At 40.5% G+C, this 72,089-nt stretch overlaps 2 protein-coding genes and 1 pseudogene across 5 annotated transcripts; 2 read left to right on the top strand and 1 right to left on the bottom strand.

The window, feature by feature from the left end:
• The window catches only part of LOC127656792 (zona pellucida sperm-binding protein 3-like), a 3,673-nt pseudogene extending 1,555 nt beyond the window's left edge, over positions 1-2,118 (top strand).
• Positions 2,119-5,006: 2,888 nt separating this feature from the next.
• LOC127657422 (uncharacterized) lies at positions 5,007-6,405 on the bottom strand. Its single transcript, XM_052146196.1, has 6 exons — positions 6,348-6,405; positions 6,068-6,112; positions 5,886-5,899; positions 5,734-5,763; positions 5,517-5,540; positions 5,007-5,265 (listed from the first exon to the last, which is right to left on the bottom strand). The coding sequence occupies exons 1-6, from the start codon at positions 6,388-6,390 to the stop codon at positions 5,077-5,079; spliced, it is 345 nt and encodes a 114-aa protein (XP_052002156.1). The 5' UTR covers positions 6,391-6,405; the 3' UTR covers positions 5,007-5,076.
• Positions 6,406-29,966: 23,561 nt separating this feature from the next.
• LOC127657414 (coiled-coil domain-containing protein 9B-like) lies at positions 29,967-60,511 on the top strand. 4 transcript variants are annotated; one of them, XR_007972275.1, is made up of 10 exons: positions 29,967-30,146; positions 37,851-37,961; positions 38,202-38,306; positions 39,324-39,482; positions 40,677-40,793; positions 51,884-52,066; positions 56,195-56,244; positions 57,129-60,144; positions 60,372-60,405; positions 60,482-60,511. XR_007972275.1 is itself a non-coding variant. In XM_052146187.1 (7 exons), the coding sequence occupies exons 1-7, from the start codon at positions 30,063-30,065 to the stop codon at positions 53,522-53,524; spliced, it is 855 nt and encodes a 284-aa protein (XP_052002147.1). In that variant the 5' UTR covers positions 29,967-30,062; the 3' UTR covers positions 53,525-54,190. The 4 variants fall into 4 exon arrangements, 2 of the variants coding, with proteins under 2 accessions (XP_052002147.1, XP_052002148.1); XR_007972276.1 differs by lacking the exons at positions 60,372-60,405; positions 60,482-60,511 and having other exon boundaries at positions 57,129-57,200; positions 60,063-60,080; XM_052146187.1 differs by lacking the exons at positions 56,195-56,244; positions 57,129-60,144; positions 60,372-60,405; positions 60,482-60,511 and adding an exon at positions 53,429-54,190.
• The last annotated feature ends 11,578 nt before the right edge of the window (positions 60,512-72,089 follow it).

Raw genomic sequence — 72,089 nt, forward strand, 5'->3', positions numbered from 1 at the left:
GACATTCCAAATGTCACTTGTTCATGAGCACCAGCTTCAGGGTTAAGCATGAACTCCGGATCAAACTGCGTTTACTGAACGTTTGTACCAAGCCTCTTGAGATTGCTTAACCTGAGAGCCAAACTCTCTTTTTTACGGTAGACAATATTACGATCTGTCCAGGGACAACGGATGAAAAATAGCCTTTTGGCTAATTCTGGTGCATTTGCAGTAATGCTAATTAATGTACATTGTCCCTGTCAAATAAACTAATAAACAAACAAACAAACAAACTGGTTTTCTCAACCTGAAACTTGCTCTGACGTGCAACAGGCCATTGGTGTTTTTGTAAAGGAAGCCTCACTATTACCTGTGCTTGCACCTTAGCTAAGTTTGTAGACCCATCACTTAAGCATCCAACTTTGCATAACTTGTTCCATGATACCAAGTACCTTCTGATACCCAAGTGTTCATGGCAGTGTTGGCATAACCGCTCTGTTTTTAGCTTAAAGCTATTTGCAAGTGGCTGAACTGGTGAAGTTACGAACATGTAGCTAACTACATGAGTGTTTTAAAAACACAGACAAGGCTGTTGTGCAGTCCACGCACAATTTGTGGTACAAAATCTTAATCTCAGACTGCTAGTGAGACATTGGCTGTTTGCTAAATGGTTGCCTTTGGCATATTGGTAATGCCCTTGGACACTTGTAATTCATGCTCTTACAGAATCAACCTACTTTAAATGAGGAAATGTAAACTCTCTGAGGTTGTTTCCCGTCAACAATGCACATGTTATTTTGATAGAACATTGTGGGTGTGCTCTTATGTGTCCATTACTTCTGGTTACACCAGGGTCAGAACCCAGGTTGCTTGCCCTATCGGTAGCAGTAGAAGTGTTTGTGGTTGGTATGCAAATTCCTTAACTGCATGCCAATTCTCGAACAACCCTTAAAATCTGTTAATTTCTCATTGACCTCTTAAACCGCAGGCTTCAGAATGTGAGCAGTAATGTCTTGATGCCAGTGTGGGTCCCTTTTGCTTCAACGGCAGCTGGGCAAGATCTCTTGGTTTTCTCCTTGAAGCTAATGACTGGTTAGTATTTAATTGAACCCAATTCTGCCTGGGCAATATGGCATATATTAAACTTATTTTTCCTCTTGCAGATGACTGGTCTTTCCAGAGGCCATCCAACATGTACTACCTGGGTGACGTTATTAACTTTGAAGCATCGGTGAAGACGTACAATCATGGGCCTCTACGTGTTATTGTGGACCGTTGTGTGGCTACTCAAGTGCCTGATATGCAAGCTCAGCCAAGCTATTCCTTCATTGAGAATCATGGGTGAGATCTGTTCTTGTGGCACAATGCCTGGCAGCCAAAAGTCCAGTGACTCACTTCCTTTACAAGTTTTGGGGGTAGGCGTAGGTTTTGTGAGGCTCGAGTAAAAAGCCATTTAACATTGCGTGCAACCCTCACGAGACTTCGACAACCGGTGGGCTTTCCTTCTAGACCTGACCTTGCAGTCCTTTTATGGATTGCTCATAACATCTGTCTGTCTTCAGGTGCTTTGTGGATGGGAAGTCTTCAGGTTCCAACTCTTACTTCCTGCCTCAAACTCAGACTGACAAAATACAGTTCCAGCTAGAAGCCTTCATTTTCCAGCAGGGAGGCAGTCCCTCTGTATGTAGGCATCTCATGAGTCCATGCACCTTTTGTTTGAGCAATCAGTTGTTACTCACTAGCTGTATCTCCTGCAGATCTACATCACATGCCTTCTGAAGGCCACCCTTGCCTCCACACCCACTGATGACCAGCGCAAGTCCTGTTCCTTCTATTCAAATGCGTGAGTTTCTTGGCTTATTGAGTTTCCTCAAGTTGAAGGGGCCATATCTGATTGCCTTGTGTTTTACAGGTGGTTTGCTGCTGATGGCAATAACCAAGTCTGTGGCTGTTGTGACTCCGTGTGTGGCTCCAGTTTAAGTGATTCTGCTGGCTATGGAAGTGGGTAACCTTTATTACAATTGGGTTTTAAAAAAAAAAAAGTTGCTTAACTTTTGTTTTTGCTCTTTTGAAGGTCCTCAGTGGGAAGGGAAGACCATCTTTGGTCCCATCATGGTTCAAGGGCAGAAGACCCCTTAACTGGTTTTCAATTAAACCATTTGGCTTCATGTTTCTCATGTGACTGAATTCCTTGTTCGTGGTCGAGCCCTTAAAGGGTGAAGACCCCTATTGTAACTGTTACGGCTTTTTTTTTTTTTTTTTTCTGCTATGGGCATCCCCATGGGGAACCGTTCTCGGAAAGTTATGAGATTTTGCACTGATCGAGGTACAGTCTGAAATGATACGTAATGAGTCCGTAACAAAACCCTTTAGCGCAAAACTTGAGCTAAGTCCTAGAGACCTCTTTCTCTCCCCCCATTCCTGAGCTCACGTCAATTCTAATGTATACCTCAGTTTCTGCCCCCTAATCAGAAGGCAAAAATTGCTATTTTGGCTTAACTCTTGAACGCTTTGGCCAAAGATTATAAACTTTAGATTCAGTGATCTCTTCAGTCAAACAATACCCAATTTGGGCATTGGCCATCCTGAATTGATGTGAAATGCTGTACTTTATGAACCCATTGGCTAATTGTTATGAGATTTTTGTATGCGTTTTCGGGACAATGCCCAGAAGGTGCCTGAGAAGTTTGGCTCTAGTGCCACCTAGTGGTGGAAAAGGAGTTTCAGTTTCTTAACTTTTAGTGCCATTGGTCACAGGACTGTTCTGGAGGGCTACCAGAGTGCAATGATACCATATTTGGTTCAACTTATGGCCTTGTGCCTCTTCGAAAATGCTTCTGAATCTACTTTAGGGAATTGCTTCGAAGCTGTTTTGTCTGATCTGAACGAAATCACCAAAATAAACAATTAGTAAATTTAAGATAAAGGAACATTGCAAAAATGCTCAAATGCCAGAAACTGTCTGAAATAAGTGGTCGCTGATTATGTAAATTGATAACTTTTAGTGAAATAAGATTTTCACTAAACTTGACCCCTGTATGAGGGCTCAACCTGTGAACACTCAGAAAAAGTTGCAGGGTTATTGTGAATCCTCGATGCCCATGGCTAAATGTACTTGAAATATTTTAATTAGACAAATTGTTTTATAGGGTCTTGGTAAATGGTCCACTTATAGTGCCGTTTTAACCTTAAATTATTATAAGTGCTTTATACTGATTCATTCATACACCAATGGTGGCAGAGCAGCCATGCAAGGTGCCAGCCTGCCATTGGGAGCAACTTCGGCATGTGCAGTCGTGTGGGCCGGGAATCAAACTGCCAACCCTGCGATTAGTGGCCGACCTGCTCTACCAACTGAGCCACAGCCACCCCAAGTGGAAATAAACTAAATATTGCATACATGTCTATAAATGTATTGCATATAACTCTACTGATGTAAAAAATGACTTTTCCTAAAATCCTACAAAGTGCTTGAATACTTGAAACCATGTATGAATGTATAGCGTGCGATTGTTGCACTTAACACCCGGGAATTGCTGCTTGCCACTATATTTTCACAATAGTTTACTCCTAATTAGCTTCTCACAGGTTCCGAGTTGGGATGGGCGATTACTATTGCATCCTCATTGCTCATTCCATATACAAACAAGCCCAGTGATCCCGGTGTTAAGTGGATGTTTTGCACTTTCCACTTGCCACTTTATTTTGATGTTTACCTTCATAGGCCTAAACTGCAACTTATTACTTGCAGTATTTCAGTTGAACAGATGAAAGTGTATTGTAAGCAACTATTTGGTTGTTTTGTGCCCCAATGAGGTTTAATTCATGGTCCGTGTTGCTATCTCTCTGCTTAAGTGCTTTGTTGACCAATGGGGGGGACCCCAATTCTGGTCTTCAAAGTTTCTCATCTGGCCACTCTTGCTATGCAGTTCCATTTGGTGCCCCTAGTGGCAAGATGTAGTCCACCTTTAAAGATTTAGTTAGCTTAGTTTAGTTAGTAGGTTTAGTTTAGGGAAATGCAGACTTAAGCTGAAGTGTTACTATTTATTTAAAGCAGTTTGATTTTATGGCTTAAGTTATGCAACGTCCCCTGACCATAATATAGACGAGTCCTACCATCAGAGCAGTTCACGCTTGAGGTACTACCTGCTTTCAGCAGGGGCGGTAAGCCAACTCAAAAGTCAAAACTGCTGTACAGACACCAAACTACACATTCATGAAACCAGCAACTGCACAAGATGAGACCACATGTTCAAACTAAATGCATGGATCTTGAGGGTTTAAGTTGACCCAGATCATAAAGCACTGATTCTATACATCCAACCAATTTACATAAGTTTAATAGATTCTTTGTTTCCCAGCTTAATATGCCGAGTCATCTAGGAGGAAGACATTTCTAGGTTTTTTAATACCCATTAAAAACAGGTCTGTACTGCTACTGTATATAAATTGCTATTTGAGTGTCCCAACTCAAACAATCCAAGTGAAAGTGGTGCAAGAATTGCACAATCAAGCCAGAATCTTTCATGTAAGTGGTTTTATCAATGAAAACATTTTGTGGCTCTAGATGGACCTGTACATGGTTTCTTTAAGTCCAGAAACATGATTGAAATAATTGTCATGTGGGTTATTATGCTCTAGATAAAGACCACATCCCAAAGAGTTTAACGGCATTTAAGGTGTGTCATATTTCTCAGATTATTCTGTTCTTGCACGGCAGTTTCACTAGTCTTTTAGTACCCTTTACTTTTTGTGATTTGATGTCAGTTTTTGCATAAAACAGCAACAGTTTTAATGTATTCCAGTCATGGTAAATGCATCTCTTTTGCAGTCTATTACACACTTTGTGTGTTCATTCTCATGACTTTTATTTATTGTTTTTGTGGCTTTATATCTAGTTATTTTGACTTCTCACATCTGTGATATTTCTATTTAGACACCACAAATCGTAATTGCAGTCAGAGGGACTCGCAGATCTATATACCATCCTTAAACCTTCTTTTAAAAACAATTAAAGACAGACACAATTTGTTTAAGGATGCTTTAATTCAATTTATTAGATTCAACATGCAGTTGAGCATCACCAGGGCCTTGAACTCATTTGTTGCATTTTTGCTGTTCAATTCCGTGACATTGACCATGACCTTTTTCCTGTTGTTTTGGTTTTCCTTGTTGTCCTTGTTGTCCTTGTTGTCCATGTTGTCCTTGTTGTCCATGTTGTCCTTGTTGTCCTTGTTGTTCATGTTGTCCTTTTCCCTTTCCATGACATTTGCCTTTTCCCTTTCCCTGTCAAGACATAGCAGTACAATTAGAAAGGGCAGCTGAGCCTTCGCTAAGCCCCGCCTTAAACATGCTTCTGACCAATCGTATTTTAGCAACTTTTGCGTTTCATAACTTTTGATAGTTTTCAAGCTGAATTAAAAAACTATGCCAAAAAATACAGGGTGAAAAATTGAAGGGTTCATTTAAGATAACGTCTTAATTCTTACAAAAAAAAAAAATGTATAATAATAATTCATCCTTATATTTGTTTTTACCTTTCCACCTTCATCTCCAGAGCTCTACAAGACAGGAAATACATGATGAGCATTAAATGGTAAAGTTCTTGAACTAAATGTGAGGAGCTTTGCTCAAAATGTGTCAGACAGTGAGTGATTAATGGGAGTCATTTAAACAAAAATGCATGTGAGAATACAACGCATAAGAGCATGCACTGACGCATAGTAAAATAAAAACACATGATTGTATTCATACCTCTGAGCTTGAACCATCCTTTACGCAAGGCTGTTCAAACACAAAACAATCAGTCTTTAAAATCAGCTTCATGAATAGAATTAATGAATGTATAGAATTAATATGCAAAAAAATATTTTGCTATTTGAGAGAGAAAAAAATTCATCTCTCACCTTTTGCTTATCTGCTGAAAACGGTAAGAAAACACAAATAATTGTTTTTTTTTTCATAATGGCATTTAATGGTCAAAATAACTGTGATTTTGTAAATGCAATAGTCTAAACATATCTAATAAGAAGTCAAATGGGAAGATGCTACTATAACAGTTTATACGTTTATATGAAATATCACCTACCGTGTCCACTCATTTTGCAATCCGTAAATATAACAGGCTGTGATACTGCACAAAAGGAAGAATAACACGATCAATTAATATAAGCGTGCTTTTAATTGCATTTATAATTGTATTCACATGCATGTCAACTCCTACAGCAAAGCCAAGTTCTTTATATTCTTAGCAAGTAAAGTTGCAATATATTTAATATATTAACAAACAGTCTTTGCACATGAAGTTATATCAGATAATCCTGAGATGTGTCGCAGGTAATAAGTTGTTGAAAGGTGGAACGTCTTACCTCGAGTCTCTTCTTGCTCTCCTTTGGTAAAACCCTTATTCATGCCTGTATTTATACATCAGAAACACCCTCAGGTGACAGACTGATACATACCTGCTCATCCACACCCTACAATTGAAAAACAGGTATGCATGTGGAGTTATGTATGTGCACACTACAATAGCATGATGCATGAATAGATTGAACATTGAACTGGAGGGCAAAAAAAACACAAACATGCAGGTTCAACATGCAAAACACGTAAACCAACTCTATTAGTCTTTTTCAGGTATTTAGCTGGTTGATGCACTAAACTTGTCATTATATGGTATATGTGTTATCCAAAGCAGCTTTCAGTGCATACAGCATACAAGCTATACATTTAATCAGCATGTGCATTCACTTTGCATCAATCCCATGACCTGGTGCATGCTCCACCGCTTGAATCCCAAATGAAATGTCTGTGATTCTTCTGAGACCACTGACATGATTTATTAGTACAGGTTTAATTGCAGAAGTATAGATGTGCATTTATTCTTCATGCTGTGAACTGTACGTGTTTGGCCTTTTGTGGGAGAGTAATGAACGTTGCTGATGCCGTCCGGACAGAGGAACACCCAAAATGTTTTGGCATGTCCATAGAAACAGACAGTTGAAGGAGGCATAATTATAACCTACGTTTCCTCTTCACTTCACAAACCAGAAAGACAACAAAAGTCATACGAGGAAAAATCTTCCCAGATGTTAACCAAGTTCAATAACCAAACAGTGGCTTGTAGATGTGATTGATTGGTCACGAAGCCTAAAACCACAAGCTATGCATTTTCCTACATGAAAAAAAAACGATATTTTCCAATGCATACTTTATATTTCCAGAGTTATTGAGCTAGTGTTCAATGGAGACATATAAAACATTTATTTATATAAAAGATTCAAGACACCACAAAGCATGTGCTCTTTTAGAAGCGCGCACATGATGGGAATTCAGTCGTATTGGCAGCCGGTCAGGAGGGTGTTGATGTGATCTTACTCATCCTATAAACGACGCCCAGAAAACTATGAAAAGATTAATAGCGATGAATCACCTTTGCTATTTAGCATCAAAATAAAAAGACAAGGAATGAAAACGTGAAAAGCACAAGCCCACTTTTCAAGCAGTACATTAAGTGAGTTTTGAAATGCTAAAAGGATCAATCCAGTGTTGAACATGAAGACATGCAGTGTTGTGACATGTTGATAGTCAATGTCCTGAACTCTAGATGCGATACAGCAAGAACTTCATGGTATTTGCACAATAGACAATAGAGCTACATTGTATTGACCATACAATGTTTGAATAAATGGATGAAATAGCATAATGGTTACCATGTTTAGTCTTTGATAACCGTTTAAAAGAAAATATGCATTACACATAATACAATGATACAATTGCACAATATAATTGCAATTATATGATATTATTTGTTGAGTGGGGCGGTGATTCATCCAGTTCCAGTTTCAAAGGCCGGTTTGAAATAATTATGCATTTAAGTAATTGGATTTGTGATATATAACAACAATGTCATTCACGGAAGCTTTCGTCTGAATTGCGACATCACTTATGTTTCCCAGGTGCATGCCAAATAGGTGAGAGTATCCTGGATTAACGGGTAGATTACTTTAGAATTGTAATCTGGTACTGATTACAAATGACATGACTAAAATGATAATCACTTACTGTATGTAATCTCTTACATTACCATTTTGGGTAATCTAATCTGATTACTTATACAGATTAGCAACTTTTGGATAACCTGTGAAAACCTATGTTTTGTCTGATGTCACGTGCATTCATTTATTTATATATTTATTTATTTATATATGTTTTCTCCCAGTTTGGAACACCCAATTCCCAATTCGCTCTGAGTCCTCATGGTGGCGTAGTGACTCGCCTCAATCCGGGAGGCGGAGGATGAATCTCAGTCGCCTCCGCGTCTGACGCGCATCTTATCACGTGACTTGTTGAGCGCGTTACCATGGAGACGTAGCTCATGTGGAGGCTTCACGCTATTCTCCGCGGCATCCACGCACAACTCAACACACGCCCCACCGAGAGCGAGAACAACATTATAGCAACCACGAGGAGGTTACCCCATGTGACCCTACCCTCCCTAGCAACCGGGCCAATTTGGTTGCTAAGGAGACCCGACTGGAGTCACTCAGCACACCCTGGATTCAAACTCTCATGCATTTTAATTGGATAATTATGCATCATTTTGACACAGTGTTGCTTAAATGTATTTAAGAAAACAAATCAGACCGTCATATTTGTGAATCAATATCACAAAAACCAAAAGTCTGAAAAGTTAGCGCAAAATCACATTTATGTACATTTCTGAAGCCAAATACAAAAACTAACTTTGCATGTGTGGATTAGATTGTAAATAGAAAATCATATTTATTTGTCCATTTTGATGCATCTGATGAACTAAACTGTCTGCGATCTTTATGGTTAAAGAAGGTTAAAATGCTGCAGTTAATGAACTGTTTCAAGAAATGTTAATTGGTTAACGGGTAATTATCTCAATGGATATGGAAAAAAAATTGTAATATATTTTACACAAAAATAAACGTAATTTTATTTATTAAATTGAGTTCTTTCGGTGTAAAAAGTATGATTTTACTATAATATTAACGGTAAAAATTTACATTATATTTAACAAAAGATAAACAATAATTAGGCTTTCCCAGAAGCCCCTGCATGACCCATCACATTATACTGTATTTTATGGGAATAGTTTTGTTTCTAATTATTTTTTAATATTAGTCATTTTTTAATAGTTGTATTTTATGTAGATTAGTTCATGTTAATTGCATTTTTTTAATGTCACGTGTGTTACCCTGATGACATTTTATGTTTGTGTCTCTACGTTTATTAATTATTGCTCTTGGAACGTCATTCTTGATGAACTTTACATCTTCATGTGAACTTTTGTAGTTCTTACGGTGATTAACAATACATTTTAAATAGGGCTGTCGATGTAACGCAATTTAATTCAGTGCGATTAATTTGACAAAAAATAACGCGTAAAAAAAATTAATGCAATTAATCGCAATGCCGGACCGTAATAAGGAAGATTCCTGAGAAATGCTTGTAGTACCACCTGTTTACTCCAGAAGGCAGTAAGTGAAACTTCAGCTGTATGAGCAACACACAGTTTATACAGTGAAGAAAACAACCTTCAGCAGAACAACACAAACATGCGTTACATTCTTGCATTCAAAACACTTGATGGAGCGCAAATGTGAACTAAGAGATCTCAAGATGTGTTTAAAGATTGAGTATTAAACTATATTTAACTTGACAAAGTGACCTAAACATGTATGTTTATGACACAACACACCCGAGACGCTACACAAGCATGTCTGACGCAGGAGTCCTTAAACAAGCCCTCATAATAAATCTCTGATTGATAAATTCACTTGTGTAATGGATTACTGTGAACTGTGTGTCAATGATTGACTTATGATCAATAATATGGTAGTAAACAATACATTGTATTCTAAAGACACTTATCAATGATTAACTGTTCTGCTACAGGAATGTAACGCATTTTAATTATCTGAATATTTTTTATTATATATATATATAATTTTTTTATATTTAAAGATAACTATGTATCATTATATATTGATATAAATATGTATAATCTTTATATATTGAATTATTTTTATATGAGGGACTTTCTCAGCAAATATTTGTATATGCGATTAATTGCGATTGATTAATCGGGAGACAAATTATTTTATTTTTTTATCGATTGACAGCCCTAATTTTAAGGTGAAAAGCAGACTTTTATAGCTTCAGAATGTTGGTATATCAAGTTAATATCATTTATTAATAGAAATGATAGTGAACTGTCAAATATACGGCATTAAAATGACATTCCGTAAATGGGGAAGAGAAGTCGGCCTGTGATTTTACATAGCAACTGGCGCAAGAGTTGTTGAGCGGGGGTCGGGGGGCAGCATGGGGGTTGAGCTAAGAGTTGTTGAGCGGGGGTCGGGGGGCAGCATGGGGGTTGAGCTAAGAGTTGTTGAGCGGGGGTCGGGGGGCAGCATGGGGGTTGAGCTAAGAGTTGTTGAGCGGGGGTCGGGGGGCAGCATGGGGGTTGAGCTAAGAGTTGTTGAGCGGGGGTTGGAGGGCAGCATGGGGGTTGAGCTAAGAGTTGTTGGGGGGGGTCCTTTTCTGCATATCGCAACGCCGTTTTGTTGTCCGTTTTGCATAACCCGGCGGCTCATTATAGCTTATCGCGTCACATTCGGCCCGTTTCGCGGACGACCCACTGGCCCGCTCCACCCCTGATCAGCCACAAAGTGCGTCGGCCAACTGGAAAAACACCCGGTATCCCAGATTACCAGTCCAGCCCTGCCGTAAAGCCTGAAACATGATCACTGTATTTTTATGGTAAATTTCATGCAACCGGTATTTTATCGGAGTTTTGGTTTTACCGTGATTCCACAAACTTCCCCTCTCTTCCTGAATCAGCAGTAGGCTCATTTAGAATTAAAAAAATCCATTAAATATTAACAATATAATGGAATTGCCCGGTTAATATACAATCATGAAATCCCTATAAAGTGACTTTATTTTGATCATGAGTATTTTAAAATGTAACGTGATCCAATTGCAAGTACTTGATTTTTGTAATTTGATTGCATGATCCAGATTACATGTAATCCATTACTATCCAGCACGGCATGTGCTGTTTGAGAGTCAAGACCAGACATAATTGAACACATAAATTGAATTTAAATCACCAGTTAGAATTACGTTAGTAAATATAAATGGTAAAGAAATACACTAAATACTACACATGTTGGTGGAGAGTAATAAAACACCTCTTTTCTACATGCCGCATGATCTGAGATACAGTATCATTCATGTCTGTTGCACAAACAAACAGACTTTATTTCCATCCTGTTAGTCATCCTGTTCATTTTCATGCCCTTGTGTAAATAATCAAGATATAATGAATGTAGTTTATATAAGTGTCTGAGCTTGAACAGAGTTGAAAGTCTGCTATACCCTTAATACTTAAATAAATAATGTAAGTCTCAAATTACAACACAAGCATATTAATTTTTTACAGTTGCAGAACAGCAATGACCCAAATACGACTAATGAAACGGTTTGCTCTGGGATGAACACTTACGCAAGGATCTAATTAACCAGTATTAATGACAATGATTATGCGCTGTGGCAGCGGGGGCGTGGTCAAGCGCCCGTCCGGGAGAGGAAAGCGGTAAGGGCGCTTACACCTGAGCTAAATTATGCCTAACACCTGTCTCTAATTCCAGTGAGCACGAGGAGAGCGGCATAAAAGCAGACACAGAGCCTTCAGTCAAGGGAGACGACAAGCCAACTCAGTGCGCTTGTATTACATTGTGGGTTGTAAAGAAAGAGAATAAAAAGCTTACCTTGCGCTGAACACCTGTTTCCTGTCCTCCTTCCTGTGGGAAGCGTTATACTGGTGCCAAAACCCGGGAGTTGTTCATCCAAGTATGGAGATGGGTCGCCCCGTAGAGTCCTCCCAGTTGACGGAGGTCCTCCAGTCCCTCGCGACACTACACCAGAGCCACCAACAATCCCTGCTTGAGCTCCGGCAGGACCAGGATCACCGGTTTTTTGAGATCATGCGGGCTCAGGCAGAGGACCGGCACGCCGTCCGGAGCCTCCTCAGCCAGGAGGCCGCGCCGGCCACAGCCGCGACCCCGGACACCCGCTCCACGCTGCCCCCACCTACGTTACAGAAGATGGGGGTAGCAGACGATTTGTTCTGCGATGGATTTGTTTGAGCGAACGGCAGAAATCTGGGGCTGGCCGCATGAACAATGGGCAGCCCGCCTAGTTCCTCTCCTGTCCGGGGAAGCTCAACTCGCGGCTCAACAACTGCCGGCAACTAACCTCCTGGCCTATACAGACCTAAAAAGAGCCATTTTGCAACGGGTCGGTCGGAGCCCGGAAGAGAATCGTCAGGCATGAAGTTGGAAAAGTCCGGTCGCTCGTTCGCATTTGCCCAACGGCTCCGGGACACCTGTCGGAGGTGGCTGCTCGCGGGGGACCGCGACGTCGAGGGTGTTATCGATCAGGTGGTACTGGAGCAATTTAGTCAACGGCTACCCCGGAAAACGGTGGAGTGGGTCCAGTGCCACCACCGGCGTCGCTGGAGGAAGCCGTTAGTCTCGCAGAGGACCATCTGGCGGCAATCCGAGGGCAGGCGAGCTTCTTCGTCTCTCTCTCTCTCCCTTCCCTTGTGTCTGCCCCTGCCCTCGCCCCTCCCCTTTGGTCTCTTCTTCTGTTCTCTCCCCAGGGCCCGTTCCTGCCCAGCGCAGGCGTGGAGGGTTCCAGAGACCAGCTTCCGGGAGAATGTACCCTCCCACTCCCGTCTTTCAGCCGCTCTCCTCCTCAGGTGGAGCGCCCGCCAGCACTAAGTTCGGCCGCAACACCTGGGCGGCCTGTTGGAGGTCGCGGAGACCCGGACCACTTCGGGATCAGTGTCCGCTGATGGAGGTGGGGGCGGTGGTGCGGGTCTCCGGCGTCCGCAGGCTGCCCCTATCGGGCTGGAGCATACAGATTCGGTAAGGATCAGGGGGTATTTACCAAGCTTTGCTGGATACCGGCTGCAATCAGACCACCATCCACCAGCGCTTGGTTCAACCCGGAGCTTTGGGTTTAGCTAAACTGGTGAGGGTGAGGTGTGTGCATGGGGATGTTCACAAGTATCCCATGGTGACTTTGGTGATTAAATTCAGGGAAAAAACCATAGTGTGGAGGCAGCGGTTAGTCCCGCCTCACCCATCCGCTAATCTTGGGTACCGATTGGCGAATTTTAAAGATATTTTAGAGGTTATTTGTGCGGATGGGTCCTGCATAAAGAGGTGTCGCGGTGTCGCGATGCTTTGGCAGGGGAGGCGGGCGGGGCCGTCCTCGGCTGCTCGGAATGGCGAGGGAAGAGGCGAGGTGGCCGCCCCTCCTCTCAGGGAATTCCCTGAGGGGACATCCCTCTAGAGCAGCCACGGGGCTGAAACCCTTAAACATGCTCTTGACCAAGTGAGAGTAATTGATGGTCAACAGCTCCGGCCGGGCATCGCCATTTCATACCCATATTTTGCCATGATTAGAGATCGGTTATATAGAGTGGCGCGGGGCGCTCAAACAAAGGAGGAAATAGCGCAATTATTGATTCCACAGAGCCGCCGGAAATGGTTTTCCAGGCGGCTCACTATAATCCTATGGCGGTCACCTAGGGAGCGGAAAACACTTCTCCGTCTAATAGCCCGTTTCTATTGGCGGGCATTGGCGGTGGCGTCCGCAGGTGGTGTCGCGGCGTGCCGTGAATGTCAGCTGGTAAACCCACCGGCCACCCCAAAAGCGCCATTACGCCCTCTACCGTTGATCGAGGTCCCCTTCGAAAGAGTTGGGATGGACCTCGTCGGGCCGATTAGAGCGGTCAGCACGCGGACATCAGCCGTGTTAGTCCTAGTGGATTACGCGACGCGATATCCGGAAGCAGTGCCTCTGAGCAACATCTCCGCGCGTAGTGTTGCGGGGCACTCTTCAAGATAATCTCCGGGTGGGGATTCGAAAGAAATCCTCACCCGATCAAGGCTACGACTTTTATGTCACGAACACTCGCGAACTTCACGAGCTCTTGGGCATTAAATCGATTCAGCACTAGCGTTTACCATCCGCAGATGGCCTAGTGGAGCGATTTAATAAAGCAGCTCAAGAACATGATTAAGTAAATTAGCGTACCGATGACGCTAGAAATTGGGATAAGTGGCTAGACCCCTGTTGTTTGCAGTACGAGAGGTCCCATAAGCCTCCACAGGGTTCTCCCGTTTGAGCTGCTGTGCAGGCGGCGCCCGCGGTGTCCTTGGCGTCATCCATGGCGTGGGAGGAGGACCTTCTAATAGCAAAAATGAAATTCAGTTCAGTTCTCGATCTTAGAGCAAAACTCCACACACTGGGGCGATTAACACAGGAGAATTTGCTCCAAGCTCAAGAAGCATAGCGCCGGCTGTATGACAGGGGTGCTCGACTACTGAGGAATTCGCACGGGAGATAAGGTACTCGTATTACTCCCAACATCGAGCTCTAAATTACTCGCCAAGTGGCAAGGACCCTTTGAGGTCACCACGGCCAGTAGGGGATCTCGATTATGAAGTTAAGCGTGCCGATAGAGGCGCGCGTCAAATTTATCACCTCAACCTCCTGAAATTATGGAGGGAGGGCGGCCTCTGTGGCGTTGGCCACGGTAGTTCGGAGAGGCGGGCTCGGACCGGAGGTAAACAAAAACTACAATCTTAACACTCCGGTTACTTGTGGAGACCAACTCTCACAGCGGCAACTCACAGAGGTTTCCGAATTACAAAAGGAATTTCGCGGATGTGTTTTCCCTCTACCGGGCCGTACAAACATCATACAGCACCACATCGAGACCGAGCGAGGTGCGGTGGTGCGTTGCGCCTATAAGCTACCCGAACATAAAAAGAAAATAGTTCGGGAGGAATTAGATGCGATGCTTGATATGAGCGTAATAGAGGAATCCCACAGTGATTGGTCCAGCCGGTTGTTCTTGTTCCCAAGAGTGATGGGTCTGTTCGATTCTGTGTGGATTACAGAAAAGTCAACGCGGTGTCTAAATTTGACGCGTACCCAATGCCCCGTGTTGATGAACTGCTTTCGATCGGTTAGGTATTGCTTCGATTTTATTCGACCTTGGATTTAACAAAGGGTTATTGGCAGATCCCTTGACACCAATGTCCCGTGAGAAAACAGCCTTCACTACGCCGTTTGGATTACACCAATTTGTGGCGCTTCCTTTCGGTTTGTTTGGGGCTACGACCGCGTTTCAGCGACTCATGGATCGGATCCTCAGACCTCACACAGCGTGCGCCGCTGCCTATTTAGATGATATTATCATTTATAGCAATGATTGGCAGCGGCACATGCAACATCTGAGGGCCGTCCTGAGATGCGCTGCGGCGGCGGGGCTCACAGCAAACCCTAAGAAGTGCTTGCGATTGGGAGTGTGGAGATGCGGTATCTGGGGTTCCACTTGGGTCATGGCCAGGTGCGTCCCCAAATTGATAAGACACGGCGATTGCGACTTGCCCTAGACCTAAGACCAAAAAGGGGTGAGGCAGTTCCTGGGGCTGGCTGGCTATTATAGAAGGTTTGTGCCTAATTATTCGGACGTCACCAGCCCGCTGACTGACCTCACTAAAAGGGGCTCCAGATCCGGTCCAATGGTCAGAGCAGTGCCAACAGGCATTTATGCAGATTAAAGCCGCACTTTGTGGGGGCCGCTTCTTCATGCACCTGATTTCTCTCTCCCTTTTATTTTGCAGGCGGGCGCTTCAGACAGAGGGCTGGGGGCGTAATCTCGCAGGTGGTGGATGGGAGGAGTGCCCAGTGCTGTACATTAGCGGAAGCTCTCTTTGAGGGAGACTAAGTACAGCACCGTGGAGAAGGAGTGTTTGGCCATCAAGTGGGCGGTCCTCACCCTCGGTATTACCTGCTGGGGCGGGCCTTCACCCTCTGCTCGGATCACGCCCCACTCCAGTGGCTCCACCGCATGAAAGATACTAGCGCCCGGATCACCCGTTGGTATCTGGCTCTCCAGCCCTTTAAATTCAAGGTGGTCCACAGACCGGGGTGCAGATGGCTGTCGCCGACTTTCTCTCCAGAAATGGGGAGTGGTAGGCAGGCGGATGGTGCCCGGCCTGAGTCGGGCGGTGGGGGTATGTGGCAGCGAGCGTGGTCAAGCGCCCGTCGGGAGAGGAAGCGGTAAGGGCACTTACACCTGAGCTAAATTATGCCTAACACCTGTCTCTAATTCCAGTGAGCACGAGGAGAGCGGCATAAAAGCAGACACAGAGCCTCCAGTCAAAGGAGACGACAAGCCAACTCAGTGCGCTTGTATTACATTGTGGGTTGTAAAGAAAGAGAATAAAAAGCTTACCTTGCGCTGAACACATGTTTCCTGTCCTCCTTCCTGTGGGAAGCGTTAAATGCGCATAATCACATCTGAATGGTACATTCATAGTAGACTCATAGTATCGCATACTGACTGTCATTTTAATATTTTGCTCCATGCCTAAAACTACCAATGAATATATATGTTGTTTACAAGCGTTCTTATTTCTATATTTGTGCTCATTTTAAAAGCAGGCTTTGCGTTGTGCTTTAAAGACAAAATGCAACGTTACAAAATATAGAAAGTAATGCATTCGAGTCAATTTCCTGGTAATTGCACGTTATGCTAGTGTGACGCTCTTGTTCTACCCGCTCCGTATGGGACTCGAACCTAGGTCTCCGGCGTGGGAGGCGGGTGCTCTAACAAGGATGCTAAAGGCTACAGCCTCTAGTGCACCTCTTGAGGTCAGGAAAGTGAGGTTTACACACTGCACAGCTATCTACCAGCTGGCTCCCGTTACACTCACTCCCATCCGGGTCACGGCACCAATGTGACGCTTTTGTTCTACCCACTCCGTACGGGACTCGAATCTAGGTCTCTGGCGTGGGCGGCGGGTGCTCTAACAAGGAGGCTAAAGGCTACAGCCTCTAGCATCAGTCGCTAGTGCACCTCTTGAGGTCAGGAGATTGAGGTTTACACACTGCACAGCTATCTACCAGCTGGCTCCCGTTACACTCACCCCCCCTAAACCTCACTCCCATCCGGGTCACGGCACCAATGTGACGCTTTTGTTCTACCCGCTCCGTACGGGACTCGAACCAACGTCTCCGGCGTGGGAGGCGGGTGCTCTAACAAGGAGGCTAAAGGCTACCAGCTGGCTCCCATTACACAAGATTAAAGCCTATTTCACATTGCTCATTGTGTTATAAAGGAGTGACATGTTCATTTTAAAGCTATTACTGTAACTATTAATACATTTATCTTGTTTGTTTGTTTGCATGTTGACTTAACTGGAAGTCACACATTGCTACCGTGCCAAAATATGATCTGGTATGTAAAGATGAATATAGCACTGTAATATGAAACAATAGTGAAATCAGAAACCCTTTGACTATAAAAGCATGGTCTAGTGAATATGACCAGTCATGCAACTGAACACTGGTTAGTTTTGCCCCCGAGCAGCAGGTGTGGTTTACAGTGAATGTTTCAGGTGTGGCCACTTCACCAAGAAATAATTGGCTGCATATTAATGGATACTAACATTCTGTAGTGATATTATGTTGATGTGAACCACCTACACTGACAAACGTAACCAGCAATTGTTTAGCAGCTTCTGTCCTCGGGTGATGACTCTAATCATTGCATTTCGATGCAAACTTTAAACATTTTCCTGTAGTTTAACAATGGATTGCAACCTACTGGCAGGGAGGACAAAATAATAAAAAAAAAAGTTAAAGAATAAATTATTGATATCAACAGCCCAGTAGGTGGCGATATGCACGAAGAATGTGAACTGCCAAAAAAGATAAAGAAGAAGTCCTCTCGTAAGTGTGCATATGAGGGCTCAACCCTTGTTTGACCTTCGGGACAGTTATGTCACATTCAATCGTTTTGGCTGCGTTAATGCCAACTGCATAAGTTTTGCCGAAGGTGTGTATTTTTGGGGGAATTTTTACATTTCAGCCTCGGTTCCTATAATACATCTATAATGCACCATGTACACAAAATAGTCACACACGGGAACTTCAGGACAAAAATGTCCCCATTGAAACCCATTAAGACTGCAATATTTGATCCCAGTGCCATTAAAGCATAAATTGTGAATTATATGATATTATGCTTTCATTCAGGAGCCCTGGCTTCAAAATGTAGCTGTTTAATATTTTCCACCAGATGGCGCCATTTTGCACATGTTTCGACTATGGAGCAAATACAAACTTTTCCCCTATTCTCTGTTTGCTGTTTTATAGAGACCTGCAGGACAATTCAATAAATGATGCAGCTGTGTGTGTGTGTGTGTGTGTGTGTGTGTGTGTGTGTGTGTGTGTGTGTGTGTGTGTGTGTGTGTGTGTGTGTGTGTTGGTATGTATGTCAGAGTGTGTTTTGTATGTGTGAATTGAGAAATTTGTGTGTGTGGGTGTAAAAAAACATTATACAATTCATATAGCATTATATAAACAAACTGGCATTTAAAGGGTTAAAAGCCTGAAAATGAATGAATGAATATTTGGTAGTTATAATCAGGACTGACGTTGGTTAAAAAGTCAGTGAAAGTGGAAAATAATATTAATATATAATATTTTTATGGCAGTCTCAGACATTTTTGGTCCTGAGTTTTTATTTTAAACCTGACAACGCACAAAACATAATAATAATAATAATCAAAATCAATGTTGCTAATCATTGACACATCTCAGACTGTGGTAATACAATTAAAAAATTCCCCTTAGCGTTTCGTATATGGAAAATAATAAATTTTTTGTGTTTATTTAATAAAAGTAGAAGTAACAGTACTAACATAAATAATGACTTGAGTAAGAGTAAGAAAGTATCCAATTAATAGAGTACTCAAGTAGTGAGTAACTAGTTACTTTCACAAATTACATAATAGACGTTTACTCCCCTATTTTCCATTACATAATACACACTGAACATGTATTACAGAATACCCTCCGGCCCGCTCGGTTCCCCCAATGGCAGAGCAAAATGAATTTATTTACACAACTTTTTTATACAGTATATACAGGATGTATACAATTAATCCGCCTGAAGTAGCTGCGATAGTTTCCAGGACCCCCATTTTACCCGAGTACCGAGTTTGATGCTGCAGCAGTGATTGAGTGACAGTCTGTGACACAGGGTTGCCAGCTTTGGTGATTTGCCTGGAGTGAGATTTCTCCCCAAACATGCGCATGCAGCGGCCTACTGGAAATTTTGGCCGGCGGCCACTGCTGCCGCCACCACAAACCTCTTACCATCTAAACCTACACCGATTACATTAATTTCCCAATGTTTGATGTTTTTGTAAAAAAAAGTGGGAAAGTTTCTTGAAAACCTTCATTTATTTATATAGGTGCTCACAAGAAGTCTTTACAAGTGCCTTGTAAACTAGAACAAATAAACTGAATATGAGAATGTGTCAGAATTTCGAATGGTTTCTCCTAAACACTGACATTTGGACACCTTTGAAACCAATTAGCTTACCTGCTGGTGAGATTCGGTTTCCCCAATCTCCTCTCTACGTTTGTCCGTCCTCTTTCGAAAATATGTCAGCAAACTCAGATCTAACAAGGAGATATAATCCATCGTTTGTTTTAATAATACCGTTGTGCTCATCCGTTTGCCACAGCAAAGTTCTAATTCTAATTTAAAAGACAACGTTAGCTACATACTAGCTGACCTAAACTAGCTTTCATTAACGTTACACCTAAAACTTTAACGGTACCGTTTCTTTGCTTCGCTAAGAGTATAATAATGCGACTTTCTGTCAGACAAAGTTTAATAATGACATATAGTTGAGCAAGTATATCGTTTTAATAAATTATATGTTTCTTACCTAGATAACCATTGCTGATTCTACACCAAACAGGCCACTAAACGTTTTCCTGGCGTTGAAGGTGAAGATGCTGTGGAAGATGCCAATAAATAGACAGCAGACGTCACTAACGTACGACGACAAATGTTTCCAGCGAATCAACAATCAGAGAAAGGCATTAGACACAGTGGTCCAATCAGTAGTTAAGAGCCTGAACTTGTTTATAGTAATTCGGAAATATTAGTGCACATGAGTGAAAAAAAATACAGCACAGAAGAATGTCTAATTTAGCGTGAGATTTCTTTGTTGAGCGTGAGACCGTGAGATTGAGGCTGAATGTGTGAGTGTCACGCCAGGTGCGTGAGAGTTGGCAACCCTGGTGACAGCAGCGCGCAGCTGTGTGAACTTAAAATTAAACCCAGTAATGTAACGACAGGAACGCCACCAATTGTAAAGTAAAAGTAAAAAATGCCATTAGAAATGTACTTGAGTGAGAGTAAAATGGACCCACTTTTAAACCTACTCTAAAAGTATTTTTTTTTCAAAATGTTACTCATGTATATGTAATGGAGTAAATGTAGTGTGTTACTACCCACCTCTGCATATCACTTCTGAAGACATGGATTAAACCACTGGAGTCGTATGGATTACTTCAATGCTGCATTTATGTGCTTTTTGGCGCTTCAATAATTTAATCACCATTGACTTGCGTTGCATGGACCAACAGAGCTGAAATATTCTTCTAAAAATCTAGAAACACGTCTGGGATGGCATGAGGGGGTGAGTAAATGATGAGAGAATTTTCATTTTTAGGTGCACTGTCCCTTTAAGATTTCAAACACTTTTTTAATGGCGCCAAATGTGAGTAAAATTTCCTTCAGTCTCTTCAGTGAGTGGAAGCTGCTAGTAAAGTTTGTGTTTTATCTCATTGGCAGGTTGGTAGATAAACCCACATCCACCCTTTAGATTAAAAGTTTCAGATGTTCAAGTTTTATAATAATAATAATAATAAAACACCTGTGTTATCTTGTTCAACGGTAGATGCATGAACCGTACACGACACGTGAAGTAACTAGTAGCTGTTTAATTTATGCCGATTTAGTTATTTTTATGTTGCTTTTATGCTGGTTTATACTGATTTGGTGTTGTTTTGAGGCTTGTTACCGCTGGTTTATGCTGTCTGGTACTGATTTGACGTTTAAGTTGCATAGTAATACCGTATATTATATAAGTATTGTTTATGTGTGTTTTCAACATTTCTTACAGCTGAAAAACACGTACTGTGAATGAGAAATCACCATGCAGCATGAGGAACATCTCAAAACACTCATGAACTTCCATGAAGAGAGAGATTATCTGCAAGAAGTGAGTCTGTTCTGTTCTTCTTGACTCAAGTGTGTCTAAATAGAGTTATATCATTGGCGTCGGTTTGTTTTAAAAAGTGGTGGGGACTATTTTGGGGGGTGGCACAGTCATATTGTGATGAAAACGTGAGGTATAGTCACTTACGGTGTGTTCACACTTGTAGTTTAGTTTTCTTGGGCCTCTTGGTCCGGACCAAAAAAGAAAATTATATATTTAGTCTTGGTTCGCGTTGCGTTTACGCTAGCATTTTGTAATGCCGAACCTAAAGATATGAAACATAAGGCATCAGGACACAACCGAGTCACAACCTGATTGGACAGCTTTTATGACATACATTTTGCAGATGACAGAATTTGCCAAACATCCAAAATAATGGTGGCTGCCGGGGCTAATTGCGCTCGTTGTATTTATATATGTATATATGGCGGTATTTTTACCAGCTGAGAACAAACGAAGAGCTAATAACAGTCAAAACAGCGCCAGGAATTCATACATACCATCTTCTCTCATATTGGCTGTCACTTCTGAATGTCCCTCTTCGTTTGCGACAAAGTTGAACATTTCTCAACTTTGCCGCATCGCTGGACACGTTCACAACGGTCGCCTTCGCTCGTGTTGCCGGAATCGGCTGCTCTCATTGAAAATGAATGAGATGAGGTTGTTTTGTCGCTCCGTGTCGCTGGCAGTGTGAACGCAGCTTTAGGGTGTAGAAGATCACTGATATATTGGGGCGCGAGACCATATAGTGTCTTTTTAGACAAAAATCTGAATTTTTAAATCGACCCTGAATGTCACAGGAAGCCAGTGTAGAGATGCTAAATCCGGGGAAATGTGATCCGTCATTGACCCTGTTAAAAGCCTAGCTGCCACGTTTTGTACTAGATGTAGGTGCAGGATAATGCAGTTTGGGGTGAGCAATGTACATTGAGTTGCAATAGTCTAACCTTGATGAAACAATTGAGTGGATCACAATGTCCAAATCTTTATGGGAATAAAAATGATTTTTTTTTGCGATGGATCTGACAACAACACTGATCTGCTAGTTGAAAAGTAATGATTAGTCTAAAATCACTCCAAGACTCCTCACATAATCTTGTACATTCGACGACTGAGGACCTAACTGGGCAACCAGGCCAGGTAAGGAGGACATGGAGGAACCTAAAATCAGGACTTCGGTTTTGCTTTCATTTAATAGTAGGAAATTGTTTGCCAGCCAACAGAAGCAGTTTAGGGCATTCTCAGATGTACAATTCTTGTCTACACTACCTGGGAAATAAAATTGGGAATCATTAGCAGAACCGTGATAAGATATGCTGTAGGGTTGGGCGATGTCCCCTAAATTGGCAGTTGACGATGTTGACAGTAAAACATCGCGATGGACGATGATATCGTCGGTGGGGCGGGGGTATTATATAATTTCATTTAATTTTCAAAAATTATATGAAAAATTATAATTTCGTTATTTTACTAACCCAACTAATGACTCGTCGGCACTTTATCAGTAGGTTGCACGACACGTGAAGCATTTTTTTTTTTAGCTTTCACTTAAGAAGAGTTGTGCACTTTTTATTTTAATATATCTCTTTACATAAATACTATTTTCCACTTAAAAACTATAATTTCGTTATTTTACTCACTGATGAGCAAAAGGTCGAGGCAGAAATGACCATGTACCTGCAGGAAATGGCCATTGATGGGGAAGAGGACCCGCTGACTTGGTGGAAAACGAACGACAAAAGGTTTCCGTTCATGGCAAGAATAGCACGGAAATATCTGCGCATATGTGCTACCAGTACTCCATCAGAGCGGGTCTTCAGCACAGCGGGTAGTGTAGTTACTCCAATCCGCAGCTTATTAAAACCAGATAAAGTGAATATGTTGGTATTTCTGGCCAGAAACATCGAAATTTAAACATGGTCTATGGTGAAAGATATTAGACATCTTTACGCATTTTTCGCCATCTGTTGCGGAGCTATTCGATTTTGCATATTATTTTTTAAACGTTCATTTGTGTAGTTCATATGACCACTTTACAATATTTCAATAACATAATTTATTTTGTAGCCTGTGCTGAAGTTAATTGTGCTGCTAATTATAAGTGAAATGTTAATGCCGAGTTTCAGTCTGAGTGTTGTTCCCGTTTTCTTGTTCTTTATTTGTTGTTCTTCTATGTTTTAATAAATGTGTGTTATTCATATTCACCTTGTTTCTTTCATTTGATTTGACATTATGGATTTATGGCCAAGGAAATTTTTCTTTAAAAGTATTAACCAGACAAAAGTTATTTGACGTTCGCTGGTCTGGGTTGATCTTAAACTGCCGCTTCAGTATGTGACAATGAGCAAGATTTTCTGAGACACTACTACTAATAATTAATTAATAAAGGCTATTTTCTTGTAGCCTACAACATAAAATATTTTAATCTAAATGTACAGTGTAAGACATGTAAAAAAAAGACAAGAAGCTAACAATGTCAAGATCAATATTTGTGTAGCCTGCCTGACACGGTATTTTCACAGACTAACACGTCACGTCTCTGGCATATACTACAGTATTTAAAATAGCATATATGCATTAGTTATATTCTCAATTTAATTTACAGAGCAATCCCTGCAAAGTTTTTAGGTTAACTATAGAAGAGACTAGGATTAGTGAGTCACACTAGCAAGACTCGCAAAAGGGGGCGTGGCATCACGATGGTGGCTCTACATCGTGATGTTGGTCAGCCATCACGATGGACGATATATCGTCCATCGGCACAACCCTAATATGCTGCACTTATGAAACATTGAGCTCAGAGGAAGCATATATGGTGAAAATAACAAGGGTCCTAAGACTGACCCTTGAGGGACACCGCACTGTAATTGAGCCGAAGTAGAAGAAAAATGACCTAAATTTACAGAGAACGTCCTTACTTTGAGATCCCCTGGATGCCAACCATACATTCTAGACGATTGAGGAGAATGTTATGGTCGATAGTGTCGATTGCGGCACTGAAATTGAATAAAACTAAGATGACAGGTGAAGCTGAATCCATGGAACAACTCCTTGCTAATAAGCTGATAATTATAGCTGTCACACTGAAACTGATAGTCACGAAAACTTCTTTGAGAAGGCGTGGTAAAAGTATGTCTAGCTTGTATCTGGAACACTTCACCTTTGACACTACATCTGCTTACTGTGCTGATGTAACTGGTTGAAAGTGAGCCAGGGAGCTGGATGGGGAAGGAATTAGTGGTTTATCAAATTTTCAAGGTACAACCGCACCTTTAATCTGCTCAATTTTGTGACAAAAGAAGTTTAAAAATGTTTCACAGTTCTCTTGGGTGGTGTCCAGAAAAGCATTTTTAGTAGGGTTTAAAAGACACTATATTATAATATATACTTTATATTTTGGAGTGGTGGTGGCATAGTGGGCTAAAGCACATAACTAGTAATCAGAAGGTTGCTGGTTCGATCCCCACAGCCACCACCATTGTGTCCTTGAGCAAGGCACTTAACTCCAGGTTGCTCCGGGGGGATTGTCCCTGTAATAAGTGCACTGTAAGTCGTTTTGGATAAAAGCATCTGCCAAATGCATAAATGTAAATAAATATCGACAACAAAATTTTTCATTGTCGAATAGTCGTTAGATCCCATTGAGATCACGTTGAACACTAATATGATGTGTGAGAGCAGCACTGTAGCTTGCGCCTGACTGAGATGTCCAGATGCATTCAACTTTCCAAATTACTTCAGGTGATGTAGATCGCAAAGTATGAGGGAAATATAATGCAAAAATTAGTAAATACAGAAACACTCACGTTGTGGAGTAAGCAGAGCTGGAGCTCTTTAGAGGAAACACCCAGACGTTACATCTTTAATGCAGTTATATTTAATGCATTATAGCTTTATCAAAGTTCAGATAATACGGAAGCAGATCATGTAAATAACTACAAACCCCGAAACTGGCTTTTCTCTGTGCGGTCAGCGGCTCTTCTATGAGTTGTGCGAATGTCCCGATCTGAGGGGTAGAGATTGAAACTGCACCGGCTGATGCACACTCTGTCACGGGGTGCTCGTTCCTCGAGCACACGCGCTTGATGCAGCTAGAATATAACGTGATTGCTCGTGACTTATTGAATCAAAATATATGTGTCACTGTGGGTTTCTTATCATATTTAGTTGTGCATGGATGGCGCTGAGAATAGCGTTCCACAAACGCTACATCTCCGTGGTAACGCGCTCAACAAGTCACATGATAAGATGCGCGGATTGATGGTCACCGACGTGGAGGCAACTGAGATTCGTCCTCCGCCACCCTGATTGAGGCGAGTCACTACATCGCCACGAGGACTTAGAGTGCATTGGGAATTGGGCATTACAAATTTTTTTTTTTTCTTTTCAATTATAATTATTACAAATGCTCTCCGGCATTTGACAGATTGAGATTTCGAAGGGAGGTCGTGTGCTTAATAAAAAATATTTTTTTCCCTTTAATTCGGTGAATGTCATTTACAGGTATTTTTTAAATATATAAAAAAAATGTTTTTTGTCTTAGAAGTTTCATTTTGGTGCATCACTAATGATTTTACTATAGCTTAACCATGATTAATCTAAAATCAAAACAACCAAAAAAATTATTATTTTTATTACCATATTTTAGGGCTGGGTGATAAAAGGATATTGATATATATCACCATCCATCCATCCATCCATCTTCAACCGCTTATCCAAAGTCGGGTCGCGGGGGCAGCTGCTCCAGCAGGGGGCCCCAAACTTCCCTATCCCGAGCCACATTAACCAACTCTGACTGGGGGACCCCGAGGCGTTCCCAGGCCAGCGTGGAGATGTAATCTCTCCACCTAGTCCTGGGTCTTCCTCGAGGCCTCCTCCCAGCTGGACATGCCTGAAACACCTCCCTAGGGAGGCGGCCAGGGGGCATCCTTACCAGATGCCCAAACCACCTCAACTGACTCCTTTCAACGCAAAGGAGCAGCGGCTCTACTCCGAGCTCCTCACGGATGACTGAGCTCCTCACCCTATCTCTAAGGGAGAAGCCCGCCACCCTTCTGAGGAAGCCCTTTTTGGCCGCTTGTACTCGCGACCTAGTTCTTTCGGTCATGACCCAACCTTCATGACCATAGGTGAGGGTAGGAACAAAAATTGACCGGTAGATCGAGAGCTTTGCCTTTCGGCTCAGCTCTCTTTTCGTGACAACGGTGCGATATGTATCACGATGATATATATCACGATAAAGAAAATCCACGATAAGCTTTTGAGGAATTTTCGATATTTAATGTGCGTCGCTAAAACGCAAACAGTTTGGCTTTCTCAGGCTGCGTTTCCACTGGGGCGGACGAAAGCCGCTCAAAGGCGCTCACAGCGCTAGGAGAGAGCGCGCTCCACCGCTGCCAATCCTACGATCCACCTTGCGAGCATAATGCTCGGCTTTCATAGGAATGAATTGAAAACGCTCTCAGCTTCGCTCGCAACGCGCCAGTTGTAACGTAGGGTCAGACTGGATTAAACTTTTGGCCACCAGTGTATACCGTATAAATATGTTTGCCAGACAACAGAAGCAGTTTAGGGCATTCTCAGATGTACAATTCTTGTCTACACTACCTGGGAAATAAAATTGGTAATCATTAGCAGAACCGTGATAAGATATGCTGCACTTAAGAAACATTGAGCTCAGAGGAAGCATATATGGTGAAAATAACAAGGGTCCTAAGACTGACCCTTGAGGGACACCGCACTGTAATTGAGCCGAAGTAGAAGAAAAATGACCTAAATTTACAGAGAACATCCTTACTTTGAGATCCCCTGGATGCCAACCATACATTCTAGAGGATTGAGGAGAATGTTATGGTCGATAGTGTCGATTGCGGCACTGAAATTGAATAAAACTAAGATGACAGGTGAAGCTGAATCCATGGAACACCTCCTTGCTAATAAGCTGATAATTATAGCTGTCACACTGAAACTGATAGTCACGAAAACTTCTTTGAGAAGGCGTGGTAAAAGTATGTCCAGCTTGTATCTGGAACACTTCCCCATCCAGCTCCCTGACTCACTTTCAACCAGTTACATCAGCAGAGTTAGCAGATGTAGTCTCCAAGGTGAAGGAATTAGTTGTTTATCAAATTGTCAAGGTACAACCGCACCTTTAATCTGCTCAATTTTGTGACAAAAGAAGTTTAAAAATGTTTCACAGTTGTCTTGGGTGGTGTCCAGAAAAGCATTTTTAGTAGGTTTAAAAGAGATTGTTCAATAGATTTGAACAATACTTTATTATGGAAGTGTATATTCTCTATATTATAATATATACTCTTTATTATAGAGTGGTGGTGGCATAGTGGGCTAAAGCACATAACTAGTAATCAGAAGGTCGCTGGTTCGATCCCCACAGCCACCACCATTGTGTCCTTGAGCAAGGCACTTAACTCCAGGTTGCTCCGGGGGGATTGTCCCTGTAATAAGTGCACTGTAAGTTGCTTTGGATAAAAGCATCTGCCAAATGCATAAATGTAAATGTAAATATCGACAACAAAAGTTTTCATTGTCGAATAGTCGTTTGATCCCATTGAGATCACGTTGAACTCTAATATGACGTGTGAGAGCAGCACTGTAACTTGCACCTGACTGAGGAGATGTCCAAATGCACTCAACTTTCCAAATGACTTCAGGTGATGTAGATTGCAAAGTATGAGGGAAATATAATGCAAAAATTAGTAAATACAGAAACACTCACGTTGTGGAGTAAGCAGAGCTGGAGCTCTTTAGAGGAAACACCCAGACGTTACATCTTTAATGCAGTTATATTTAATGCATTATAGCTTTATCAAAGTTCAGATAATACGGAAGCAGATCAGACGCAGCTAGATTATAACGTGATTGCTCGTGACTTATTGAATCAAAATATATGTGTCACTGTGGGTTTCTTATCATATTTAGTTGTGCGTGGATGGCGCTGAGAATAGCGTTCCACAAACGCTACATCTCCGTGGTAACGCGCTCAACAAGCCACATGATAAGATGCGCGGATTGACGGTCACCAATGTGGAGGAAGCTGAGATTTGTCCTCCGCCACCCTGATTGAGGCGAGTCACTACACCACCACGAGGACTTAGAGCACATTGGGAATTGGACATTACACATTGGGGAGAAAAGGGGAGAATTTTTTTTTTTCAGTTATAATTATTACAAATGCTATCCGGCATTTGACAGATTGAGATTTCGAAGGGAGGTCGTGTGCTTAATTAAAAAATATTTTTTTCCCTTTAATTCAGTGAATGTCATTTATAGGTATTTTTTAAATATTAAAAAAAAATTGTTTTTTGTCCTCTATTGTTAGAAGTTTCATTTTGGTGCATCACTAATGATTTTACTATAGCTTAACCATGATTAATCTAAAATCAATACAACCAAAAAAATTAGTATTTTTATTACCATATTTTAGGGCTGGGCGATAAAATGATATCGATATATATCACGATAAAGAAAATCCACGATAAGCTTTTGATATTTAATGCGTGTCGCTGAAACACAAGCAGTTTGGCTTTCTCAGGCTGCGTTTCCACTGAGGCGGACGAAATCCGCTCAAAGACGTTCACAGCGCTAGCAGAGATCTCGCTCCGCACCGCTGTCAATCCTACGATCCACCTTGCGAGCGTGGCGCTCTGCTTTCATAGGAATGAATTGAAAACACTCTCAGCTTCACTCGCAACGCACCAGTGGTAACACAGGGTCAGACTGGATGAACTTGCTAATGCTAGCTGCCTTGCTAACGATTAGGTTACGTCGGACACCGGATTGATTCCATCCGCACCGCAAGACTTCATGACAATGGTTGCACCCTCTCATCGTCTCAAGTGAAGAGTGCGGCAGAACAACAGTGATGTGGACAACATCTCTGATCTTTGCGCTGTAATCTTGAATATTGTTCTCTAGCACCAAACATGCATCATTTCCTCAAGGCCTTAATTACCTTGCCAAGCTCCTCCAATGTTTTCTCAGAATCAAGTGAATTTTTTGCTCAGTCATCAGTTTAGGGAGTTCAAATGGTTCCACAAAGTTTCTAATATCTACATCAGTAGACGAAGACGTGGAACTATATCAAGATTGAACTCTTTAAAAGCATTATTAATATCATATGTGGTTCTTTAAATGAAGCTTAACATTATCTTTGTGTTTTGAGTTGCCACAGTATGCAATAGACTGGCATGTCTTAAGGTCAATATTAGGTAAAAAATGGCAAAACAAAGAAACTCGTCAGTCAATCATTGTTTTGAGGAATGAAGGATGTACAATAAAGACTGAAGATTTACATTACATTTACATTTACGCATTTGGCAGATGCTTTTATCCAAAGTGACTTTCAGTGCACTTCTTACAGGGACAATCCCCCTGGAGCAATCTGGAGTTAAGTGCCTTGCTCAAGGACACAATGGTGGTGACTGTGGGGCTCAAACCAGCAACCTACAACTAAACAAGAGGATAAGTACATCAGAGTCTCTAGTTTGAGAAATAGACGCCTCACATGTCCTCCGCTGACTGCTTCATTAATTGTACCTATATTCCAAATTCCAAACTTCTGGCCACCAGTGTATACCATAATATATTATAGCATTTGTAGTAGCCCCATTCACTTCTATTGTGCCTTACTAGACTTAGATGTGTTTAATTAGTTTTTTAAGGGGTATGACAGCAGATGGCCGGGTGGGGGTGAGGGGTAATTTTAACATAAGCAAGTGCTTTTCACAGAGAGAGAGAGAGAGAGAGAGAGAGAGAGAGTGTGGGTGAGTGCTGGAAGATCCATTAGCAGGGCATTTCTTTGGGTTTGTTGGATATTTTGGTTAGCAGCCCAACAGCCATTTTTGTAATCAAGGCATGTTCGCATGTGCTTCCCCGAGCCGCGTCGGCTGTCTGCCGCTTGGAACAATCCCAGAATTCCCTGCTGACATGCACAGAACCGTAAGTCCCACTTCTTCTTTCTCCTTCTGTTCTCACTCCCACAGTCCCTGTGTATCACTCAATTCTCTGTCCTTGTCTCGTTTCCATGTCTGGGTCTTGTTTGATCCTTATTTTGCAGTCTGGATAAAGATGGTAGATGCAACTGCAACTTACATGAGCTCGCGGACACAGACGCTGCGTTTACAAGGCCTCGGTTTGAGGATCGGAGCATCAGACAGTTGATAGTCAGAGCTGCTGTTTTGGGAGTCAGAGCTGCTGTTTTGGGATTTTTGTTGTGTGATATGTAAATATGAGAATGAAGGGAACAATCGCTGGAATGTTCTGTGAATGTTTGAAGCATTGATAATTAATTTCAGAGGTTGTTTTCTAAACATTACAAGAGTTTAAATAGTTAGTTCATCCAAAATGACATTTTTGTAACAATTTACTCATCCCCCTCAAACCCGTATGACTTCCTTTTTTCTGTGAAAAACAATAGGAGACATTCAAGCCGTTGTTTTCCAAATGAATGATGTTTTGTCTCAAGCTCTATAATGGATAAAAAAAAAACACAATTAAAATATCATAAAAGTAGAGCGACTCCTGCACTAAATATTTGAAATAATCTTAAAGTTGCTTACAAGCGATTTTAGCCATTTTAACTTCCACGAGACTAAGCTGTTGATATAGCCACGCCCCTTATTTCCAACGCAATGCACCGATACCGTTGAAACCGACACCAAGCATGTTCCCACTGCTGGAAAACAAAACATTAGCAAAATGGTGCCTTTAAATGACAAATTATAAATCAGAAGATGCTATTAAGCCTCAATAATTCTCTGCAACGACATCTCTGAGAACACGCAAAAAGATTGACTGGCAGAAAGCGTCAGAGACCGCGGCACAGACACAATTTTTGTTTGCCGTTTATGGAGTTTATAGCTGTTACAGAGACTGGTGAAATATCTCATGACACTTATTTCATTAATATCTTTCAGGGGGTAACAATAAAATAAATCGCTTAAAGTCACCTTTAACCTCTTCAACTCTGGGGCATTTTTGGGGTGCCGCCTGCAATTGTTCACACTCAAATATAAACGCTCACTCTCTCCATAAAGTATTTTATTTCACCATATGGCAGCAAGAACTAGAAAAACTTATGTATCGTTTATCATCCATCACAAAATGTTGATCTGAAATGTAGGTGGCGCTCTAATGCATTTTAGTCCTCACAGATGTGCCCGTCCATAGACATTCAGTCTAATGTTTTGTTCATGCACCACCCCCATTGGTTTATCCAATATATCGGCCTCTGAGTGGACTACAAGCTCAATCTAGGTGTCATTAGAAAGCCAAGATCCTCCCCTTTTTATCATCAGTAGTCGAAACATAGATTTCTGATGATTTGTTTTGCATGGTTTTCCTTTCCGGATGGCATATTTTGTTCTGGATATCTGAGATATAACATTGGATTATTCAGCCAGACAAATAAAAATGTCTCATATTTTTGAAGGCAAAAGTAGATATTAAATATTTAGCTATTTGGGGCTTACAGCAGCAGTTATTGGCGCATTAAACAGACGTTTGCATTTGATGTCTTACAAATATCATATTTCACTTTGTAATTCTTTTGAAAGTCTTTTGAACTGTGGTATTAGTGCAACAAAATAAACAAATGTGCAGTCGTATTCCTGAGAACGAGAGCTTTCATTTGATTTATGACATGTCTATTTCAGTGCTATTTAAATTATTACTTTTATATTCGTATTAATATTTGTACCACATAACCACTAGGTGGCGCTGATTTTTGACACAAATGATTTCAGGCTTTATTTTGTTATTTTAAGTAACTTAAAATGCAGAAGTGATGGTTACTTATGAAAAGCTTTCAAACGAATCCTCAAATGCCACATTTAACATACTTGCACTTTTATTTCCTTTTCGGGGCTTGGCAGTAAAAATCACTATTCACTTTCAAAATATGGAAAATTGGGACTTTTTTTGTATTTCTCATTTTGTGTTGCATGGAAAAAAATGATAATACAAGCTTAGAATGACATGAGGGTGAGTAAATGAAAGGATTTGTATTATTGCGTGATCTATCTCTTACACTTTTTGCAAACTTTAGTTCGTTTTGAATCATTATTCTGCATATTTTTCCACACAGCGAGAAGTCTGGACTCATAATATGCTTGCATATGTCAGTCTGTCTCGATGTGCTTAAAGAAACAGGAATGCTGGGAATCTTAATTAAGTTAAGATGTTAAGTGTAGTCTATAACAGGGCTTATTCTGTCCACCTGAACCAATCAGAATCGCCAACACAGAAATTTCAGAAATGTCACATTGCGGTCAATGTGAAGTCCACTGACAATGTTAGTTAAGTCAAAAACGTAGTTTAGATTTTCTTGGTTAAAGAGGGAGGATAAAAGCATCTTCAGAACTGAAGCTTGAACATTGAAATCCCTAAAAGCCTCTTCAAATCCAGAAATATTCTGTGTAGGAGTTCCGCTTGCCTGGAGTCAGTCGGGTTACATCCCTATAAATAGTAGTGCAGGCACTCTGGCTGTTTAAAGTGAGCCCTCTCTCAGAATCCACCGTGATATAAACATGTGTTGGGTGTGTACACGGCAGGGTATTCATGTTTGATGCCTGCTTTTGATGTTTTTTAACACTGCAGTACCAAACGTAAAACTCCTGTCAATCGGAGTGTTTCTTCTTCAGTTGTGCGGTGAAATCTTCCTTCCCTGGAGGATCCAGTATGTGCCCTGCAGCCAACCCTGCAGCCGTTTAAAGTAAATTCAGCGTGCTTGCGTGCTGTGAATGCTCAAACACGTATCGCAACTCTTACAGACAGACATCAGAAATGCAGCAATTCTTTCAGAGGCGATATGCTTATAGGCCTAAATGTGGGGCTAAAATACATTGCATTTTCTGACATTGGAGATATTGGACACTTATGTGTTTATGTATTAAAATGCAGCGCATTTATTATTTTTCACTGTGCATTTGTTTACTTCGCTAGGATTTACACATTGGTTTTGCGAACAAATTGTTTTTGTCCAAAGTGCTAGAATGTCCAGCATAACTGTGGATTCGATACAGTTAGTGATTTCAACAAACCCCTTAATTTACATTTAAATTTGTTTTTGTGATTTACTGCATTTAGTGCAATTAATTAGGCTATATGAAAAATATAATATGCATACAATATATGTAACTGATGTATTGAATTATCTGAATTGTAATATTTATTATATATAATATTTTTTGTTATTTCAATTATTATATACTTTGGGATGCACCGATATGGAAAATCTTTGGCCGATACCGATTTTAACAAAAGCCTATTGGCTGATACCGATATTTTGCCACTTACCTTATTTTGTCATCAGATCCCTGTTTTGCTTGGCAATTATGTTTTAAAAATGCACAAAAAATACTTTTTATTGTTCTAACAATTGTTATTGTTGTTTGCATTGATCTTGGATTGGATCAGTTGAACACATGACAGGCAAATATTTTTAAAGAGAGCCACAATGAAAGGTAACTAAACATTAAAGCATGATGGTTGATATGGAAAAAAAAAGGTTATTATGTACATCTAAAACATTTTTACACTTCTGTTTTTGCAGTTCAAATCAACAAATCTCACATTTTAAATTTTTGTACTGTATATAATAGAACATCACAAATTCACATTATGCAAACATATTATGTTGGGCAATTCCACGTAAATGTCAATCACATCATGGGGGTGGAAAGTTACCAATGGAACAAAACACCCTTTTAAATTCTATAGTGGTGTAAAGCATAATGGAAAATGTCATCCAGACCGCTAGAGGGCGCCGCTTGCTCACACAATGCTGACTGAAGCACTGATTGCAGTCTATTTTTTTTAATCGCAGCCTTTCAAGCTTTGTAATGTACATGACCATATTGTGATTTCAGTCTAAATCAATCATGCAGCCTTAATGGATACCATACCAATGTCTCAGAAGTCAAAGTCTGCTGGTTTCAAAGTGTTTTAGATGGTTGCCGCTTTCACAACAATTTTCCTAACTAATGTGAGAATGCGAAATAATACAAATGTAATATTACATGTTAGGAGTGCCGCCTTTATTCTCTGGCTGTCATTATTTCTGGATTGTGCATTTGAATTCAGAGTTTTTGCAAAGTGTGTTAATAATTATAAATGAACCATTGTTTTTCATATCTGCGTTTTCAAGCTTAAAACCGATATGGTTTTAATTTGGTCAAGAATCATCTGATAAATATCGTCGGCCAATACATCATTGCATCCCCATATATACTAAATTATCTTTGTTTGGGGGTCTTTCTCAGTAAATAATGTAATGTGTTAAATTGTGATTAATTTTCAGTCACATTATTTAATTTGTCTAATTGAAATAAAAATACAAAATGTCAAATTTCAGAGTGTAACTCGTCCTGCATTGTTTGTCTTGAATGATACCTCGAATTGTGGAATTTTTATTTGTATTAATTTATTTTATTTTTTTTAGGTGTGCTATTACTTTTGTATCAGACTTACGATTTTTTCCTGCCAGACACTAGTTAGATTAATATGTACACGTCAGGTCAATATGTCCAACAGTATGTGCACGTCAACCATCAGACCTTAATGTCCACCCTGACTACTCTGGGCATCACAGGAACTCTACTTGACTGGTTTAAGTCCTATTTCTTAGCTAGGTCCTTCAAGGTAGCCTATAGAAGTCATATCAGGTACTTACTGGGGTACCACAGGGCTCAGTGCTTGGGCCACTTCTCTTCTCTATATACACAACATCACTGGGACCCATCATTCAGGCACATGGGTTCTCTTATGGTGCGTTCACATACTACGTGAATACAAATTTCACCTCGCTTTGCTAGCGCGAGTTTGACCGCTGTAGGTGTTCACATACAATGCGAAGCTTGTGCAAGACAGGAGGAGGCGCTTATAGGACAACTTCTCTTTCCGCCATCAACCATGGCTGATATCACAATGACTGCTTCTCTGTATTTGTTGTGGAAGTCCCAGATATGTCGGAAAACCAAACGCCGTTGTGTTTGGGTGCATGATATTATCCCGATTTCTTCTGCTACTATGTCAGTACGTCAGTGACATCCGAACAATTTCAATGCTGATAGGCTTTCGTGACAACGCGTCATGCGGATATTTCGCTCGAGTTGAAAAATTTCAACTTGCGCGAACACGCAAAGCGTATGTATGTGATCGCGCCACACGAAACGCTCTATTCGCGTTGTATGTGAACGTACCATTACCACTGCTACGCCGATGACGCGCAACTTGTCTTTCCAGCCCAACGACACCACAGTGGCTGCTCGAATCTCTGCCAGTTTGGCAGACATCTTGTCCTGGATGATGGAACACCACCTGCAACTTAACCCAGCCAAGACCGAGGTCATCGTCTTTCCCATAGACTGTAAAAAAAGATGGCCGACGCCCCTTCGCTCTTTTCCATTGGTGAGAACTGAAGCCGCCAGTGTCCTGATATGGCGCTGACATCTTGGGACTTGAGTCTGCGCAGTTGCGATTTCGGGACCAGACCTGCGCAGTAGTGAGCAGGAAGTAAAGCTGCGAAATCAAGGCCCCACCCTCACTCTCGCTGAATCAATCGCAAGCACACGCCCCTGCACTAATTAATTATAGAAATTTAGATATTAAATTTAAAGCTCCAATCTCCTCAGTCCTCCGAAGATCCCGAAAAAAAAGTCTGTTGGTGCTTCAGTGACTACTTCGCTCAGAGAACCTGTCAATCACAGCTGTCAATCATGATGTCACAGCAGCGTTTTTATAGCATCAAATAACTAAAAACAAACTTATTTTGAAAACAAACACTTGAAATGACATCAACGTGATAGTTTCTGTCATTTACTGTCCTTTCTATCTTTGGAAAAAAGATATGTGAAGTGTCATTTAATTGTTTAGTTGGTCTCACGTCCCGTTGAATAACATGGGGAGGCGGGGTTTATGACCTATACTAGGACCAGTCACCGGGGGGCGATCGAGACATTATGGCTTCACTTTTGAGGGCTTGTGCAGCACGCTTGGTCTTTCCAGCCAACCCTAATGTTGAACATATCATCACTGTTCAGCTGGGTGCAACTACAGTAACGCCTTACAAAACGGTCAGATTTCTCTAGGGGTAACCATCGATAACCAACTCAATTTCACAGACCACATCTCAAAGACGGCACGATCATGTAGATTTACACTCTACTATATCAGGAAGATAAGACCCTTCGTCTCTGAACATGCCACACAACTTCATTCAGTAACTTGTCATATCTAGACTGGACTACTGTAACGCTCTCAATGCAGAACTCCCTGCATGTGCAGTTAAACCCCTGCAAATGATCCAGTATGCAGCAACACGTCTAGTCTTTAATGAACCAAAGAGAGCACATGTTACACCACTCCTTGTTTTTCTTCACTGGCTGCCTGTTGATGCACGTTGCAAATTCAAGGCTCTGATGCTGGCATGCAGAACAGTCATTGGGTCTGCTCCAGCATACCTAAAATCCTTTCTCCAGAGCTACGCTCCAACCAGAATCCTGCAGTCGGCTAATGAGGTGCGCCTTGTTGTACCAACACAAAGGTGCCAAAACACTTTCCCAGACTTTTGGTTTCATCGTACCACGCTGGTGGAATGACTCACTCTCTGGCTTCAAAAAACGGCTAAAACTCCTCTTTACAATGAGCACTTAACCATTCACTCATCATCTGTTTTGAATACTTTTCATATCACTGTCTCTTTAAGAGGAATCACTTATGTTTCCTCTTTTGTAAGTGGCTAAAAGTGTCTGCCAAATGAGTACATATAAATGTCTGCAAATTACCTGCATGTGTTTATTTTGTAATTGATTGACACTTTATTATCAGATTTCTCAAAAATGTTAATTAGCGAGTTTTTTTGTAATGAGCTGCTTTTTTTTTTGGTTTATATAAATTTCACTTAATTACTAAGAGCTACTGGTATAAGAATACAATTTGGTAGAGCAGCAATTTAAAATATGACTTTGTTGTGAAACATTAGGATATGTTTACGTATCTAAATGCATCTCATAATCGATAAAAATGTCCTTGCAAAATCTCGATATTCTCTTTGTCTAAGTCAGAGATGGGATTCCTGATCATGCCCTCAGGGTTGTGCGTTTGGAGTCATGTAATATTTGAATGTGAGACATCTTGAATCAGCTGATGTCATGGGGAGTTTTGGTGCCCGTGGCTCATGTTGGGTGTCGTAACACCTGATGCTTATAATGGCGCGTCCATCTGCACAGACACGCAACTGCACATCTATAGAAACGTTACAATAAACAGTTAATGAACTGATCACAACAACACAAATGTTTATTTTCTTTTGTTGTGCATTTGCTTGCCTGTTTATTGGCAGTCATTTTGGCAGTTATGCCTTATAAAATCAGCCTAATTTACTTTATTTAATCCATTATTTCTGCTCCGAACTGTTTAGACCTCCCTAAACATGTGATGGGTTCTGAAAATAACATGGGCATGTTATAACATATAGGTTCAAAACAGTTCTGTTTGTGTAAAACCATTTATTTCTGTGTGAATTGAGATGCCGTAAAAGCAGGAAATCTATTTTAAGACATGATCCATGTGTAATTTACAGGTTGTCCAAGTGTGTTTGTGATATTGAGGTGTGTTTATGTTAATAAAGTGTTCTGTGCTCAGAGTCCCACAGAGATGATGACGGTGATGAAGAAGAAACAGAAGGACGCAGAGCTCAATAAAAAGATTGAGGCCTTACGAAAAAAAAATGAAGCACTTATGAAACGCTACCAGGTGAGAAGTTTCCACCGTCCTGATGTGCTTTAAATACATCATAAATGTTTCTGCACATTAAAGCTTAAGTGTGTAATTTCTGCTACACTAGTGTCACCATACAAAATTGCAACAACAACAACAAAAAAAAATGCTTTTTAAATGAGATCCTCAACATATGCATTGTTTTGGCCACATGAGTAATTTGGGTGTCTGTGATCTTATATTTGTCCTGTTGGTTTCTCGTTTTATTTTTTACAGGAGGTAGAGGAAGATAAAAAGCGGGCAGAACAGGAAGGGATGTCACTGCACAGCAGGAAGGGAAAATCTGATGATCTGACCATCACCATCAATAAATCATCCAACGTGAGCTGCATAGCATTTGCACTGCATAACTCTTTATTAAACGTAAAATATTTGTTTTGCTTCGCAAATTGATCGTTATTTTACCGATTAATCGGTGCCGATAGTTGCTTTTTGGAACTATCGGTTATCTGCAATAACTGTTAAATAGTTGAATATAGAGTATTTTAACAGTGCCAAGTCTCCATTTTATTTAAAATAAGAGTCCTGAAATAAGTGTTTTTAGGGCTGGTTCTTAGTCCCACATGATGCTTCAAATCGTAAATTTTTTCTGGTTGTTATTGGGATTTTGGTTTCACAATAAACAGCATCTGGGATTGTATTAAATTTGGACTCTTGTAGCTTCTATGTCTATTCCTGTCATAGTAAGGAAAGGCTAAGAACGTTTTTTAACATTCTATAAATCGATTTAGAAACTAAATCAGTTTTAGACACTATCGGACGATTAATCGGTTAACGGCCTTTTCCACCACCTTTGTTATCGGTATCGGCAAAGTCTACTATCGGTCGACCTCTATTCACAAAAAGGCTAACAAAGTTTTTTAACATTCTATAAATCGATTTAGAAACTAAATCAGTTTTAGACACTGTCGTACGATTAATCGGTTAACGACCGTTTCCACCACCTTTGTTATCGGCAAAATCCACTATCTGTCGACCTCTATTCACAAAAAGGCTAACAACGTTTTTTAACATTCTATAAATCAGTTTTAGACACTATCGGACGATTAATCGGTTAACGGCCTTTTCTACCACCTTTGTTATCGTATCGGCAAAGTCTACTATCGGTCGACCTCTATTCACAAAGTATTGCACTTTCAATAAGGACAGTACAATAGCTTGTTGTGTCTGTAAGTCATAATACACAACTCTGAACAGTTTTTTAGTAGTTGAATATGTCTTGATAGAGCAAGGGGTTTTACTTGCTTTTTGCACTTATGAAGCACTTATGAAGCACTACTATAGTCTATTAGACTCAAAGATGTCCATTAAAATGGTCCGTCGTGTTTGTTGTTGTAGGAGCAGCAGCAGCGTGTGGTTACTCCGAGATCGTGCCCCGCAGGGCCAAACCCCGCATCACAGCAGGAGGAGGAGTCTGGAGATCTTGATTACAGCATCTTCAGCATCGGAAGAGGAAAGAGGAGACAACTGCTCATCACAACATCTGGAAACATCAAGGCAAGATTACATTTAAATCTCTTTTACTATTTTATTCGTTCTTCTAAACTGTTTTGGTCAATCATTTCAACCCGAACCGCTTAATGACTCATTTTAAACTTTCGTGTGTAGGTAACCAGCCTTATTAAACTTCACAGTTTAAACGTTTTTAAAACTTGCAGCAGAAATAATCTTTAATATTTGCACACTGCATCTACTACATCTGTTTGCATACTGAATTGTGATTGGTCTTTAAGACACTTTATTGTCATTGTATACAATAGTGTGGCAACCCTCAGAAAACAATAGTAGACATATTACACTTAAAGAATAAAGATAAATAGATTAAGTAATACAAATATAATAATTACAAATATATAGACAGAGATATATATATATATGCGCTATCTGGACGTGGTGTTCAAGTAAATGAAAAGACAAATATTTATACACACACACACACATATATATACACACGCACATATATACACACACTACATATATATATACACTACACACACACACGTGTATATGTACGTCATGCATGACGCTACACACGTGTGTGTGTATATATATATCACATGACGTACATGTGTGTGTGTGTGTGTGTGTGTATATATATATATATATATATATATATATACACACACACACACATATCACGTACAGCAGTATGCACATGCATATACACGTGTATATACACACACACATATATATATATATATATATATAATATATATATATATATACACACACACACACACACACACACACACACACACACATATATATATATATATATATGCACACACACACACACACACACATATAATATATATATATATATATATATATATATATATATATATATTATACGTACACACACACATTATATACATTGTGGGATATATACAATATGTTTCATGTTGTGTAGCATCACTTTTTCTCTTTCTATATTTCTAGTTGGTAAGTTTTGGCTCGTTATTAGTCATTATATGTTATCTATAATTTATCATGCATGCTTTATATGAAATAATTTTTCAGTGTCATTTTGTACTGTAATCTAATCAATTTATTGTAATCACTCATTAAAAAAACTTAAGACCCACTGAGTTATTGGGATACCTGCCCATTCTTACTTTAAAAGCTACCTGCCACATCTCAGAAAGCCGACAGTACGGCATCTCACTCCTTCATCTGTGATTTTTGTTTCAGGGTAAGAGAGTGTTTGGTGAAAGGAAGGACAGAAATCGGCCTGTGAGTCCAGTGAGGTTGAAGCCCTCTGTTGAGTCCAGCACACGAGTGAAATGCCCTTCGTCCACAAAGACACATGTGAGATTCATGTTTTTACTTGAAAGAAAATGTGTGCTTTGATTGATGACCTGTTCACCAATATCAACAGGGTGACCGATGGTTGGCGAACATGTATACATGATATGATACCATTTAAATGTGCACTCAGTGATATTTGTGCTTAAGTTTACTGATGCAGCATCACACAAAAACAAAACCCTCAGTTACAGTTCAGTTACCGATGCATGGTAAAAATGCCCTATTCACAGGCAGCAGTTTATTTGAATTGGTTTAATTTATGTTACCTTGGATTCATTTATTCCTCAAGTTAAAATGTTAGATTACAGGGATTATTAATAGGGATGCACCAGTCTGATACCTGGATTAATATCGGCTCCGATACTGACGTTTTAACCAGATAGGGTATCAGTCCGACAAGCCCGTTCCTAATCCGATACTGTGAGTTAGTTATGCTCGTTACCGTCAAGCACCAAATATGGCATGAAAGAACCATTAAAGTAGTTTGTGTGACATATGTCCATATTTAAAGTCTCTTGAAGACATACGATAGCTTTGGGAATCTCAAAAGTCTGCGTTTAATTAATACAAAAATGGTTAAGTGTTGCTCCGTTTTGTTAATGGCTAAAGACGCACTGCTGTTTTCCGCTCTCCGAGTAGCACAAAATATGTGAGCACTCCACACGAACAACATATAAGATATACATTACTATAGTTTAATAAAATTTGAATATTTATTGTTATTATTCATAATATAACCCCTTTTCTCCCAATTTTGGAACGCCCAATTTCCACTACTTAGTAGGTCCTCGTGGTGGCGCGGTTACTCAATCCGGGTAGTGGAGAACAAGTCTCGGTTGCCTCCACTTCTGAGATAATCAATCCGCGCATCTTATCACGTGACTCGTTGTGTGTGGATCGTGGAGAGTAGCATGAGCCTCCACATGCTGCGAGTCTCCGCGGTGTCATTTCTCACCACACGCTCCATTGAGAGCGAGAACCACTAATCACCACCACGAGGAGGTTACCCACTCAACCCTCCCTAGCAACCGGGCCAATTTGGTTGCTTAGGAGACCTGGCTGGAGTCACTCAGCACGCCCTGGATTTAAACTCACGACTCCAGGGGTGATAGTCAGCGTCAATACTCACTGAGATACCCAGACCCCCATCCCTAATTATTAAGATAATGCAAGTGATATTCTGCTCGTGTGATCTCAACATGGCAGAGCTCATGAATGTGTGTCCAGTGGATTTTACAGACATATTGAGACAAATAAACAATACTTTTAAGCATGTTTAAAAGTGAACTGCATTTGTAAAGAATGGTATTTATTATTTATGTAATGTTTAATTGCCAGACAGTCCATTTAGAACCATTTTCAGATTATTCACTTATTACAACAAAACTAAGTGTATATTTTAAACTCTCATGAGCCTGAAGTACACTCAACACAGTAGCAATTCTTGGTTTACTTGGAGTGAGTCAATTCATTCATTCAGCTCCAAAAAAAACCATTTTTATTCACTAAAAAGAGCTGGCTCATAAGAGTAATTTCTCTGGGACGCACCCTGTAGATTCAGTAGCAGTGTTGCTGTGGCGCTTAATAGTAATAGGAAAGACCGTCTGAGTATTATAGTCCGGTTTTCTGTCCGCATCACTGGAATAATGCATGTTCAAGAACCATTGGGTGGGGTAATTAAAACGTACTCGCACATCCACTGTAAATCCAAGAGTCGTCTTGACTTCATCCCGAATCCTGATGGCATGAACGCTCCTGTATATACTTTTGTCTTGCATCAAGATGTACTGCTAACTGTACCTGCCCACTGGCGTGGAAGAAATCCTCTCGGCCCGACTCGCCGCACCGGAGAACTGTCGCTTCAGGGTGAGTTTGTAATAGTTTGCCCGTGTGCATTTTCTATTTTCTAACTGTTCGGTTGAAGGGGGTACCAAACTGCAAATCCGGAACAAAACAGTTTGGTGAATACATGTTTGCACTTTAGCTTCCACTCGGCTGACAAGCAATGAAAGTAGCTACGTGGTTAGCTAGTTAGCTATAAGCTCGTTGGCACGGAGAGTATGGACATTGTTTATTTACTTTCTAGCATTGCATCTCACCAACTAGGTAACAACAATGCGTGAAATCAACACTCAACAGACACAATTCACCACCGCACCGTTGTCTGCTGAGTTGCAAAAAGATGCTCTGATGTTTACCTTTCAATCTGCTACGTTACTGACTGCACCGACAAGCTAACAGCAAACTTAAGTGATAAACATGAGTGACATGGTTGTCAGGGACAGGGTTAACATTATATTAGTTATATTGAAAAGGAAAATGATGGGTTCATTGTTTATTAACTGTCCAGTATGTATTTCACAAACTAGTTAGCAACTTACCATGAAGACACCGCTTAACACCGCACTGTCAGCAGAGCCACCGTCAGCTCAGCTCTGTAAACAATAGTCAGAGCACGCTCTGCTGGATAAACAACGTTATGACACCAATTCTAAATCACCCCAAGCATTGTTTTCTGCATTATATGTTCTGAAAACAAAATATTGGAAAACATATGCGCCGATACATCTGTGAAAGGCTAATATACCGATAAATCAGTCGAGCACTAATAAATACATTAATAGGCTACATACAAACTGTATATATAGTTACTGTAGCAAACAATGTATTATTGTCTAATAAAGTCATATATAAGCAGTTTGATGTTTTTTCAATCTTAGTAAACAACTTAATAAGTTGGCCATGACTCAACCATCTCAACTTGTCAGAGAAATGGATCATTAATAAATTATGAATTAGACATTTATAGTTGCCACTTTAAACCAGTTAGTTGGTGCTTTATTAAGCATTACTTGCTTTAATATTAAGAGTTTATAAAACAGTTGTAAACGTATATTAATTAAGCATTAATATATGTCAAATTTATTGCATATGTAAATGTGTAAATTATGGATTCATGCCTTCTTAATGTTTTCATAAACACTTATTTACCACTGATTTGCATAAACTGAAATATGTTAGTTAGGCATGGTTAACAAGTTGTTTACTTATCAAACTGCTTATATATTAGCTTATTAAATAACAATACATTGTTTGATACAGAAAATATAATTAAATTACATACTATGTGTACATAAGTTTAGAGTTATATTCGTGAGTTTTGTCTCTTACTAGATTAATTCTCGTTGATGTGTGGGAATTTCAGGGCGTAGACAGACGTGATGAAGTTATTTCACGCCCAGAAGGGTTGAACCGTCTCCATGGCAGCTGCTCTTGTCCACTAATATCTGAAAGCCATGAGAAGCCGAAGTGCACATAATACACCCCATTGTCTGGCAGACATGATGAGCTGAGTCTCTTTATTGAGAGTGCTTTAGTGTGATTTTAATATGCACTAATTCTTACATGATGACAGAGAATGCAAAGACTCTTTGTTAACAGTGGCGTCCTACAACTATGTTTACATTCCTGAAGGAAAAAGAGTGTAAGTATTTTAGGTTGTAGTCTTTGGTTCTGTGTATATGAAATGCTACGTCGGTGCACAAGAATTATCACCAAATGCAAATGCCATTTTTGTAGTGTAAAGATTATTATAGATGAGATGATTAAAGTCATAGTCCAGCCAAGATTGATCATTCCATTATTATTTATTCACCCTCATGTTGTTTTAAACCTGTATTAATTTAATTCTTCTGTGTAACACAAAGGGAGATGTATGCATCCCATACATTGAAAGTGAATGGTGACTGAGGCTAACATTCCGCCTAACATATCCTTTTCTGTTCATGGAAGAAAGTCATATGTGTTTGGAAGACCATGGGGGAGGGCCAAGTCAAAACTTTTTATCGTAATCTCGATATCAATTCTTAAAATCCCAAGATCCATATTTTACATTTACTTTAAAGTAAGGATGTTGATTTATCACGTTAATTTAGCGTGATTAATTATACAGTTGTGGCATTTATTGGCACACTTGGTAATTATGAGCAAAGAAGGCTCTGAAAAGAAATCTACATTGTTTAGCCTTTTGATCTTTCATTAAAAAAAATCACAAAAATCGAACCTTTAATTGAAGTTAAAGTATTGAAACAGGGGCAATATCTCATTATTAAATCAATACTTTTCTCCAAAGCACATTGGTCATAATTATTGCCACCCTTTCAATACTTTGTGCCACCTCCCTTTGCCAAGATTTCAGCTCTGAGTCTTCTCTTATAAAGCCTAATGAGGATGGAGAACACCTGGCAAGGGTTCTGAGACATTCCTCCATACAGAATCTCTCCAGATCCTTCAAATTCAGAGGTCCATGTTGGTGGGCTCTCCTCTTCAGTTCACCGCACAAGTCTTCTATAGGGTTCAAGTCAGGGAACTGGGATGGCCATGGCAGATTTGGGTGGTTTTATGTTTTTTGGATCATTGTCCTGCTGGAAGATCCAACCAGGACCCATTGTAAGCTCTCTGGCAGAGGCAGCTTTGGATTTTTTATCTGTTGGTATACGATAGAGTCCATGATGCCATGTATCTGAACAAGATGTCCAGGACCTCTGGCTGAAAAACAGCCCCACAATAATTAAAGATCCAGCACCACATTTAACCATGGGCATTAGGGACTTCTTCATCTCTGTGTGCGCCAAACCCATCTCTGGTGTTTGCTGACAAAAAGCTATTTTTTTGTTTCATCTGACCACAGAACACGGTCGCATTTGAAGTTCCAGTAATCTCTGGCAAACTGAAGATGCTTGCGTTTGTTGTTGGATGATGAGAGCTTTTTTTCTTGAAACCATCCCTTTTTTTTTTTTTTTTTAGATCTTCTGACCCCAAGACCCAATTAATTCCTACAATTCTCCAGCTGTGATCCTTGGAGATTCTTTGGCCACTTGGATCATTCTCCTCACCATGCGTGGAGACAATTTAGACACACGTCCTTTTCCAGGCCGATTCTTAAGATCTCCAGTTGATTGAAACATATTAATTATTGCCCTGATGGTGGAAATGGGCATTTTGAATGCTTCGGCTATTTTCTTAGAGCCACTTCCCATTTTATGAAGCTCAACAACCTTTTGCCACACTTCAGAACTTTATTCTTTAGTCTAACACACTGTGATTTGATGATTAAAGGAATTCGGCCTGTGTTTTACCTCATATTTATACCCCTGTGAATCAGGAAGTCATGGCGGAACACTTTCTTGTTCCTTGTCAACCAGGTGCACTAAAAAATTGAAAATATGAACGGGAACATACTTCAGATATATTTTACTTATAAGAATTTCTTGGGGTTCTAAATATTGTGGCCAACGTGTTTTGGAGAGAAACATTTATTGTTTCAGGCACGTCCAGCTGGGAGGAGGCCTCGGGGAAGACCTAGGATTAGGTGGAGAGATTACATCTCCACACTGGCCTGGGAAAGCCTCGGGGTCCCCCAGTCAGAGCTGGTTAATGTGGCTCGGGATAGGGAAGTTTGGGGCCTCCTGCTGGAGCAGCTGCCCACCCCAGACCCGACTTCGGATAAGCAGTTGAAGATGGATGCATGGATGAAAATTGGTTTGAAGAGGGAATTATTTGGATAAAGCAGTTGATCAATAATGAGGTTGTTTAATACTATTAATATAAAACATAAAATATTTCCAAAAAAGAGCCAGATTGTGTATTTCAATGGATAATGATAACGACATTTATATGCATTATTATGACTCTTTATTATATACAAAGTTAATTGAACTGATAAAAATACTGTCAGGACTTGGGCTCGTACCCAGAGAGCATAGAACAAACTTCCCAAACAAGCAGGTCAAAAAATATGGGAGAAAGTCTCTCAATGTAATCAAAAGTAGGTCAAAAAGGAACCGGCATTTACCAAAGATCTGCCTAAACAAAGGAACCTCAAGACTGAGCAAAGATACAAACAAAAGCAGGTCTTATATAAACACATACAGGCACAGGTGATGTCATTGAGCTAATAATGAACAGGAAATCAGGAGGAAGTTGTGGAAGGACTTGTGCTCTAGGTTCCCCTCTGCTGGACAGACCGTGGTGTGACATATACCTGTATTTAAAACTATTTAAATTGAAATTAAAACCTATTTAAACGATATCTAAAGGTAAAAATCTGAAAGCAATATGACCCATCCAACTGTTTACTATGTACAATATTTTCTATAATGTAATTTGAGCTGCTTCACTTTCATATACATTTTTGCTGTTTTATAACTAATATATATATATATTTACTCCACTTTTTTCTCCCCAATTTGGAATGGCTTATTCCCAATGCGCTCTAAGACCATGTGGTGGCGTAGTGACTCTGGGTGGCGGAAGACGAATCTCAGTTGCCTCCACGTCTGAAACCGTCAGTTCACGCATCTTATCACGTGACTTGTTGAGAGCGTTACCGTGGAGACGTAGCGTGTGTGGACGCTTCACGCTATTCTCCGCGGCATCCATGCACAATTGCCACGTGCCCCACCGAGAGCGAGAACCACATTATAGTGACCACGAGGAGGTTACCCCATGTGACTCTACCCTCCCTAGCAACCGGGCCAGTTTGGTTGCTAAGGAGACCTGGCTGGAGTCTGGAGACCTTGGTTTCATATAGAGTTTAAAACCTTTGTTTTGCCATGTACTGAACGGAAAGGGAGTTTTAAAGAGTGCTTCCTTTCATATTTTCTGGTGTGTCATTGCTCCAAAAAGGCTGTTTGTTAGATAACAGATGTGTTTCTCGTGGATAACAGACAGATGTTTAATATGTGTGTGGGGGGGACTCTGACATATTCTCCCGTGTATATACTGTACATGGAATGACTTTTCCATGACGCTTTAGTATTTTGAGTCCTCCGCTCTGGCTGATCACTGCAGGTTGAGGTCAAATATGATTCCAGGAGAATGACGCAGGCATAAACAGTGCGAGCTATTGTATGATGTCATCGTTTACTTTCAGCTAGAGCTCAGATTCTGTTGAAAGTGTTTGTCGAGTTACTCTGACCACAGTCTTGCAGGACGGCACTCAAGACACAACAAGAGACAGAAATGGAAAAGATCAAAGGGGATAGGCTGTTGCTGTTGGCACTTTTACTGCTGTATGTGTGTGTGTGTGTGTGTGTGTGTGGTGTGTGTGTGTGAGAGAGAGAGAGAGAGAGAGAGAGAGAGAGAGAGAGAGAGAGAGAGAGAGAGTGTGTGTGTAAGAGAGTGTGAATGTGTGTGTGTGTGTGTGTGTGAGAGAGTGTGTGTGTAAGAGAGTGTGAATGAGTGTGTGTGTGTGTGAGAGAGAGTGTGTGTGTGTGAGAGTGTGTGTGTAAGAGAGTGTGAATGAGTGTGAGTGTGTGTGTGTAAGAGAGTGTGAGTGTGTGTGTGTAAGAGAGTGTGAATGTGTGAGAGTGTGTGTGTGTAAGAGAGAGTGTGTGAGTGTGTGAGTGTGTGTGTGTGTGTGTGTGTAAGAGAGTGTGTGTGTGTGTGTGTGTGTGTAAGAGAGTTTGTAAGAGTGTGTGTGTGTGTAAGAGAGTTTGTAAGAGTGTGAGTGTGTGTAAGAGAGTGTGAGTGTGTGTAAGAGGTGTGTGTGTGTGTATGTAAGAGAGAGTGTGTGTGAATGTGTGTGTGTGTGTAAGAGAGTGTGAATGTGTGTGTGTGTGTAAGAGAGTGTGAGTGTGTGTAAGAGAGTGTGAGTGTGTAAGAGAGAGTGTGAATGTGTGTGTGTGTAAGAGAGTGTGAATGTGTGTGTGTGTGTGTGTAAGAGAGTGTGAGTGTGTGTAAGAGAGTGTGAGTGTGTAAGAGAGAGTGTGAATGTGTGTGTGTGTAAGAGTGTGTGAATGAGAGAGTGAAAAGTAATCCCAATATCTTTCCTGTTGAATTCAAAGGTTTCTACTAAAAATATTTTATATTGAAATATTTATAATCTGAAATATTAGCCACAGAGTGTTAAAGATTTGCTTTTGATCTTGATAATATACAATGACTGATGACGTCATTAAGCAGATGTACTTCTAATATATACCCACATGAGGGCAGTAGAACTCTGCAAACTTGACTGTTTGCTTTCAATATGATACCTCCTTTATTGATCTTGAAGACTTCAACATATATTTAATAAATGTATTAGTTGATCTTTAGGGGTTCAAGCACAAAGTGCTGAAACTCTTGTTTTTTCAGGATGTTTATTATTATTCTGCCCTGGAACTGATTGTGCAGACCGTACCGTAAGGCCTAGAGATATGACATTTGGTGGAATGGTAGTACTCCAGCCGACTACACATGCGCTTGGACTCGTCCCTATCGGCCAATGAGGGGCGCTATAGTGATCAAAAGAAGAAAATCACACATTTTGGGTCACAACTCCTCTTTTGCCTTTCACTCAATCGTAACCAAACCACTGCAGAAAGATTCTTGAGATTCCCCATATCAATAATTATCAAAAAAAGTTTTAACGTTTGATTGAACGTTGTGATGGCACACAAAAACGTAAGAAGTGGGCGTGGCCACTTACTTAAACTGCCATAACTCTTGAACAGAATGAGATATTTTCACCAAATTTGTAACACTTATGTACAGCCGTGGCCAAAAGTATTGACAGTGACATCAGTTTTGTGTTTCTGCTTTAGTTGTTGTGGTGTTGATTCACATTGTTTCTAGATTATAGTGCAGAGTGATCAGATGCATTTTAAGTAATTACAAAAAGCTTTATTGGCCCAAAAAATGAACTTCATCACAAACACCCAAATGTCACTTTTTTTTTTTGTGGCCCTGGCACAAAATGACCAGCTAACATAATTTCACTAATCATATCAGCAGCACCTGGGAAAGTGTGAACGAGCACTAGTCAGGTGAATTCACTCTATCATTCTGATTGGATTATAAGAGCAGACTGATTGCTATAAAAGGACAGAAGTGCTTCCAATCATTGTGTTCTTGTTAGCAATGGTTATCTCTAAAGAAAGACATGCAGCCATCATCGCTTTGCGTCAAAATGGCCTCACATGCAAGGAAATTGCTGCAAAGAATATTGTACCTGAAAGAACCATTTACCGGATCATCAAGAACTTCAAGGAGAGAGGTTCAACTGCAGTGAAGAAGGCTTCAGGATGTCCCAGAGTGTCCAGCAGGTGCCAGGACCGTCTCCTCCTGAGGACTCCGCTATTGGATTGTGTCAGCACCAGTGCAGAGCTCAATATTGGCAGGAGGTTGGTGTGAGTGCATCTGCACCCACAGTGAGGCAAAGACTTTTGGACAATGGCCTGGTGTCAAGAAGGGCAGTAAAGAAGTCACTTCTCTCCAAGACAAACATCAAGGACAGACTGAAATTCTGTAGGAAGTACAAGGATTGGACAGCAGAAGACTGGTGCAAAGTTATTTCCCCTTCCGACTGTTTGGGACATCTGGAAAATCGATAGTCCGGAGAAGAAAAGTTGAACGCTGCCGTGAGTCCTGTGTCGTGCCAACAGTGAAGCATCCTGAGACATCCATATGTGGGGTTGCTTTTCATCACAGGGAGTGGGCTCGCTCACAATCCTGCACAAAAATACTGCCATGAATAAAGAATGGCATCAAAACGTCCTGCAAGAGCAACTTATCCCAACAATCCAGGAGCAATTTGTTGATGATCAGAGCATTTTCCAGCATGATGGAGCATCATGTCACAAGGCAAGAGTGATAATGAAGTGGCTCGGAGATCATTACATTGAAATTTTGGATCCGTGGCCAGGCAACTCCTCGGATCTTAATCCCATAGAGAACCTGTGGTCAATCCTCAAAAGGCGAGTGGACAAGCAGAAGCCCACAATTGTTATCAACTCCGAGTACTAATAAGGCAAGAATGGATCGCAATCAAGTCAGTATTTGTCCCAGAAGGTAAATGCCTTTTAAAACATATAAAACGCTTATTTATGTTTTCCAGTATCCCAAAGAAACATGTGAAAAAAAAAAATATACAAATAATGAATCAGCAAACTTTGCAAAACGCAAAATTGATGTCACTGCCAATACTTTTGGCCACGGCTGTAGGGGGTCATTCTGAGGACACATTAAAAAAAATTCATGCCTCGGCCACTTGATGGCGCTTTAACAATGACACATTTAAAAATAGCTCTAACAATGGAACCGTTGGTCCAATCAACTTTCAATTTTTCAAGCGCTGCCTTTGTCCAAGGCGCCATCCAGGTCTATGAGGACAGATGCATATCTTGAAATCATGATCAACTTTCAGCAGCTATTAGTCATGATTAATAGATCTGAACAAAATATGGTGGGCCTATTTGACTCTTGGCCCAAAAGGTCTGTGCAAAATGTACAGAAACATTATTACTATACTATGATAGACCATAGTCGAAAGGAGTCAGTTGAGGTGGTTTGGGCATCTGGTAAGAATGCCCCCTGGGCGCCTCCCTAGGGAGGTGTTTCAGGCACGTCCAGCTGGGAGGAGGCCTCGGGGAAGACCCAGGACTAGGTGGAGAGATTACCTCTTCACACTGGCCTGGGAACGCATCGGGGTCCCCCAGTCAGAGCTGGTTAATGTGGCTTGGGATAGGGAAGTTTGGGGCGCCCTGCTGGAGCTGCTGCCCACCCCAGACCCGACTTCGGATAAGCGATTGGTCTTAATCAAACGGTTTATTAAATATTTCAGATTCGGCGAACTAGTCCTAGGTTTTTCACTCAACCACAACCAAAACCTGAACAGGAAGAATCAGTGGACCGCCTAGATCAATAATGATCCAAACAATTTTGAACTTTTTATGGGCGTGGCCTAGTTTACCCAAAAGAGTCCATGTGAGGAGTCGCATGTGTGTTCCAGTGAGTGCATCTCGTCTGCTCAATCAAATATGGTTATCATGTCAGACTGGACGTCAGTGACATCATCAAACAACATTGGCACATGTTTTGTGACCAAACATCACTGAAATCAAACCTGACGCCGGCTGGCAAGTTTGTTGTGAGAGCTACAATGGAGGGGATTTTCAGTGAATAATGACTTAAATTTTTGCCTGTTCCTGACACAAAGCTATCATATGACTTTGACTTCTAGCTTTGAGGCATATCTCTATCTCTAGGTAAATACTGCTTGATTTTGTTGACTGATATGAGACTCAAATTATCTTCCTGTCTTGTAGGCACCCGAGGGGCCTGATCCACTCAACTTCGGTGACTCTAACATCCTTTCGTCCAGAGAAGAGCAGCTGGAGTACCTACGATGGAAGAAAGAGCGAGGAGATCGACAGAGAGCGTGTCGCCCGACACAAAAACGCCAAAGGCCAGTGGAGAAGAGCCTGGGACCTGGACAAGACCGATCTGATGTAAGACAGAAGCGTGCGCTTGTAATGCATGCCTGATTTCTGTTCTGACACAAGTGTGCCCTGATTTACTTTGGCTTTGTAGGTGTTGTTGTGAATGTTCTCGTTGCATGTTTAATAATCCCTTATATAAATCGCAGCTGTTTAAATCTTAACGGAGTCGTTCTTGTCTGTCTTTTGCTGCCTAGACTAACTGACACCATCAGAGTTTGTTTTCATAACTGAAGTCTTTAGTTCTTTTTTCCCCTTTTATTACATTATTGACCTTCTGTGCTCAAGTTTAACATCAACATGAAATCTAAATTTACCAGGAATGTGCATTACTTTCAGAGGTAGACAAAATATATTGGTTTTACCGATTAATCGATGCATATAGTCACTTTTTGGAACTATCGGTTATTTGCAAAAATGTATGCGATAGTTGCCGATAGTTTATGTTCCTCTGTGTTTCCCTCTGGCCTCTAGAAGTGAAATAAAAACGATCAGTGACAGACAATATTCATCCAAATTTTATTCTCACTTCAATGCTAATTTGGATGAAAACTCAATGTGGAGCGGAGCGGAGGGGCGGGTCGGAATATCGCACGCCCGGTCCCCAATCGGCCTGATGGGGCGCGCAAGGGATAAAGGCGGCCAGTGACGACGGTTCGAGAGAGGGAGAGAGAATTACCGGCATGTCCGTCATGTGTGTGTTTGTTTGTGCTTTTGGTTTGAGTTTAATTAAAATCTTATTTATATTGACAAGCCGGTTCTCGCCTCCTCCTTGCCCATCATTAACCCCCTTACATTGGTGCCGAAAGCCCGGGAAGGAGGAGGGATGCCCGTTGCAGAGTCCTCGACACTGCCGTCCACCCAGGGGAGCGTCGCTGCCATCTGCCGGGTGACTGAGTAGCCCGACCGCCCGGATGTGTGGAATGGCCGCCGTCTGCTGGGCAAGTGGGGACTGGATACCCCGACCGCCTGGAGCGAGGGAGCCGCTGCCGGGGGCGGAGGAGTGCCCTGCCATCCCCAGAGACACGGAGGGGTCGAGGGAGACCGCCGTCCGCGAGGGGAGGAGGGAAGAAACTAGGGGCGGAGGAGTGTCCCCATTTGCTGCCAGAAAAGCGGAGGGGCGTTCTGCCCGCTGGGGGTCAAAGGTTTGACTCCGGTTCGCCCGGGGTTGGAGCGGCTGTCGTCCGCCTCAGTGTGGAGGAGTGTTCGAGGACCACGCGACGGTACATCAGAGAACCGGTGAGTGAGCTTTTCTCTCTCTCTCTCTCTCTCTCTCTCTCTCTCTCTCTCTCTCTCTCTTTTGCACCGTGTTGGCCTTTTCCCTCGCCTATTTTAATTTTTTTGTTGTTGTCTTCCCCTCCTGTCTCCTCCCAGGGCGAGGAAGGTGGGGATGACCACACAGGACGCAAGATACACCCCGCCCCAGGGATAGGGGGGGATGTACGTCATGCCGGTGGCACCCCGGCCTGAGATAACGGCGGGAGGAGTGGGGGGCGGGGCTGGGGCGGAATATCGCGAAGGGATAAAGGCGGCCGGTGACGACTGTTCGAGAGAGAGAGAATTACGGGCATGTCAGTCATGTGTGTGTTTATGTTTGTGCTTTTGGTTTGAGTTTAATTATATATTGATAAGCCGGTTCTCGCCTCCTCCTTGCCCATCATTAACCCCCTTATCTTGTTATAATTGGGATTTTGGTTTAAAATAAAAAGCATCTGGGATTTTATTAATCTTGGACTCTTGTAGCTTCTATGTATGTGCCCGACATAGTAAGGAATGGATTTCGGACGATTTATCATTTTTCGGAATTTCCACCACCTTATTTTTCGGTTTTGGCAAAATCCACTATTGCTCGACCTCACAAGAAGTTTTTTTTAACATTCTGTTAATCGATTTTAAAAACTATTTGCCGATGAATCAGTTATCGGCTTTTCCCACCACCTTTATTATCAGTATCGGTAAACCTATCGGTCCACCTCTACTTTCGTAATTCAAGTTCCTGGTTCGGTATTTTCCAAAGATAAATACGCTAGTCTTAATCACTCATCAAAATGGAGTAACTATTTTTCCATTTTACGTTAATAAAATGGGTTGTCAGTGTTGACCTTTTGACCTTTTAGCTGAAGAACACATCAGTGGTCAGGATGAATCTATTAAAGGTCCTTGTTTACATTTAGAGGACTATAAAACCACTGTAGATGTCAAACGGCTAAAAGCGTCTTTGCCAAATTGTGCATCATCTCATATTATCTGACGTGTTTGTTTTCTCAGTGACATTTAGCTATTGCATGAAGTTGCCACTGGCTCAAACTCTTATTTATTTTATTTAGCAGAACGAAGACCTTGAATTTGAGCGGGACATAGTTTATAAATAACAACAAGATTATTTAGAAGTTCCTACATTGCCTTTAATAACGGCCCTTATCATCATGGTTGAAAGTTTTACTTTAGCTTGTGGAGTAGTCGGTGCTTCTGCATGGTTTGAGAGGAGGCATTTATGGTTATATCTTCATTACTTCATTAACTGTGCTCATGATGCATGAATTACTCCAGAATTAGGATTAAAGGTCATTTAAAAATCAGTTTGTGCTCGTATCATGCGTTCAAATGAATGGAAAAGATCAAGTGTGTTTTCTGAGAATGAAAATCATGATATTTTTTTTCTAATTAATATTTATTTTTTTTCCTCTGTAAAAAAAAAAAATTTTCCTCAATTTTTTTTCTCCATTTTTTTTTTCTCTAATAAAATTTTTTTCTCTCTTTTTTGTTTTGCTCTAAAAAAAATTTTTTTTAATCTTTTTTTCTTTAATATTTTTTCTCTAATACCTCAAATTTTTGTCTAAATTTTTTTACTCTAATTAATATTTTTTTTTACTCTGTAAATTGTTTTTTTTCTCAAATTTTTTTTCTTCTCAAGAGGCAACATGACTACTAGCTAACAATTAGCATGCAGTACCAACTTCGACCACTAAACTTTTTGAGAATTTGAGAAGACATCTTTTTATTTTTCTCCAAAAATGCTTGGAGAATTAAAATAAATATATCTAGTGGGTTCAATATAACTGCAGTATTTGTGGCATGAGTTACCACAAAAAAAAAAAAAAAAGATAAAAAATGGCAGTTCCAGTGATGCATGGAAATTCAATGGAAACAAATGGGGGTCAGTTCATAAATGTCAAAATACACATATAGCCAGAAGTCCGATATTGTTGTGGGATTTTCCAGTTTTACGGCATTTACCATATTACAGTGTAAACTGGCGTTACAGCGTTGTGACAACGAAGGTGTAAAATTGGCTATAACTTTACAAACATGTGGTTAGTAAGTGATTTTATCACACTTAAAATCATATTGTTTACGTCCTGTGTGTCTGTACTTTTGAAACAGTATGTTTACGGATTGGCCCCATTGACTTCCATTGTAAGTGTCTCATTGGAACACATTTTTATTATTATTATTATATATTTTTTGATAATCAAGGACAAGACTATTTTTTGTGGTAATGCCGCAAATGCTGTTGGATAAATGAAAGAGACTGTCCACTCTGCAAACATGCACATTCACTGAGTCTTCAACGTTCGAGATGCTTAAAAGAGTTTCTTCTGGGATAAATAAGCCTCCCCTGTGAGCAGTATTTACTGGAGGGGACAGGAGGTTATTTTTAGGCTCGTTTGAATGCCTTGCCTTATTTGGGAGGATTTGTGAACACTCGAGATTGTCCCAGACAGCAGGACGATTCAGAACGATTAGTGGGAGCAGATCAGGAGGAGAAAACACTCCATATAAGAATGATTTGTTCATTATTGATGCGCTGTTTGACTTCTACTGTAAAATATTCCTTCTGTAGTTTATCTGCACTGATAAATGCATGATCTGAGTGTTACAACATAATCCTGAATTTCAAAATGTATTTAGTCACCAAGCAAATATTGGGAACTGGAGCTTTCAAGCTTATAAAGGGACACCAAAGCAACCAGTAGACCAGCATCAACCAGCCTGTTTTAGTTTTTAATGACTAATTATCTGCTAACACAGAGCTGGTTTTGCGTGTCTTGATCACGGGATTCATGTGATGTGCATCTGTGATTATGATTCTGTGTTCATGTGTGGCTGGTGTGTGTTTTCAACACACTGTATCTGTAGGTTTTCTGAAAAAGCACATGGAGGAACAGACAGAGAAACACACAACAGAGGTGAGCAAATGGTTAAAAAATATATATTTAGACTTAAACTCCATTACTGGTAACAGAGATGTAACTCATGGAGACAATAGAGTATGGAAGTTAAGTTATTATTATTATTTTAATGTGCTGCTTTCTAAGGAAGCCCTGAACCACACTGTGAAAAATAATTCACACTGAAATTTGTTTTAGGCGTCGAAGTGCCTTCCTGTCAACTAATTTTTTCAATCTAAAAATGTTTTTTTTTTTTTTGTTGCTCTAAATATTTTTTTTTTCTCTTGGTCTTGTGGTGGCTCAGTGGTTGAGGCTCAGGGTTACTGACCAGAAGGTCGGGGGTTCAAGCCCCAGCACCACCAAGATGCCACTGTTGGGCCCTTGAGCAAGGCCCTTAACTCCAGGTTGCTCCGGGGGGATTGTCCCTGTAATAAGTGCACTGTAAGTCGCTTTGGATAAAAGCGTCTGCCAAATGCATAAATGTAAATGTAAATGTAAATGTCTTTTTTTTTTTTTTCTCATTTTTTTGTCTTTTCTTTTTTCTATTTGTAAAAAAAATATTTTTTCTCACATTTTTTTTCTCAAGAGGCAACATGACTACTAGCTAACAATTAGCATGCAGTACCAACTTCGGCCACTAAACTTTTTGAGAATTTGAGAAGACATCTTTTTTTTGGAGAAAAATAAAAAGACAATTCTCACATGCTTGGAGAATTAAAAAAGAACATTTTAAAGAGAAAAAAAGGTTTAGATAAAAAAAATATTTGCAGGACATTGGCTCTGGAAGGCACTGACACCTAAAAATGTTATTTTTATTTTCTTTTTTATATTGAACACAGATTTTCAGATGCATATATATATTTCACAGTGGCTTATGAGAGTTAATTATGTTTTATTATCAGGAGTTGAAATTGCCAGAAGAGGAAATATGAGGTCCGAAGGATCCAGACCAATGGCAGACAGGGGGCGGGGCGGTAGGAGTGTTCGGCAAACCTGTTTAAAAACAGTCATTGTTTTTGCAATTGAATTTAGCGCTAAAAATGACATACTTCAGCTTTAAGTGCCACTTAGTACACGAGTAGCGTATTCACACTTCCGACAAAAGAATGTGGGCTACACATTAAAGTATAGTAGTTAGATGCACAAAGCTGTATTAAAAAAATGTAATAATAATTTTATATATGTGTGTATATATATTTAACATGAGATGAGGTTTGAGATCCACTGACTATATCAAATATGTATATATATTTTCCCCATTTTTCTCCCAATTTGGAATACCGAATTCCCAATGTGCTCCAAGTCCTCATGGAGGCGTAGTGATTCGCCTCAATACGGGTGGTGGAGGACGAATCTCAGTTGCCTCCACGTCTATCCGCATCCTATCACATGGCTTGTTGAGTGCGTTGCCGTGGAGACATAGCACATGTGGAGGCTTCACGCCATCCACAGCGGTATCCAAGCACAACTCACCGCACGCCCAACCGAGAACTAACCACATTATACCGACCACGAGGAGGTTACCCCATGTGACTCTACCCTCCCTAGCAACTGGGCCAATTTGGTTGCTAAGGAGACCTGACTGGAGTCACTCAGCACGCTCTGGGATTCAAACTGGTAGTCAGCGTCTTTACCACTGAGATAAAAATATCTAATTTCCGATGCATCACGATCTTCACTTGAACGAACTCGATAGTGATTCTTAAATCCTAATATCGATTCAAGTTAAAGCACGTTTACGTGCAATTGAATTGTGCGCTGTCGGGACGCCAAAACTGCCGTCCGGTGCTCGATACCGTCACGGTCCTGCGATTTTTGGTCTGGTTTTAATTCGTGATGAGGCAGGATTGTGACCGTTTCCTCTCTTAGGTTGCCCATGTGCTTTTACTCTTCCCCTTGTGTTTCTCACAGGTGTGTTCAGTCATCCCATTCTCTTTATATTCTCTCCTTTGTCTTCCCCATCAGATCGTTGTGTTGCGTTCAGTCTCCAGTTCCGCTCGTGGTGTTTGCATCCTGTCCTGTTATCCCGTCGGTTCGTTCTCCATTCTGTGTTTGTCTTGTCTTTTTATTTTTCGCTCATGAGAGTTTTGCTTGTATTTTGTTGGTTTTTCATTTCAATAAAACTCCTTTCATTGCCATCCTGCATCTTGGGTTCTTCTTCAAATACTGTATATCGTGACAGATACGCTTTAAACGCACTTGCGCGATTCAGTTGAAGCCTGATGAAGACGTCAGAGAAGCTTGCGCGTGTAATGCGCTCTATTCTGGTGTAATTCTGGAGTGCGCGCTTCAACCAGGCTTTCCTCGCAATCGGCGCTCCAGAGATGGGATAGTGCAGAGCTGAACACGTGATATCTTGGCGGCTTCTCTTGGTGATCACAAGGCTTACCTTGATATCGTGGTGCAGACTTCTAAGCTAACACCCATTTGGATTCTGAAAATGACATTATATTCAGCACTGATGAGGAACACCGTGCATGCGCCAAAATATCATCGCCTTTGCTTGCATTTATCACGATTTTACAGTAACAATAACTATTGTAATTTTACAGAAATGTTATAGTATTAAATAATTTATTATTCATTTTTAAAACAAATGTGGAAGGTGATAAAAATATATATATATATATATAATATAATATCTGCCAATTTATCGTATATTAAGGCAGCATATTTATTGGTGGAATACGTGGAATTTCTCCCCAATTTGGAACGCCCAATTCCCGATGCGCTCCAAGTCCTCGTGGTGGCGTAGTGACTCAATCTGGGGTGCTGGAGGACGAATCTCAGTTGCCTCCGCGTCTGAGACCGTCAATCCGCGCATCTTATCACGTGACTTGTTGAGCGCGTTACCGTGGAGACGTAGCGCATGTGGAGGCTTCACGCTATTCTCCGCATCATCCACGCACAACTCGCCACACGCCCCACCGATAACAAACCACATTATATTGACCACTAGGCAGTTACCCCATGTGACTCTACCTGCCCTAGCAACCGGGCCAATTTGGTTGCTAAGGAGACCTGGCTGGAGTCACTCAGGACGCCCTGGATTCAAACTCGCAACTCCAGGTGTGATAGTCAGCGTCTTTTACCACTGAGCTACCCAGACCCTAAAAAGCTAATGATGAAGTACAATTTGTAAAATTAATAATTTCATAATGCATCAAGTTAGAAGTTCCCCTGTATAGTTTACAGCATTAACGGAGAAATAATTTATTTTATATGTCAGCAAAATGGACATTGTATCTGAAAAATACAATTACAAATCAGGAAATCTGTGTTGATACCCAGACCAAGTGATGTTTGGACCGTCAAATAAATTATTTGTATTTACTATTGGGTCTTGAGTGCAACATACCTTACATTTTACTTATTTATTTAATTTTTTATTAATTAATTCTACATTTATTATTCCTAATTTGAAGCTGGAAGCGTTAAAAATTCTGTAAAATATTCAAACAAAACACGAAATACTTTGTATTCTGTATGTGCAAGACGGAGCACGTGTATATCTATAGTGTTAAATTGTTAAAATAGAAATTCATATTGCATTTTATATAGAAGTCCTCACTGCTGTGGTTCAAGCTCAGTTTCATGAGAAATACCCGACTTCATGCAATTAAGTTTATAAATGTTATTTCTAGGATTAGCTCAAAAATGCATCAAAAACTGATACTGTAAAACGAATTTCTTTCATTTTGAGTCTCGAGGTGTAACTCGGTAAATGTGTGATTTCGGGTTTGTTCTCCGATCTGATGGATATTATTAAGGATTACATCATAAATATAATAACATGATCACATTCTGTATTATGCTTTATGGTTTGTGTCATCAAGCGCGGGACAGGAAGTGTAAGAGTATTCCAGGGATGGGCAGTAAAGCGAAGGGTAAAGACCGCCTGACGGGTCGAGCCACAAGGTGAGGTGATCCATCAGATTCGTTAATGGCTAATTGACATGCATTGTTTCCTGAATCATTTCAATTCCACCTCAGATCTATTGTCTTTATTACTGATGGGAAATGCATTCGGTTATGTGCTTTTCCACCCAAGGTTCGAAAATAATGTCTGCATTAATATGGATTTGTATATATGCATGTTAGCATTTAGTATATACAGTAAATATTTGATCCTTTTGTCTTCGTAGATGTGATGCTGAAGAACAGGAAGAGCAATTACAGGTTGGACTTGTACAAGATCTCTCAGTTTTGAGGTGCTCTTTTATGATCTTAATTATTTGTTTGTCATTTCTGCTAGGTTTATCTAGAGAGCTGCCTGCAGGAGTTCCTGGAGGAGCTAGATACTCTTTGTGGTCCTGAGGTGGAAAACATGAACTCGGACACCGAAAACCAAGAGGATGTTCAGAACGCAAAGCTCCATGCATCTGAAGAGTCCTTCAAAACACAGGAAACCATTAGTGTTGTGACCTCTGACCGGTCAGAAGACAAGCATGGACATATTTCCACCGAAATGTCTCATTCAGAGATGTCCTGTCTTAGGGCTTCGGGGAAAAGGGTACGAGTTTCGGAAGAACTCATTGACGGAGCTGAAGAGAACATCTCCAACAGTGTTACTACGGAAACCAAGACCAGCGCTGCGAAAAACACACGCTTGGGGTACGAGCGGCTCCATGGGGGGAAATGAGGATGATCGTGAATGTGTCCAGGAAGTGAAGACAGCGGAGATGACTGTTGAAGGTACCGAAGTGAAGCGAACCTCTCCGGAACAGGAAGTCTGTGAGAAGAAACTTCCAGAACTACATCCTGTAACTAAAGCGACTGCAAATGAAGACAGTGAAGTGTCTTGTCCCAGATGCAGTTCAGCAGATGGTTGTATTTCAGTAGAACCGGGTCAGAACCAGCCTGTTGAACGCACCAAGAACTGCTCTTCAAGAGGAAACGGTAAGAACTGTATTAAATTATTCTCTGATTTGTTTTGTGCTCCATCTGAAATGACCTCTTAATTTAAGTTGTGGTGCCGTCGTGGTGGTGGCGTAGTGGACTAAAGCACATAACTGGTAATCAGAAGGTCGCTAGTTCGATCCCCACAGTCACCACCATTGTGTCCTTGAGTAAGACATTTAACTCCAGGTTGCTCCGGGGGGGATTGTCCCTGTAATAAGCGCTCTAAGTCGCTTTGGATAAAAGCGTCTGCCAAATGCATAAATGCCAAATGCATAAATGTCGTGGGCTAAAGGACAGAACTGGTAAGCAGAAGGTTGCTGGTTCAATCCCCACAGCTACCACCATTTGGTCCTTGAGCAAAGCATTTAAACTCTAGATTGTCCCTTTTATAAGTGCTGACTGTAAGTCGCCAAATATGTCAAATAATTGGGCGGCTGTGGCTCAGGTGGTAGAGGGGGTCGGCTGCCAATCACAGGGTTGGCGGTTTGATTCCATGCCCACACGACTCCACATGCCGAAGTGTCCTTGGGCAAGACACTGAACCCCAAGTTGCTCCCAATGGCAGGCTAGCACCTTGTATAGCAGCTCTGCCACCATTGGTGTGTGAATGGGTCACAGTGTAAAGCGCTTTGAATACCGCTAAGGTTAAAAAGGCGCTATATAACACTTAAGACCATTTACCAATCTGAACCGTATAAATACTGAACTCTGTAAGTAATGTCATAATTAACATGGCGCATCCAATCATAATTTAAACCCAGAACTAGGGGTGGGTGATATGACCAAAATGAATCATTTTGTAATATGTACATTAATGCTAATATCATGTAATAAAGGTAAAATAAAAATACAATTTCTGAAAAATCAATAAAACATTTTTTTATTAATTAACCGTATTGTAATGCCTATTTTGAATAATCCAGTCAGTGGATTCAATAGGTTTAAATAATTTTCTGTTTGTTTGGAACTGGACAACATAAAAACTCAACTTGGATTTACAGAATGCTAAATTTCACATTATGCCACATTCAGTGGTGGCTGGTGGTTTTCAAAAGAGGGGAACCGATGTCGGTAAAAAAAAAAGCATACTGGCGTATTGTTGGTCTAGTTGGGCAACTTAAGTTTGTTCTATTTGTTATTTATTTTTTTGCAAGAAATGGCCTATTTTGATTTGAGCGATTTCTCCAAAATTAAGTTAACAACATTAGCATTGTCTGCCATTTTAGTGAACTTACTGAACTTCTGATTTCCTCCTGATTGCCCAATTCCCGATGCGCTCTAAGTCCTCGTAGGGCTGTCAAATTAAAATTAGAATTTCTAATATTCTTCGAATAAAAAAAAAAATGCACATTCGAATGCAAAAACCGTGCATTAAAATGTAAGTGTGTCAGGATGCGCGTGAGATATGATGATGACGTAGCTGATGCGGTTTGTTTTTGTTAGCCTATACAGTTCAGCCCATTAGATAGAGAGTGAGGACTCTCAGTCCACATTTAGGAAATTATATTTCATCTATGAACGATTGTTTAAAGCGTTATGCACTTTAAACAAAGTCGTGTCATTTAATTTCAATAAAAAATGCGATGCTTGATTTGGATAATATTTGCTCATTGCGCCCTCTTGTGGGCTTAGGAGACAATACAGTACTTTTTTTTCCCCTCTAACATAAAGTTGTCTTTAGGATTCAAATATAAATGCCATTTTGACAGCCCTAAGTCCTCGTGGTGGCGTAGTGACTCAATACGGATGGTGGAGGACGAATCTCACTTGCCCCCGTGTCTGAGACACGTCAATTCGCGCATCTTATCACGTGGCTTGTTGAGCGCATTACCACGCACAACTCGCCCCACTGAGAGCGAGAACCACATTTTAGTGACAACGAGGTGGTTACCCCATGTGACTCTACCTGCCATAGCAACCAGGCCAATTTGGTTGCTAAGGAGACCTGGCTGGAGTCACTCAGCACGCCGTGTATTCAAATTCGTGACTCCAGGGGTGGTAGTCCGCGTCAGTACTCGCTGAGCTCCCCAGACCCCGCCAAAACACTTTTAAGAGCAGGCGTTCTCGGGTATGTGGAGGCTGGTGGCATGGGCATCAATGCCATTTCTCAGCCCTCATTATATCAGATATTACACTTAATCTGTGGCAGCATTTTATTTAAACGTGGTACAGCTGCTCCCTCATGATAATGCGCATGACGTGGTTGGTGGTAGATGTAACGTTTTAGCATTTAAAGCAAGTCTCTTGCGGTCTGAGCTAGGATACACAGCGGGTATCTGTGACTTCTTGATCTGTGTTGTTTCACTGAGGTCATGTGTGTGTTTTGCTTCACAGATGATCTGATTGAGTCCGGTCTCTCTGTCTTGAGTCTGGAGTCTAGAGACCCTCTTCCAGACCACAACACCAGCACTGATATGGTGAGTGTGCAACGGTGGTTTGAAATGAGAGTGAGTCAGCTGCATTAAAGATCTCTCTCCTCTCATTTCACTAGCAGAATTAAGTGTCCCACCTCACAGAGCTCATCGCCCACTGAAATTCCATTAGAGAGCTCAAGAGCTTCACAAACTCCCTCAAGTGCCACTATACTAAATATCAGGCTGCATGTTCATCCTTTAATGTGGAGTTCGGTTACATCTGTTTTAGAGTGTAGGAACACAATCCTACATACAGGCCGAAACCATGTCATGAACATTGGCGGGGGGGCAATTTTGGGGTGGGGGGGTAATAGGTGTTGAGGTTACATATATATATAAAACGGTCCTCTTTGGTTCTTTAAAGTAGTAAAGGTGCGGAGGGTCTGGGTAGCTCAGCGAGTATTGACGCTGACTATCACCCCTGGTGAGTTTGAATCCAGGGCGTGCTGAGTGACTCCAGTCAGGTCTCCCTAGCAACCAAATTGTCCCGGTTGCTAGGGAGGGTAGAGTCACATGGGGTAACCTGGATGCCGCGGAGAATAGCGTGAAGCCTCCACACGCGCTACGTCTCCGCGGTAACACGCTCAACAAGCCACATGATAAGATGCACGGATTGACGGTCTCAGACGTGGAGGCAACTGAGATTCGCCCTCCGCCACCCGGATTGAGTCACTACGCCACCGCGAGGACTTGGAGCACATTGGGAATTGGACTGGAGTCACTCAGCACGTCCTGGGATTCGAACTAGCGAACTCCATTGGTTGTAGCCAGCATCTTTGCTGAGAGCTACCAAAGCCCCCCAAAAATTGTGTTGTGTTGCATGTTTAGTTAGATATTTGCGTACTACATGGCATCAAAACACTCTTAATCTGAACTGCTGAGCGTGCCAATGCGTGACACTGGAATAATTATATTCGAGCTTCACTTCTGTGAGTCCCGCCTTCTTCGATTTGATTGGCTATCTCAAGCGACGAGCGAGCGGTTTTAGACCACTGAGCACGCTAAAAACGTAACTTTTTAAACCATTTTGTAATCCCAGCAACAACTTAATGACAATTAGACAGCGGTGCATAATGGACTGCAGCAGAACCGCAACAAGTATCGTGGTGGGGGGCAATTTGCACAATGTTGATTATGGGGGGGGGTGACATGTCCCCCTCAATGTATAGTGGTTACGCCCCTGATTTAAAATGCACATGTCACACGAGAACAGATGACATTTTGCAGTGCGTCTTAACGTGCCAAATTTGAATCTCGAATATTTTTATAATGTGGTTAAAGATACGATTTTTGATCTTATCGAACCTAAAATTAGGCAACTTTTAAAGACGATTCCTATTAATGATAATAAACTATTTCGTGTATTTAGATTTATTGCCGGGTCTAAATGGGAGCTCTCTGATTTCCCCAATATTACTAACATCGAAATGATCATGGGGCACTCCGCCCACTGTGCTAATGCTAAAACGATCAACGTCACCCCCCCTCCCCCACCCCCCATTTGTTTAGTTGCATTTCAAATATCTCTCTCTCTTTTTCCCCATCCAGGCAAGAGAGATTGGGAACGTTGTTTAGATGGAAACTGATGTCTGGAGCGAAACTTCATGCACTAAAACCAAAAACAAACGAAAAAAGAACGAAAATAGCATTTGCCTTATTTTTATTTGACTCCAATTTTGAGGCTTTTCGTTCCTGGTGGCGCAAAGTCACTATTCTGACTTTTTAAACTGACTGTATTTGAAGAATATTTTTAATATGGGAAAAGTTTGAACGTTGTGTAATTTATTGAAGGCTGAATGTTGACTGATGCTAAACACTGGATGTGAGATTTTATTATTATATTTATTTTAAATTTTGTGTTTTTTTTTTTACGATTGTTTTCAGATTAGTTCATTAAGTTTTGTTAGGTTAGATCTTTTAAAGACATTAACGTACTGAACTGCCAAACAAGCAACTTGAATGTGTAACTATATGAAGTTTAATGCAGCAAACGAGTAGACGCGGTGTCTTATGTTAAATATATCTACTTTACGAGCGCACGTGTCACGGGGTTTTGGACGTTCACATGCATTGTTAATGTATGTTAATTAGAGCTTTATTTTAAATGAATATTGCATTTGATCTGAAATGCAGAACCATTTATTTGGTTGTATTATCAGATTAAATCTTTCAATCTGATCTTTTGCAATGCAGAATCCTTTAAAAAGTATTTAAAATAATATTTCTGTATAAATCTGCACTTTTTTTTGGCTTGCAAATTGGCAATTTTGGTTTGAAGCTGGTTTTCTTGCCCCAGGTAGTTTACTTAGTAGATTTAATTTGTAATTGTTATTGTTTTGTTGTGACTATAACATGTCATCGTACTTCACAACACTTCAGTATTTATGAGTCGAAATGATTTGGACTTTTCCTCGTGTTACAGTTTGATGTTGAAAGATGCGACGACACTTAAGCATTTAATTTGTTTGATTTTTGTATTTTACTGTCACTTTCATTAAGCATTTTGTGTTCATTCAGTTTTTAAATGAAAATGAAATGTTCATATAAAAAGAAACATCAACATTAAAAAAACGTTACCAGCCATATGATGTGATGCTTCGACTTTTTCCATGTAACAAATTCTTTCTAACCTTTTGTAAGTTTAAAGGAGTAGTTCATCGTAGTTCATCCAGAAATGTAAATTCAGTCATTGTTTACTCACCCCTGTGTTCTTATAACCCTATATGACTCTCTTTTTCTGAACACAAAGGGAGAAATTATTTATTAAAAACTAATTGTGTTCAGAAAAAAAAGGCTGGGCATAGAAATGCATCAATTCTTCCTCTACAAACTCTTCAGACATGTTTATTAAGTTCTGTTCTCTGTTTTGTGTGCAGTTGTGTTCTGTTGTCACTATCACTGTTTTTAGATAAACAAAACGGGTTTTCGCTTGAACGCCCCTATGTCGTGAGGGGCCTGTGAGAACTGTTGCTCTCGTGTCCTATCATGAACACACACAGGAGATCAACAGTGAACATTTACACTAAATAACACATTAGATTTCAGTTTCTCATCAAATCTTATCGGATACTTTCATAACAATCATGAGTCTCATGAATAATTAATTAGACTTCTGAATGATACTTTTGTGTTCTTTTGAAGTTTGAAGAGGTGTCACCATAAACTGCCATTGTGACATCACAGAGCACAATATTTATCACAATTTCTCCCTTTGTGTTCAGAGAAAGAAAGAGTCATATAGAGTTACAACATAATGACTGAATTGACATTTTTTGCTGAACTAATCCTTTAACTTCATCTTCTTTTGAGAAATGTAGTTTTTAATGAACTAAAATGACATATAAAATACCTTTTAATGGACACAAAAATATATATTTTTGGCTATATTTAAGATTTATACTTTTCAGTTTCATAACACATATCTCCATAAAAATAGTACAATATTTATGGTTATTTTGTTTTATTATAGATTACTCAATTTGATGGAATTTTGCTATGAAATTGAAATATATAAATGTTTATTTATTTTTTTAAAGGGATAGTTCAGAAATCTACTTTTATCCATCCATCCATCCATCCATCCATCCATCCATCCATCCATCCATCCATCCATCCATCCATCCATCCATCCATCCATCCATCCATCCATCCATCCATCCATCCATCCATCCATCCATCCATCCATCCATCCATCCATCCATCCATCCATCCATCCATCCATCCATCCATCCATCCATCCATCCATCCATCCAAATTCAGTACACCACAAAATGTTCATACAGTGGACGAGTAACGGGACCCTTAAAACTGGGAATGATTGAACATCATGTGACTCAAAGCATGGACAAAAATAACTTATCAACAGGGAATTTACAAAAATGCAATGTTTCAACAAACTATAAAATATTCCTAAATATAGGCGTATACATTCAGCTACATCACTTTTAGACGATCAATTAATATCTGACATTGAATAACTGTCAATTGATGTGTTACCCCTTATTTAATTGATACAATACCAATATCATGACTTATTTGTAGTGTGAGAGTGCATACATTTAAAGGGATAGTTCACCCAAAAATGAAAATTCTGTCATCATTTACTCACCCTCAAGTTGTTCCAAACCTGTACAAATTTCTTTGTTGTGCTGAACACAAAGGAAGATGTTTTGAAGAATGTTTGTAACCGTACACTTGTGCGGCACCATTGACTCCCATAGTAGGAAAAAAAATACTATGGAAGTCAATGGTGCCGCACAAGTGTTTGGTTACATACATTATTATTCTTACGGTTTAATTTTGTCTGTTTTTGTTTTAACCCCACCTGATCCTGTAAAGTGGGTGGAGCTTATCAAGCATTTACCAATTAATTCTTTTGATGTAATTCCATTTGCTTGATTAATATTTTTGAATTGTTTCTGTGTCCCTCATTGGCTTCCACTCCTTGTGTTCCCTGGTCAAAATGACCGATCCATTTAAATGGTAATCCATATTATCACTAGATATTGCATTTGAGCTTTTTTCAACTTGATTTGTAGTCAAGAGAACAGGTTTTGTACCTCTTTTTGAAATGTAATGACAAAAGGCCTAAATTACCTGAGCTAATGCAACACATATTTTGCATAAATAAAAAACAAAGCAATTTTTAATGATCTTTTTACTATTAAATTCCATAGTTACAAGTTTCTGTCCACTACTTTGTTTTTAATGTTTAAGCAAACATTTTTTTGTACTCTTCTTTTTTTTGTAGTCACATTTGTTGTGTTCCCTGTCAAACATGACTGTCCTATTAAATACTTTAATGTCGTGTGTATCAAATATGAAACACAATGTTTGACGGCTCCTGTTTCACTCGAGCCAAACAACCTGTGGTATTTAATTTTCATGTGTTTATGGCACCATCTAGTGGTTATTTGAGGAACAAAGTGGTTTCAATGTTTATATCGATCTATTTATATATGGAATGGAGGCTCTTATGTTGGGATAAATGACAGCTTATTTTAATAAAGTAAAAGTGACAGTAATGATTATAATGTTACTGATATTTTAAAATGAGTATTTGCTGAATATAAGCAACTTGTGCTTGATTAAAATTTGTATATATTTTTATTGTTAACCCCCTTTGAAATCCATGTATCAAATATGATACATAAAAAAACTTTTTTTATATAGTTTGCCTAATGGCACTAAAAACTGTTTGTCAAAAATTTGAATTTTCTGACTGTTCTTTAATATTTCAAAAATGATAATGTACAAGAACGAACATCAGAAGCACATATGCACATACATATGTGTCATCTAATGGTTGGAAAGGCTCCTGAACACTTTTATTCTTTTTTGTAACCTCATCTGTTCATTTCTAATGGCCGGACATTTATAAAAAAAAAAATGTATCTCCTTTTTCTCCCAATTCCCAGTACATAGTAGGTCCTCGTGGTGGTGCTGTTACTCACCTCAATCCGGGTGGCGGAGGACGAGTCTCAGTTGCCACCGCTTCTGAGACCGTCAATTGGCGCATCTGATCACGTGACACATTGTGCATGACACCGCGGAGACTCACAGCATGTGGAGGCTCATGCTACTCTCCACGATCCACACACAACTCACCACACGCCCCATTGAGAGAACCACTAATCACCACCACGAGGAGGTTACCCCATGTGACTCTACCCTCCCTAGCAACTGGGCCAATCTGGTTGCCCCATGTGACTCTACCCTCCCTAGCAACCGGCCCAATTTGGTTGCCCCATGTGACTCTACCCTCCCTAGCAACCGGCCCAATTTGGTTGCCCCATGTGACTCTACCCTCCCTAGAAACCGGCCCAATTTGGTTGCCCCATGTGACTCTACCCTCCCTAGCAACCAGGCGAATTTGGTTGCCCCATGTGACTCTACCCTCCCTAGGAACCGGCCCAATTTGTTTGCCCCATCTGACACTACCCTCCCTAGCAACCAGCCCAATTTGGTTGCCCCATGTGACACTACCCTCCCTAGCAACCGGGACAATTTGGTTGCCCCATGTGACTCTACCCTCCCTTGCAATAGGGCCAATTTGGTTGCTTAGGAGATCTGGCTGGTGTCACTCCGTACACATGGCTGGTCATTTCTTACCGGGAACACCACAGATGTGAGTGTGTATGAGTGTGTACACATGTCTGAGGACCTTATTTGTGCCAGTAAACATGCATCCATGTGCTCATCAGATGGTTGAAATGCTCCTGAACACTTCATTTTTTTTTTAGCCCCACCCATTAATTTCCAATGGCCGGTCATATTTGACCAGTGACACAACAAGTGTAACAAAGTGAAATAAAACCAATACAACTTGTATTCCAAGTACAAAAACAATTATAAAAAATCGTCCGGGTCAAAATGACCGGAACAAAACATTGTGTTCATCTTGTGTTGTTTTGAATGTGGCAACCCGCTCGCTGATCTCTGTGTGTCATGGAAGATCTTTTGGGATTAGTGTCTTATTATTTTAAAGGCGTCCCATTGGCCGGTTGCTGTGGAAATCTCTCCCTGTTCTCTTCCAACAGTGTGTTCTCTTCTGTTATTCTTTTAATTACCCTTTTCTATCAGGCATGCTCAGGGACGGCATCATCCTCAGGGACCCAATGATGAGGCTCCGGTCACATGACTCACATGATGTATGATGATGATGATGGTGATGATTTGGATCTTAAAATTAAGGTATAAAAATCATTGTGTTTGGACCAGAAAATAGTGATGATACTTCACTGTATTACAGTAATAAAGATACTTTCTGGCTTTATAGTAGTGACTTTGGGGAGACAAAGTGCTTAAAGGGATGTTCATCCAAAAATGTAAATTCAGTCATTGTTTACTCACCCCAGTGTTGTTGTAACTCTATAAGACTATTTCTTTCTCTGAACACAAAGGGAGAAATTGTGCGTAAATATTGTGCTCAGTGATGTCACAATAACAGTTTATGGTGACCACCTCTTCAAACTTCAAAAGAACACAAAAGTATCATTCAGAAGTCAAATTAATTATTCATGAGACTCATGATTGTTATGAAAGTATACGATAAGATTTGATGAGAAACAAACTGAAATCTGATGTGTTATTTAGTGTAAATGTTCACTGACCGTTGATTTCGTGTGTGTGTGTGTGTGTGTGTGTGTGTTCATGATAGGACACAAATTATCTGAATACTAAAATAAGGCTGGGCATAGAAATGCATCAATTCTTCAGACATGTTTAGTAAGTTCTGTTCTCTGTTTTGTGTGCAGCTGTGTTGTGTTCTGATGTCACATCACGACCGGTTTTCTTCATTGTTTTCACAATTTCTCTTTGTGTTAAGAAAAATAAAGTTATATAGGTTATAACAACACAAGGGGTGTGTAAACAATGTCTGACTTTCAATTTGTGGGTGAAGTATCCCTTTAAGTGTCAAGCAAATAATGTCAAAATTCAAAAGTCTTTATGGTGCATAAAAAATGGTTTTAGGCATTATATACTTAATTTTAAGTGTTGAATCTTGCCCAATATTTATATATACACACACATTTTGGACATCAAATTAATAAAATAAATGCTTGTTTAATTATTGGATGTAAAATATTTTCTCTCTTCCAAATGTGTCTGCATTATTTCAGCTTGGATGCATTTTAAAACAGTGACATCCTGATTTCTTTATAACAACATTAACACTTAAAGGCAACTTCAGTAGGAGGCCCTGATGCTTATCGCTCCAGTTATTCTAGAAATAGGCCAAAACGCCTCCTGAAATCCACTTAGTTTTAGTGCCAGAAATAAGTGCAGATTTGGGCTCGTCCAACCGAGCGTGCTGCACTGCGGTGGAAAATGGCTCGCAGGTCTCTTGGCACATGTTTGATTATATCATGTGCACCTACAGCTGTTAATGCAACGCCACTGCAGAGAAAGAGAGTGAGATGCCCTGCGGCTGTTCTTGAGCACTGATGGGAAATAAGGGCCAGTTTTTGGGGGAGTGATGGGATATGCTGTATGGGTTGAGTTACAGCACTCTTGAACTGCACTGGCTCTCTCTATTTCTCTTAACCCCCATTTTCTTGATTAATAATGCATCTACACCCAGCCCAGCTGATGTAGATTGAAAAAGCCACTTTCAAAATACGAAGCTTTTACTGTAGTTCATGCACAGTTAAATACTAATGTTAATGTTTGTTTACTGTGGAGTTCAGGGCACACATGCCACTAAAAGCAACAAAAATGCTCCCACGATTCAAACGGGAACACACACCGATCAGCCGTAACTTTAAACCCACCTGCCTAATATTGTGTAGGTCCCCCTCGTGCCGCCAAAACAGCACCAATGTGCATCTCAGAATAGCATTCAGACATGATATTCTTCTCATCAAAATTGTACAGAGTGGTTATCTGAGTTACTGTAGACTTTGTCTGTTTGAACCAGTCTGACCATTCTCTGTTGACCTCTCTCATCAACAAGGTGTTTCCATTCACAGAACTGTCGCTCACTGGATGTTTTTGGTTTTTGGCACCATTCAGAGTAAATTCTAGAGACTGTTGTGAGTGAAAATC

This window comes from Xyrauchen texanus, chromosome 16 (genome assembly GCF_025860055.1).
Source record: "Xyrauchen texanus isolate HMW12.3.18 chromosome 16, RBS_HiC_50CHRs, whole genome shotgun sequence".
In the NCBI taxonomy this organism is placed as follows: domain Eukaryota; kingdom Metazoa; phylum Chordata; class Actinopteri; order Cypriniformes; family Catostomidae; genus Xyrauchen; species Xyrauchen texanus.

Coding starts and splice junctions, on each gene's coding strand:
- LOC127657422 (XM_052146196.1), bottom strand. CDS start 6,390: ATGAATAAGGGTTTTACCAAAGGAGAGCAAGAAGAGACTCGAG. Junction 5,541..5,733: donor AGGATGGTTCAAGCTCAGAG/GTATGAATACAA, acceptor CCTGTCTTGTAG/AGCTCTGGAGATGAAGGTGG. Junction 5,266..5,516: donor CTGGAGATGAAGGTGGAAAG/GTAAAAACAAAT, acceptor ATGTCTTGACAG/GGAAAGGGAAAAGGCAAATG.
- LOC127657414 (XM_052146187.1), top strand. CDS start 30,063: ATGTTCGCATGTGCTTCCCCGAGCCGCGTCGGCTGTCTGCCGCTTGGA. Junction 30,147..37,850: donor CTGCTGACATGCACAGAACC/GTAAGTCCCACT, acceptor TTCTGTGCTCAG/AGTCCCACAGAGATGATGAC. Junction 39,483..40,676: donor CAACATCTGGAAACATCAAG/GCAAGATTACAT, acceptor TTTTTGTTTCAG/GGTAAGAGAGTGTTTGGTGA.